The sequence below is a fragment of the Oncorhynchus mykiss genome, chromosome 11 (assembly GCF_057628025.1).
Source record: "Oncorhynchus mykiss isolate SJ-2025 chromosome 11, ASM5762802v1, whole genome shotgun sequence".
Taxonomy (NCBI): domain Eukaryota; kingdom Metazoa; phylum Chordata; class Actinopteri; order Salmoniformes; family Salmonidae; genus Oncorhynchus; species Oncorhynchus mykiss.
Window position 1 is genome coordinate 30,366,995 of NC_143032.1, and position 72,089 is coordinate 30,439,083.

A 72,089-nucleotide genomic window follows, 5' to 3' on the forward strand; every position below is an offset into this window, starting at 1 on the left:
TTTTGAAGTAGTCTACTTTTCATTATAAACTAACCATTTTAGCGAAAGCTTAACAATGGCAATTGTGAGCATAACAGGGTAAATTGATCTTCACAGTACACAACATATGGGTCGAGTTCACAGTTGTTTGGCTGAAACAAACTAAATTGAGTTTTCAAGTCAACGTTAATGTGAATTGTTAGAACTGAACTGATATGATACTGTCTATCAGCTGTGAGTGTTTGAATGCAATGTGTTTCTGGGGAGCTAGACTGTCTCAAGCAATTCATTGTGTGGTTTTTACAGTGTTACTCTTCCCATTGTCTCTTTCTGAGATTTGAAACCATTTAGTGCCTCAATCATTTCACTTGCTCATAAAATATTGATCTGTATGATTGCAGTTTCAAGCCTGGAGCACCACACAGATTGAACTAGTCTTAAAATAAATGTATTTTTTAATGGATTTTAAAGTTCAGAGGGTTCTTTTATTGGTTTTACTACCCTTCCCTACTAAAGTGACAGGTAAACTAGCGGTGAGAGCATTTGGCTAGTAACTGAGAAGTCGCCTTTTTGAATTCCTGAGCCGATTAGCTGAAAAATATGTACGTGACCTTGAGCAAGGCACTTAACCCAAATTGCTCATTTACGTGGCTCTGGATAATCCTGTCTACTAAATTACGTAAATGTACATAGTTGGAAATACCATTCACAAATCAAAAGGGTTCTTCAGTGGAGCCTCCTGAGTGGCACAGCTGTCTAATGCGCTGCATCACAGTACCTGAGGTGTCACTACAGACCTGGGTTCGATCCCAGGCTGTGTTGTGACCAAGAGTCCCATAGGGTGGCACACAATTGGCCCAGTGTTTTCCCGGGTTTGGCTGGGGGGGGGGGCTATTCTTGGCTCATTTCGCATTAGCGAAATGGTGCCTGCAGGCTGAATTCAGTCATCTTTGAACGGTGTTTCCTCTGATACATTGGTGCAGCTGGCTTCTGTGTTAAGCAGGCAGGTGTTAAGAAGTGCAGTTTGGCGGGTCTTGTTTCAGTGGATGCATAACTTGACCTTTGCCTCTCCCTAGCCCGTTGGGGAGTTGCAGCGATGAGACAAGATCGCAGTAGGACATCACGAAAAAGGAGGTAAAATACAACAGCAACAAAAATCTTCATCCTTGAAGCATGCTTTCTCCTTCTGTGAAGACTATTACATTTGAATTACAATGTGTTGTCTTCTGCCCTATGGGCATTACTGTTAGCCAATCAGCACTGTAAAATAACATATATGAATACATTATGCACGTAGTTTCTACCACAGAAAAATTACATATTTTGTTCTTGTTGAATGTGTAACAATTCTCACTGGATTCAGGAATGTGAAATATAAAACACTGAAAACATGTCCAAATAGAATTAGGTACATAGGTACTGATGTGATCTTCCTGTCTGGGTTGGCGCCCCCCCTTGGGTTGTGCCGTGGCGGAGATCTTTGTGGGCTATACTCGGCCTTGTCTCAGGATGGTAAGTTGGTGGTTGAGGATATCCCTTTAGTGGTGTGGGGGCTGTGCTTATGCAAAGTGGGTGAGGTTATATCCTTCCTGTTTGGCCCTGTCTGGGGGTGTCATCGGATGGGGCCACAGTGTCTCCTGACCCCTCCTGTCTCAGCCTCCAATATTTACGCCGCAGTAGTTTATGTGTCGGGGGGCTAGGGTCAGTTTGTCTTATCTGGAGTACTTCTCCTGTCCTATCCGGTGTCCTGTGTGAATTTAAGTATGCTCTCTCTGATTTTCTCTTTCTCTCTTTCTTTCTCTCTCTCGGAGGACCTGAGGCCTCGGACTGTCCCCAGTCCACCTGGCCGTGCTGCTGCTCCAGTTTCAACTGTTCTGCCTGTGATTATTATTATTTGACCATGCTGGTCATTTATGAACATTTGAACATCTTGGCCATGTTCTGTTATAATCTCCACCCGGCACAGCCAGAAGAGGACTGGCCACCCCACATAGCCTGGTTCCTCTCTAGGTTTCTTCCTAGGTTTTGGCCTTTCTAGGGAGTTTTTCCTAGCCACCGTGCTTCTACACCTGCATTGCTTGCTGTTTGGGGTTTTAGGCTGGGTTTCTGTACAGCACTTTGCGATATCAGCTGATGTACGAAGGGCTATATAAATAAATTTGATTTGATTTATTGGTACATAATATAAATCTGATGTCTTACAGTTCTTCTCAAGTGCTGAGAGAAGCCCTCCCCCACCTTTTTGTTAACTTTTCCAAGGATTTCAAGGACAATGTTTTAACAGTCTAACAATAAAATGAAGTCTGAAACAGGGCCCAAGTACTAACTCAATACAATTGTGAGACTGCTACAGTATGGTCTTGAGTCCTTATTGAGTCCTTATTGCCACACTGTTAGGATCTCAATACAGTCATTCACATCTACAATTGCAGGAAGATGAGGGGTGTAAGAAAAGCTAACAAAAAACAAGTTCAACAGCGTAACAACAAAAGCTGTAATATAGGTGCCTTGTGCCGAGAGATTACATTTCATGCTGACCCAACTGAGGGCCAATCTATTATGTATTGATGAGCTGCTGTAAGTCTGCGTCTTACAAGAAGCACCTTTTGGCATCATCACAAAGGAAGCTAAGGTGCCAGCACAGCCAGAATCGAGCAATGTCACATGTCTGTGTCTCTCTGTGCTCCCGTTGGGTTGGCGTAGTCACACACTGCCAGCCAGGTCCTTCTCTACTTGGCAGGCAGCTCCTCTGGGTTGTCTGTTGAAAAGCGCCCGCAAGCCAACAAGAAAAAAAAGAAAGAAAAGAAAACACACCAAAAATGAAGACTTGAGGCACTGCTGGATGTGGATGGAGGGATGGAGAGATGGAAGGATAAAATCCTGGCTGACTTTGACGAACTGATTATCGAACAGACTGGTAACACAAAATTAATCAGAGTAATTATCATCAACATGGCTTATCTCCCAAGGAGACATTTTATGACAAGAAGATATACTTGGATCCATTCCACGCCAAGCATGTTTCTATTTGCCAAGTGCCCCTAGCCTTCTGAGACTAATGTGAGGAGGGAGTCAGGCTTTCATTGTGAGCGGTATAACCAGAGACAGAGAAATAATACTGTTTGGAGTGTTTGAATGTAAAACCAATGTAAGTGTATTAAAATAGAAGCACTCTGAAACACCCAAAGTGGTTCTGAAATCTGAATATTAGTATTTTTAAAGTGTTGTGTGTTGTGAAAACACTTTTTGGGGTTTCAGTGCATGTAAAAGACCGCATCAATACAAACAAATATATATACACTACCGTTCAATAGTTTGGGGTCACTTGGAAATGTCCTTGCTTTTGAGAAGAAAATTATATATTTTTGTCCATTAAAATAACATCAAATTTATCAGAAATACACTGTAGACAGTGTTAATGTTGTAAATGACTATTGTAGCTGGAAATTGCAGATTTTTAATGGAATATATACATAGGTGTACAGAGGCCCATTATCAGCAACCATAACTCCTGTGTTCCAATGGCAAGTTGTGTTAGCTAATCCAAGTTTTTCATTTTAAAAGAGTAATTGATCATTAGAAAAACCCTTTTGTAATTATGTTAGCACAGCTGAAAACTGTTGTCCTGATTAAAGAAGCAATAAAACTGGCCTTCTTTAGACTGCCTAGAAGGCCAGCATCCTGGAGTTGCCTCTTCACTGTTGACGTTGATACTGGTGTTTTGTGGGTACTATTTAATAAAGCTGCCAGTTGAGGACTTGTGAGGCATCTGTTTCTCAAACTGTTTCTCAAACTAGACATACTTGTCCTCTTGCTTAGTTGTGCAACGGGACCTCCCACTCCTCTTCTATTCTGGTTAGAGCCAGATGGCTCTGTTCTGTGAAGGGAGTAGTACACAGCGTTATACAAGATCTTCAGTTTCTTGGCAATTTCTTGCATGGAATAGCCTTCATTTCTCACAACAAGAATAGACTGACAAGTTTCAAAAGAAAGGTATTTGTTTCTGGCCATTTTGAGCCTGTACAGTGGCTTGCGAAAGTATTCACCCCCTTGGCATTTTTCCTTTTTTGTTGCCTTACAATCTGGAATTAAAATGGATTTTTGGGGATTTGTATAATTTTATTTACATAACATGCCTACCACTTTGAGAATGTAAAATCTTTTTTTAAGAAATAAGACAAAAAAAGGAAATCTTGAGCGTGCATATCCCTTCAATTCTGACCAGTTTCCCAGTCCCTGCCGATGAAAAACATTGTGTTCTCGGGGTGATTAAAGGTGTTGGGTTTGCGCCAGACAAAGCGCTTTCCTTGATGGCCAAAATGCTCAATTTTAGTCTCATCTGACCAGAGTTCCTTCTTCCATATGTTTGAGGAGTCTCCCACCAAACGTGTTTGCTTATTTTTTTCTTTAAGCAATGGCTTTTTTTGGGTCACTCCTCCGTAAAGTGGTCCTATTGACAGATACTCCAATCTCCACTTTGCAGCTCCTTCAGAGTTATATTTGGACTCTTTGTTGCCTCTCTGATGAATGCCCTCCTTGCTGTCACGCCCTGGTCTGAGTATTTTGTGTTTTCTTTATTATTTTGGTCAGGCCAGGGCGTGACATGGGTTTATTTATGTGGTGTGTTTTGTCTTGTTTTTTTTTGTAGATATTGGGATTGTATTATAGTAGGTTTATCTAGCATAGTCTATGGCTGTCTGGAGTGGTTCTCAATCAGAGGCAGGTGTTTAGCGTTGTCTCTGATTGGGAACCATATTTAGGCAGCCATATTCTTTGAGTGTTTCGTGGGTGATTGTTCCTGGCGCTGTGTTAGTTTGTACCAGTTTAGGCTGTTTTGGTTTTCGTTATTTTTATTGTTTTTGTATTGATCGTGTTTCATCATCATTAAAGATGTATCTAAATAACCACGCCGCAATTTGGTCCGACTCTCTTTCACCGCAAGAAAACCATAACACTTGCTTGGTCCATGAGTTTCAGTGGGTGGCCCTCTCTTGACAGGTTTGTTGTGGTGCCATATTTTCCATTTTAAATAATGGATTTAATGATGCTCCATGGGATGTTCATGTTTCGGACATGTTTCGGATATTTTTTTATATCCCAACTCTGATCTGTTCTTCTCCACAACTTTGTCCCTGACCTGTTTGGAGAGCTCCTTGGTCTTCATGGTGCCGCTTGCTTGGTGGTGCGCCTTGCTTAGTGGTTTTGCAGACTCTGGGGCCTTTCAGCACAGGTGTATATATACTATATACATTGAGGGAAAAAAGTATTTGATCCCCTGCTGATTTTGTACGTTTGCCCACTGACAAAGAAATGATCAGTCTATAATTGTACTGGTAGGTTTATTTGAACAGTGAGAGACAGAATAACAACAAAAAAATCCATGCAAAAATGTTATAAATTGATTTGCATAAATAATTATTTGACCCCTCTGCAAAACATGACTTAGTACTTGGTGGCAAAACCCTTGTTGGCAATCAGAGGTCAGACGTTTCTTGTAGTTGGCCACCAGGTTTGCACACATCTCAGGAGGGATTTTGTCCCACTCCTCTTTACAGATTCTCTCCAAGTCATTACGGTTTCGAGGCTGACATTTGGCGACTCGAACCTTCAGCTCCCTCCACAGATTTTCAATGAGATTAAGGTCTGGAGACTGGCTTGGCCACTCCCGGACCTTAATGTGCTTCTTCTTGAGCAACTCCTTTGTTGCCTTGGCCGTGTGTTTTGGGTAATTGTCATGCTGTAATACCCATCCACAACCCCTTTTCAATGCCCTGGCTGAGGGAAGGAGGTTCTCACCCAAGATTTGACGGTCCATCGTCCCTTTGATGCGGTGAAATTGTCCTGTCCCCTTAGCAGAAAAACACCCCCAAAGCATGTTTCCACCTCCATGTTTGACGGTGGGGATGGTTTCCTTGGGGTCATAGGCAATATTCCTCCTCCTCCAAACAAGGCGAGTTGAGTTGATGCCAAAGAGCTCCATTTTGGTCTCATCTGACCACAACATTTGTCACCCAGTTGTCCTCTGAATCATTCAGATGTTCATTGGCAAACTTCAGATGGGCATGTATATGTGCTTTCTTGAGCAGGGGGACCTTGCGTGCGCTGCAGGATTTCAGTCCTTCACGGTGTAGTGTGTTATCAATTGTTTTCTTGCTGACTATGGTCCCAGCTGCGTTGAGATCATTGACAAAATCCTCCCGTGTAGTTCTGGGCTGATTCCTCACCGTTCTCATGATCATTGCAACTCCACGAGGTGAGTTCTTGCATGGAGTCCCAGGCCGAGGGAGATTGACAGTTATTTTGTGTTTCTTCCATTTGCCATTTCCATCGCCAACTGTTGTCACCTTCTCACCAAGCTGCTTGGCGATGGTCTTTTAGCCCATTCCAGCCTTGTGTAGGTCTACAATCTTGTCCCTGACATCCTTGGAGAGCTCTATGGTCTTGGCCATGGTGGAGAGTTTGGAATCTGATTCATTGATTGCTTCTGTGGACAGGTGTCTTTTATACAGGTAACAAACTGAGATTAGGAGCACTCCCTTTAAGAGCGTGCTCCGTATCTCAGCTCGTTACCTGTATAAATGACACCTGGGAGCCAGACATCTTTCTGATTGAGAGGGGGTTAAATACTTATTTCCCTCATTAAAATGCAAATCAATTTATAACATTTTTGAAATGCGTTTTTCTGGATTTTTTTTGTTGTTATTCTGTCTCTCACTGTTCAAATAAACCTACCATTAAAAGTATAGACTAATTTATTTTCCAGTGGGCAAACATACAAAATCAGCAGGGGATCAAGTAATTTTTTCCCTCACTGTATATATCATGTGACAGATCATGTGACACTTATTGCACACAGGTGGACTTTATTTAACTAATTATGTGACTTCTGAAGGTAATTGGTGGCACCAGATCTTTTTTAGAGGCTTCATAGCAAAGGGGGTAAATACAGTACATATGCACGCACCACTTTTCTGTTTTTTATTTTTTCGAATTTCATTTCACCAATTTGGACTATTTTGTTTGTCCATTACATGAAATCCAAATAAAAATCTATTTAAATTACAGGTTGTAATGCAACAAAATAGGAAAAAGGCCAAGGGGGATGAATAATTTTGCCGGACACTGTAATCGAACCCACAAATGCTGACTCCAGAGACTCAACTCGTCTAAAGAAGGCACATTTTATTGCTTCTTTAATCAGAACAACAGTATTCAGCTGTGCTAACATAATTGCGAAAGGGTTTTCTAATGATCAATTAGCCTTTAAAAATTATAAACTTGCATTAGCTAACACAACGTGCCATTGGCACACAGGAGTGATGGTTCCTGAGAATGGGCCTCTGTACTGCTATGAATATATTCCATTACTAATCTGCCTTTTCCAGCTATAATAGTCATTTACAACATTAACAATGTCTACACTGTATTTCCGATCAATTTCATATTATTTTAAGGATGAAAAAATTGCTTTTCTTTCAAAAACAAGGACATTTCTAAGTGACCCCAAACTTTTGAAAGGTACTGTATGTCAAACTGTAACTTGACCACTCAGGAACAATAATTATCTTCTTGGTAAGCAACTCCAGTGTAGATTTGGCCTTGTGTTTTAGGTTATTGTTCTGCTGAAAGGTGAATTCCTCTTCCAGTTTCGGGTGGAATGCAGACTGAAAAGATTTTCCTCCACCAATAAATGCCCTTCATTGTGAGGGATTGGAATTCCGTAGTCTTTGTGGTTGAATCTGTGTTTTTTTATTCACTGCTAGAATGAGGGACCTTACAGATAATTGTATGTGTGGGGTACAGAGATGAGGTAGTCATTCAAAAATTATTGCACACAGAGTGTGTCCATGCTACTTACAGTGTCTAACATGTTAAGCACATTTTTACACCTGAATTTATTTAAACTTGCCATCACAAAGTGGTTGAATAGGTATTAATGCAAGACATTTCAGTTTTTTGTTTTTTATTCATTTGTAAATCGGTGATAAAAGATCTAAACTTAACCCATATCAAATTCAGGCTGTAACTAAGACAACTATTTTTTTAAATAGTCAAGGGGTGTGAATACTTTCTGAAGGCACTGCAGGTTAAAACTGTTAATTGTTCCAAGGATTCAAAAACTATGTTCTAACAGTCTATCATTACACTGAAGTCTGAAACAGGGCCCAAATACTAACTCAATCCAATTGTGAGACTGCTACAGTTTGGTCTTGAGTCCTTATTGCCACACTGTTAGGAATCTCGTCTTGCGCCGAACTGCACATTTGCAGGCCGTCAAATCAAAGGTACTCCTTCAATATAAAGTTTTTGAAAATGTTCAGCTTGTCACTTTGATGAGGTTGGAGTAATAACTTTTTTATTTTTTTTTATTAACAACTAGGGAAAAATTGTTCACTTTTCTCATTGACTTCTCAACCCCAAACTTCAGTGTGGTCTGTTTGGTCTGTTTTGCAAGTGTTCCCGGAAGTCTCGCGATGTTACTTCTCTGGGTTTAGAAACTCTCTGATAATAGTGTTTAGAAGTTAAAGAGGGAGGAAACAACACCAATAGAGAAAGGATCTAATTCTGCACTAAACAGAACTCAAAACACCAAAATAGTGTTTTCAACCTTTTCCAGTAGTGCTCCCAGTCCCTGGCAACACACCATACAATGTTTTAAAACATCTCAGGAATAGGTTTTCCAATACTCTAACCAAAAACCGTGGATAGATTGGGGCATTCGCGAAGAACATAAAGTGGTGATAGAAAAAGCTTCTTCCACCTTCCCCAACGCACAAGTGGTAATCTACACCCTGCAGCCACGAAAATACTTTCACCGTGCCACCATACAGCATGTGAATGCAAGCATTTTGCAAGACTGTGCCTCAAAACCTAATGTTTATCTGTCCCACCACTCCACCCTGGACTTGAACAGCCTTTACGACCAGGTCCAACTCAGCAAGGCAGCAAACCTAACTTTTGCCAGGACCCTGAAGGACGTCAACCTCTGTAGCCTCAATACTTCACGCAGGAACAACAGAGCAATGGACAACCCACCCAGACCAGCAAGACACCCTCCCAGACCTGCAAGACCACCTCCTGAAGGACCTGCACCAAGAGAACCCACGCCAAGAGGACCTACACCCAGACCACAGGATATTTGGCAAAATGTGAAATGATGTTAATTACATTGGATAAAAGTAGAGACTCAGAGCTACAAAATGGTATATCATACACATCACTTGAGGAATAATGGGAAAGTAATTCTGCTCTGAAAAAAGTAAACTCACTTTTGAGAAAATCGCCTTTGAATGTTGTGGTACTAGTGAAGAGCTCTTTGTCTACAACCATTCAGCATCGTTCACACCCTCTTAAACATTCACCCCACCCATCTCGTATCACTCTCAGAGTGCACACGACGCTCTGGCCGATGATTTGTTTACCTCTGGATAACATGAAAACAGCCTAACCAACTCTGCTGGTAACAATTTCATTATGCTTTTTTGCAGACGTTAACTGACACTGGCCATATTCAACGGGTGTTGTACACACGTCACGTAACGTTAGCTAACGAGTCACCCAGCTAACGTTAGCTAGTTAAACAGCAACAAATAAAGTGCCAACAATGCTTAACATTAGGTTCTAACTAGAAAAGAAAACAGCTCTGGAAAACTAATAATAATATCCGCTAGGAAGGCAGCCAGTTAACATTAGCTGGCTAGCTAACAGTATACTTTAGCTTAAGAAATATATCTAGCTAGCTTAAGTAAACAACAATGAACAACGTGCCAACAATGCCACAGTACTGGGAGCTAACCAACCAGTGTCCAATTTTAGCTAGCTAACAATAGGTTCTAACTAAAAAAGCAAACAGCTCTGGTAAACAAATAACGTCAGCTAAGGAGCCAACCAGCTAACGTTAGCTAGCTAGCTAACAGTACATTTTAGCTTGAAACGTGCAATATCTTGAAATGTAGCTTGCTAGCTCAGTCTCTTTAGCTATCATACTCGAAATCCACTGATTTCAAAATGTGATCCTCCAGAAAGTGGAGGGCAACACTTATACAGCTCCACTACACAATACATTTTTTTTAAAAGCAGTGTTCGGCAGGATTGCCAACACAGACTAACGTCCTCAAATAGACAGAAGCATTCAATATTAGAGTGTTCACAGCCAGTCCACTGACACCCCTATCAGCTCAAAACAAAATCACACTCCACTTGAACAGAGCTATGCTCAATCATGAGTCATAAAAGCTAAAGGAACTGAATAATATTAAGAAATGCAATAGATGGAAGGAAAATAGTGTGGAAATCTACCAAAAAAAGCAATTAGGCAACAACAAATTCAATCCCTTCTAGACAATTTCCTGGACAAAAAGGTATACACTTTTCAGTAGAAAACCTAAACAGTATATTTTACCTCAGCTTCCCTATCAAATCTAAAATTGAAATAAAGCAGACAACCAAAGAAAATTAACAACAATGGCAAATGGTTTAATGAAGATTGCAAAAACCTAAGAAAGAAATTGAGAAACCTATCCAACCAATAACACAGAGACTCAGAAAACCTGAGCCTACGCCTTCGCTATGGTGAATCACTAAAACAATACAGAAATACACTATGGAAAAAGGAACAGCATGTCAGAAATCAGCTCAATGTAATTGAAGAATCCATAGACTCTAACTACTTCTGGGAAAATTGGAAAACTCTAAACAACATGAAGAGTTATCTAACCAAAACGGAGATGTATGGATAAACCACTTCTCTAATCTTTTTGGCACTATAACAAAGATGAAACAGCAAAAACATAAACATGATCAAATACAAATCTTAGAATCACCGATTAAAGACTACTAGAACCAATTGGATTCTCCAATTACATTGAATGAACTACAGGACAAAATACAAACCCTCCAACCCAAAAAGGCATGTGGGGTTGATGGTATCCTAAATTAAATATACAGACCACAAATTCCAATTGGCTATACTTAAACTCTTTAATATCATCCTCAGCTCTGGCATGTTCCACAATATTTGGAACCAAGCACCCCAATCCACAAAAGTGGAGACAAATTTGACACCAATAACTACCGCAGGATATAGGTCAACAGCAATCTTGGGAAAATCCTCTATATTATCAATAACAGCAAACTCGTACATTTCCTCAGCGAAAACAATGTAGTGAGCAAATGTCAAATTGGCTTTTTACCAAATTACTGTACGACAGATTGACAAACCCTAATTGACAAACAAACAAGCAAAGTCTTCTCATGCTTTGTTGATTTACAAAAAGCTTTCAACTCAATTTGGCATAAGGGTCTCCTATACAAATTGATGGAAAGTGGTGTTGGGGGAAAAACATACAACATTCTAAAATCCATGTATACAAACAAAAACACACATTTCTTTCCACATGGCTGGTGAGGGTTCTAGAACAGTCTGCATCACCCGGCCTCACCCTAATAGAATCTGAAGTAAAACGTCTACTGTTTGCTGATGATCTGGTGCTTCTGTCCCCAGCCAAGGAGGGCCTACATCAGCCCGGACAGTATATCTCAGTAAGACATAAATAATGGTGTTCCAAAAAAGGTCCAGTTTCCAGGACCACAAATAGAAATTCCATTTAGACACTGTTGCCCTAGAGCACACAAGAAACTATACATACCTCGGCCTAAACATCAGCACCACAGGTAACTTCCACAAAGCTGTGAACAATCTGAGAGACAAGGCAAGAAAGACCTTCTATGCCATCAAAAGGAACATACAATTTGAGATACCAATTAGGATCTGGCATAAACGACTTGAATCAGTTATAGAACACATCGCCCTTTATGGTTGTAAGGTCTGGGGTCTGCTCACCAAACAAGATTTCACAAAATAGGACAATAGCTTGGGGGTAGAAGCTGTTAAGAAGCCTTTTTGGACCTAGACTTGGAGCTCTGGTACTTGTCGCGCGGTGGCAGAGAGAACAGTCTATGACTAGGATGGCTGGAGTCCTTGGCAATTTATTGGCCCTTCCTCTGACACCGCCTGGAATAGAGGTCCTGGATGGCAGGAAGCTTGGCCCCAGGAATGTACTGGGCCGTACGCACTACCCTCTGTAGTGCCTTGAGGTCAGAGGCCGAGCAGTTGCCATAATTGGCTGCAACCAGTCAGGATTGTCTTGATAGTGCAGCTGTACAACTTTGAGGATCTGAGGACCCATGCCAAATCATTTCAGTCTCCTGAGGGGGAATAGGCATTGTCTTGCCCTCTTCATGACTGTCTTGGTATGTTTGGACCATGATAGTTTGTTGGTGATGTGGGCACCAAGGAGCTTGAAGCTCCTCAACCTGCTCCACCACAGCCCCATCGATGAGAATGGGGGCATGATCAGTCCTCATTTTTCTGTAGTTCACAATCATCTCTTTTGTCTTGATCATGTTGATGGAGAGATTGTTATGAGATTGCTACCACTGTTGTGTCATCAGCAAACTTAATGATGGTGTTGGAGTCGTGCTTGGTCATGCAGTCATGGTTGAACAGGGAGTACAGGAGAGGACTGAGCACGCACCCCTGAGGGGCCCCTGTGTTGAGGATCAGCGTGGCAGATGTGTTGTTACCTACCCGTACCACCTGGGGATGGCCCGTCAGGAATTCCAGGATCCAGTTACAGAGGGAGGTGTTTAGTCCCAGGGTCCTTAGGTTAGAGATGAGCTTTGAGGGGACTATGGTGTTGAAATCTGAGCTGTAGTCAATGAATAGCATTCTCACATAGGTGTTCCTCTTGTCGAAGTGGGAAAGGGAAGTGTGGAGTGCAATAGTGATCGCATCATCTGTGGATCTGTAAGCGCAAATGGTAATCCATCTATTGAGTGCCGTCTTAGTGCCAACATCGGTTTGTGGTGGTAAATAGACAGCTACGAAAAATATAGATTAAAAATCTCTTGGTAAATAGCAAGACTTCCTTAACTTAGAGCTCTAGGGGCGCTATTTCATTTTTGGATAAAAAACGTTCCCGTTTTAAGCGCGATATTTTGTCACGAAAAGATGCTCGACTATGCATATTCTTGACAGTTTTGGAAAGAAAACACTCTGAAGTTTCAGAATCTGCAAAGATTTTGTCTGTAAGTGCCCCAGAACTCATTCTACAGGCGAAACCAAGATGATGCATCACCCAGGAATTAGCAGAATTTCTGAAGCTCTGTTTTCCATTCTCTCCTTATATGGCTGTGATTGCGCAAGGAATGAGCCTACACTTTCTGTCGTTCGCCCAAGGTCTTAGCAGCATTGTGACGTATTTGTAGGCATATCATTGGAAGATTGGCCATAAGAGACTACATTTTCCAGAGGTCCGCCCGGTGTCCTTTGTCTAAATTTGTGCGTAATCTTCAGGTGCGGTCATTTTCTCCTGGGATTCAGGAGAGAAAGCATGTGTCCAAGAACGATGTATCAATGAAGAGATATGTGAAAAACACCTTGAGGATTGATTCTAAACAACGTTTGCCATGTTTTCAGTCGATATTATGGAGTTAATTTGGAAAAAAGTTTGCGTTTTGAGGACTGAATTTATGGATTTTTTTTGGTAGCCAAATGTGATGTATAAAACGGAGCTATTTCTAATACACAAGGAATCTTTTTGGAAAAACTGAGCATCTGCTATCTAACTGAGAGTATCCTCATTGAAAACATCAGAAGTTCTTCAAAGGTAAATGATTTTATTTGAAGGCTTTTATGTTTTTGTTAATGTTGCGTGCTGGATGCTAACGCTAATGCTAACGCTAAATGCTAACGCGAAATGCTAACTCTAGCTAGCTACTTTTACACAAATGATTGTTTTCCTATGGTTGAGAAGCATATTTTGAAAATCTGAGATGACAGTGTTGTTTACAAAAGGCTAAGCTTGAGAGATGGCATATTTATTTCATTTCATTTGCGATTTTCATAAATAGTTAACGTTGTGTTATGCTAATGAGCTTGCTGATAGATTTACACAATCCTGGATACAGGGGTTTTTTCATAGCTAAACGTGACGCAGAAAACGGAGCGATTTGTCCTAAACAAATAATCTTTCAGGAAAAACTGAACATTTGCTATCTGAGAGTCTCCTCATTGAAAACATCTGAAGTTCTTCAAAGGTAAATGATTTTTTTGAATGCTTTTCTGTTTTTTTGTGTAAATGTTGCCAGCTGAATGCTAATGCTAAATGCTACGTTAGCCATCAATACTGTTACACAAATGCTTGTTTTGCAATGGTTGAGAAGCATATTTTGAAAATCTGAGATGACAGTGTTGTTAACAAAAGGCTAAGCTTGAGAGATGGCATATTTATTTCATTTCATTTGCGATTTTCATGAATAGTTAACGTTGCGTTATGGTAATGAGCTTGAGTCTGTATTCACAAACCCGGATCCGGGATGGGGAGATCAGAAAGGTTAATATAAGATTTCGTGCACCCGCTGTTATTTACAAATAGATACAGACCGCCACTTATTGTCTTACCATAGGCAGCTGTTCTATTTTGCCAATGGAACGAAAACCCCACCAGCTTCATGTTATCCATGTTGTTGTTCAGCCACGACTCTGTGAAACGTAAGATATTACAGTTTTTAAATGTCCCGTTTGTAGGATATCCTTGATCGGAGTTCATACATTTTGATGGTAGAGGGGTTTACTCACTCGCCTACGAATTCTCAGCAGGCAGCCCGACATCCGCCCCCTTTTTCTCCATCTTTTCTTCACGCAAATGATGGGGATTTGGGCCTGTTCCCGAAAAAGCTGTATATCCTTCGCTTCGGAGTCGTTAAAGAAAACATCTTTGTCCAGATCCAGGTGAGTAATCGCTGTTCTGATGTCCAGAAGTTATTTTCGGTCCTATGTGACAGTAGCAGCAACATTATGTACAAAATAAGTAAAAAACAAGTTACAATCAACGCAAAAAAGACTAATTAAATACTACAGTTGGTCAGCAGCAATCGCCTCTGGCGCCATTAGGCTTTCCTAATGTTTTGTTCACTTAGTGTACATACACAACAACAGCAAACTGTAGCTGCTATTGCAAAACATTTAATCTATATTAGCTATTCATGCCGTTCAGTTTTAATTTAGTTTCAAGCCTCTCTCATTGGTGATGTCAAGCCACAGGTTAACCGACTTACACACACTAGAACTGATATTTGCCAAAGAGCAGTTTTCTATCTACTCCACTCAGTCTCTATAGGGCTTGCACCATGAACAGCCCAAGGCCATACACACATTTAAGTTGCCTGTCACATTTGACAGTCATCACAGCAATATCAATATCAACAGCAAAGTCAATGGTGTAGATTTTACTCTCAGTGAACAGATGAATCAATCTGTACTTGTACTGGCTCTGCCTGCTTTTACCGCAGATGCGGAAAGGCGATATCGCCAGATGCGGTATATTGAGATGCAACCCACGCAAAAAATATATATCTCTAGCTTAAACAGACAGATTTTTACGTGGATTTTTTATAATGTTAATTAGATTTCCGACAGGCGCAGATATTGTAGTTGGTGAATTCACAAAAGATTTTAAAGCCTTGGTACAATAGAAACATGGATTGTGTGTGTGCTACTGTTACGGTTTTCTTCTTCCTCCTCCTCTGAAGGGGAGGTGTAGCAAGGATCGGAACAAAACATGAACATAATACAAAACAATCACTGTGAAAACCGAAACAGCCTATTTTTAAAAAAAATAAAAAATAATTTATTACCTTCAATACCATTCATTCTTTACAACTCATAATTTTCATTCATACTCCAACAATGGTATTTTAATTTAACTAAACAAAAACCCCAAACAAAACCTCAGTGGAGCATCTTCCCTCCCCGTCATCCTACAAACTACCTTTCCCTATCTCCCCGTCCCTAATCTATCCCCTTACAAATCTAAATAACACCTAGCCCTAAACCCCCCTTCCACCTTTCCCGAGGAGCAGGCTGCCCCCACTTCCTCTCCTCCCTCTTCATCCTCCCCCTCATATCTCCTTCCACCCTCCTCCCTATCCCTTCCACCCCCCAATCTCTCCCTGTCTTCACCATGTTCTGCCTGGCTTCCCACAGCCCCCGTTTAAAGAGACTCATGAGAAGCCAGAGCAGAAACCTGTCCCTATCCGTCCCTCTCGCTCTCCCTACACCTCTCTCTAACCTGGCCCACGTCAATACAAAATCCCCCCTTACCAAACCTAACAACACCCGTGCCCTAGCCCATACTACTCCGGCAAAGGCACAGTCCCAAAAGACAGCCTCCTCCCTGCCACAAGAGGATCTTGGACAGGTGGGGGATTGCGCCAAACTATGCCGGTACATGATGGAACGTACTGGCAAGCACTTATGGAGGCTCAACCAATTCAGCTCCTTGAGCCTGTTGTCCAGACCCCGCGCCTGCACTCCCTCCCAGACCAATGCCGAGATGCCCACTACAGGCGCCGGACTCCCTGCCTGTCTGACCTCCTCGTACAGGTGCCTGTGATTTAAACCTACTCGGGTAACTTCAAACTCAGGGTGCGCACGCAGCCACTTGGCCGCATAACGAAATTGCGACGGCAGATGTTCCGCCCGAGGACCCGTGTTAGACCACACCATTACGCTTCTCGCCTGATACGAGAAGAACACCCGCAGGAGGTAACCGGACGGGTGTATCACTCCGTTAACAAGAAAGAAACAAAAATTGCGTCCAGCTTGAGGGGGAGATGTGGTACCACCCTACTTCCCTCCCCGATGGGACAGAGCATGCGTGCCCTGGCGACCCAATCGTACCTGCCACTCCACATGAACTGAAACACAAGCCTCGCTAGAGGCCTCCTCAGACAAGCCGGCAATGGGTAGATGTACGCCAAATACAAAAGAGACGGCAACACATCCAACTTTAGGACCAGGACTTTGTCCATAAAAGACAAATACCTAGCCTTCCACAATGCTAGCTTCCTCTGTACCACTGCGATACGCATGTTCCAGTTTAACTTCGCTGAGCCAGAGGTCTCAAAATGGACCCCGAGAGTCCTCAGGGCCCCTTCACAGAGAGATAACCCCCCGGGCACATCCGTTCTACCGCGCCATCTTCCGAAAAACTTGACGGAAGACTTTGCATGGTTCAGAACCGCTCCCGATGCTCGGGTGAAATCCCCAAAGATGACAAGGGACCTTGTCAGGCACGAGTCCTTGCACAGCAGCAAGGAAGTGTCGTCGGCGTACTGCGTCATCTTAACACGCAGCCCACCACTTCCAGGGATCAACAAGCCTTCCACCCCTGTGTCTGCCCTAATGGCAGCCCCCAGAGGCTCCATGTACAGAACGAAGAGGAGAGCCGAGAGTGGGCACCCCTGCCTGACCCCAGACGAGAGGTCAAAAACGTCACCCAAGTGACTATTTACACTAACTCGGCACCCTGCTCCGACATATAATGCACGAATCCATCCTATGAACTTCTCCCCAAATCCTAATCGACCTAACACTCTGAATAAAAAGGATCTATTCACGCGATCAAAGGCTTTCGCTTGATCTAGCGCTGCTACCATTAAAGGCAGTCCTCTATCTTCAACCCAAGCGATGGAGTCCCTGATTAACTGTAGGTTCCATCTAATAGAGCTACCCCGCACCCCGTACGTCTGATCCTCATGGACGACGTAGGGAAGGGCTGTGTGCAACCGGTCTGCTAAAACCTTTGCAAGTAGCTTGTAATCTACACACAGCATCGTCAACAGCCGCCAGTTGCCACGGTCTGTTACTTCCCCCTTCTTATATAAAAGTGACAGCACACCAACAGCCATTGATCCCCCCGGGACCCACGTCTCAAGGATGGCCTTCAAGACATTCGAGGACCACTGATCCAAGTATACCCCAAAACTTGAGATAAAACTCAGCCGGCAGCCCATCCATCCCAGGCACCTTCCCTTTTCCCATCCTCCTAAGAGCGCTCTCAACCTCTTCTAGTGAGATCTGGGCCTCCATCACTTCTCTAATGTCCTCCGGCAACCGCCTGGACAAGTGTTCTAAAAACACATTTCCCTGCTCTACATCTATTTCCCTTTCCTTAAATAAACCTTGGAAATGATCAGTTGTCACCCTGACCATTTCCTCTGGTTTTCTAACTATACTACCATCTTCTTCCCTAACGCCATGCATTACCTTCCTACTCTGTCTGGCCCTAACCGACTTAAAGAACATAGCAGAACAAGTCTCATTGTGTTCTAGAAAGCCACTATGCGCACGCTCCAGGAAAGCTCGAGCCTTTCGCTCCTGCAACTCCCTGAGCTGCGCCTTTAGGGTTGCGGATCTCTCCCAGTCAAACGACCCACCGAGGTTGTCTGCCTCGGACTCAAGTTCAATTAACCTTTGGATACGATCCACCTTCCTCTTTTCCTCTTGCAATACCCTATTATAAAAGCCCTAATCCTCACCTTAACTAATTCCCACCACTCTAACACCCACTCGCACATGGACCTGAGGCCTTCAAGCCTCCAAAAAAACCCCCAAAAAACGTCAACAAAAGCCTGCTCCTCCAGCACATCCCGATCTAACTTCCAGTACCCCCTACCAAAGAGGCAGACTGGCGACCCCACCTGCAGGAGCACCCCGTCGTGATCCGAAAAGAAAACAGGCAACAGCCGCCCAGACAACTTACCCAAAGACCTGGGTACAAAAATATAGTCGAGCCTCCGCACAACCCCCCTGGAGTTGCGCCATGTAGGACCGGCCATTTTCGAAGTAGTGTGCAGGCCACCATCAACCAGATCATGGCAAGCCATTAACCCAGTGATGGCGCCTGCACTGCTATCCCCCCCTATTCCTAAATCTGTATTAAAATCTCCCCCTATCACTAATTTCCTATTTGTGACACACAGGGGCGCCAGACAGTCCACCATCTCCCTCCTGTCCGCCACCACCTGTGGCCCATACACCACCGCTAATCTAAATTTACAATCCCTTATCGTGACATCCACCACCATAACCCTCCCCTGCATCACCACAAAAGAACACTCCACTTTTACCTCCCTGTGCCCACACAAAATCCCTACCCCCGATGAGTGCACCCCCCCAATACCCCAAACCGACTCTCCCTTGTCCCACTCCTTCTTAAACCTACTAACATCCCCTCCATCCCTCAGGTGAACCTCCTGTAAAAAACAAAAATCAAACCCCACACTCTCCAAAAAACTAAATTACTGCCCTCCTCTTAACAAAATACCTTACATTTAAACTAACAAAAGTAAAATTAGACCCCATGAAAGAATAAAATAAAAACATGTAATACACTCAAATACTAAACCCAGACAGAAAAAAACTAAAAACAAAAACAGGAGACAAACCCGATGCTCCCCTGCTCCATATCTACCGGTGATAACACCATCCGTACTCCCGACGTCCCCCCCTCTTCCTCCATCTCACCAACCCAGGATGCAGGAATAGTGTTTGGCTCCGGGGTGCCCTGCATCCTGGGTCTACCCACACACTCCTCCCCCTCCCCAACGCTGCAGCTGGTTTGGAAAAAAATAGGGGAGGCTGAGTCCCCAAACAAAAAACTCCCCACCTCCTCCTGCACCCTGTCCGTAGTCTTGTTAGGTGTGTCCCCACCCAACAGATGTTGAGGGCCTGGGGAAACCAGCAGCAACCCAGAGGTTTCTCCCACCCCCATCACTCTCTTGGCCATCCCCTCCCTCTCACTGTCGGCCAATCGCACCCTCCTCTTCATTCTCTTCTTTGGTGATGGCGGCAGTGGAGAGATACCACCCTCCCCCCCGCCAGCTCCTCCACCATACCCCTCATCTCTTCCACCAGGGCACTTTCCCCCCACTCCACTTGCTCTTCCACCGTCTCCTTCTCCACCACCCCTCCCTCGCGTTCTTCTCTCTCATGCTCCACCACTCGCTTGCCTTCTTCCGCCGCTTTTCCTGGTTCTCCTACTTCCATGCCTTCCGTTTCTTTCTCTCATCCATTCGCCGCTCCTTGCTCCTCCTCCTTCCTTGCGACCTTCCCCTCTGGGCCTGTACTCTGGTCATGAGGCGTGCTTCCTTCCCCTCCTCTTCTTCCCCCATCCCCCGCTCCTGCTCCCCCCCCCAGCCACAGACGCGTATGACCTCTGACGAGCCGGGGACCCCAGCCACAGGTGTGCTGACGAGCCACACCCGTGGCACGCCTTAGGCTCGTCACAATCCTTCACCTCGTGCTCCCCAGATCCACAAAATATGCATTTTCTTGCACTGCACGAGGCGAAGATGTGGCCATAGGCCATACAGCGCCTGCAAAATGGAGGCTGACGTGCATAAAACAACGTCCCCCTGTCAGCCCCCAGGGAGAACATAGCAGGAGGTTGGAGGTAGCCACCATGTCCCTTTGGGTCCTCCCTGAGGAGGGCCTGGAAGCCTCTCCTCCCATACCAAAACCCAAGGGAGTCTTTGAGGTGCCTTGCTGAGGAGACGTTATCCATGTATCTCCCCAGAAAGGCCCTCACCTCTTCGTCCTTAACGTATGGGTTGTAACTGTTGACAGTTACAACCCTAAAGTTGTTCCTCGCCAGGCATGTTATTTCATAGTGGCTCATCGGCCTCTCACCTCCCACTGCTCTTGCCCTTCTCAGGATATCATAGTGTTTCTCCTCTGTATGTAGTGCCACGTCATATGCTCCCTCCAACGAGTTGCCTTAGAAACAAAACACATCCTTCACCGTCAGCTTTAGAATCCCCATCAAAATTGTCCTTTCAAAAGTTTCACGTCCTAAAGGCTCCAACTCCTTTTCCTTCCAAGCAAACCGAATCGTGTTAGCCAGCCCAATCCCAGGGACCAACCAAACATCTCCGCAAGGAGAATGGCGCACCCGGCTCACGTTCTCTTCCAAAACAAGGAAAAAATAAAATCCAAAGTGACTGAGCCTATACTGGTGCAAACTCACACAGAGACAGGAACAATCACCCACGAAACACTCAAAGAATATGGCCGCCTAAATATGGTTCCCAATCAGAGACAACGATAAACACCTGCCTCTGATTGAGAACCACTCCAGACAGCCATAGACTTTTCTGGATAACCCTACTATATCACAATCCCAATACCTACAAAAAAAACAAGACAAAACACACCACATAATAAACCCATGTCACACCCTGGCCTGACCAAAATAATAAAGAAAACACAAAATACTAAGACCAGGGCGTGACAGCTACATTAGAAGGGTGAATGAGCAAGGCAAAATATTTAAATGGAAATTAAATCCCGCTAGAGGGACAACTTCCGGTGAAGCTTGAGGGCGCGCAATTCAAATAAATAATCATAAATATTATGGATTTTTAACATTTATGTACATAAGTGTCTTATATTGGCCGAAAGCTTAAATTCTTGTTAATCTAACTGCACTGCCCGATTACAGTCGCTATTACAGCGAAAACATGCCATGTGATTGTTTGAGGACAGTGCCCCATGTCAAAATATTTTTTCCCTGGCACAGGTTTCATACATTCACAAATAATGATTAAATATTAAATTACTTTTTATAAATCTTCCTCTGATTTGTCATTCAAAGCTATAATAACATGTAGTGTCGTTTTGTTAGATAAAATCCTTCTTTATATCCCAAAAAAGTCTGTTTAGTTGGCGCCATCGATTTGAGTAATCCACTTGTTCAACGAGAAAGGAATCTGAAAATCTACCCCTAAACTTTGCTTCAACAAGTCAAAATACATTTCTATATACTCCTCAGATACCCTAAATGTAATCAAACTATAATATTTCTTACGGAAAGATGTTCAATAGGAAACCGATTTTAGTATGTTCAATAGGAAACCGATTTTAGCAGGTGCGTCATTTCTTCATTGCGCGTGCAAACACGAGTTTCCAAGACTGTGTCCTCCTGCTAAAACTGATATTTCTTATTAATTTTTTAAGTTACAAGCCTGAAACCTTAAAAATAGACTGCTGACACCCTGTGGAAGCCACATAAATTACATCTAGGGAGATAATTTTCAATATGACCTTACTCTTGAGGTCATTTTTAAGAGGATGGTCTCTCCCCCAAAAAATAATCTGGTTGGTTTGTCTTTGGATTTTCTCCTACTATATCTATTGTGTTATATTTTCCTACATTATTTTAACGTTTTCTTTCCAATGGTACCAAGTATATGCATATCTTGGCATCAGGGCCTAAGCTACAGGCAGTTTACTTTGGGCATGTCATTGAGACAGGAAGTGGAGAAAAAAGGGGTCTAGCCCTAAGAATGAAGTGGCATTGAACTAGGTATGGTTGGAGGTGCCACGCTTACCGGTTTGAGTATGTCAAGAACTGCAACTCTACAGTGTTTTTCACGCTCAACAGTTTACCATGTGTATCAACAATGGTCCACCATCCAAAGGAAATCGAGCCAACTTTACACGACTGTGGGAAGCATTGGAGTCAACATGGGCCAGCATCCCTGGGGAATGTTTTCAACACCTTGTAGAGTCCATGGCCCTAGGACTTTTATTTAGGCAAAAGTGGGTGCAATTCAATATTAGGACGTGTTCCTAATGTTTTGTACACTCAGTGTATATGATGCATATATACTGTAGCTATATAGCACATTATGTCAAATCAAATAAAATTGTATTGGTCACATACACGTGTTTAGCAGATGTTATTGCGGCAAAATGCTTGTGTTTCTAGCTCCGACTGTGCAGTAATATCTAACAGGTAATATATAACAATTTCACAACATATACCCAATACACACAAATCTAAAGGAATGGAATTGAGAATATATAAATATATGGATGAGCAATGTCAGAGCTGCATGGACTAAGATACATTAAAATACAGTATATGCATATGAGATAAGTAATGCGAAAATATTTAAACATTATTAAAGTGACTAGTGTTCCATTTATTAAAGTGGCCAGTGATTTCAAGTCTATGGATAAAGGCAGTAGCATCTAATGCGCTAGTGAGGGCTATTTAACAGTCTGATGGCCTTAGAAGAAGCTGTTTTTCAGTCTCTCGATGCCAGCTTTGATGCACCTGTACTGACCTAGCTTTCTGGTTTATACTGGGGTGAACAGGTAGTGGCTTGGGTGGTTGTTTGCCTTGATGATCTTTTTGGACTTCCTGTGACATTGTATGCTGTAGGAGGGAAGGTACTTTGCCCCCGATGATGCATTGGGTAGACCGCACCACCCTCTGTTGAGCCCTGTGGTTGAGAGCTGTGCAGTTGACATACCTGGCGGTGATAATGCCCGACAGGATGCTCTCAATTGTGCATCTGTAAAAGTTTGACAGGGTTTTAGGTGCCAGGCCAAATTTCTTCACCACACTGTCTGTGTCGGTGGACCATTTCAGTTTGTCAGTGATGTGTACACCGAGGAACTTGAAGCTTTCCACCTTCTCCACTGCGGTCCAGTCGATGAGGATAGGGGGGTGCTCCCTCTACTGTTTTCTGAAGTCCATGATCATGTCCTTTGTTTTGTTGACGTTGAATGAATGGTTATTTTCCTGCCACCACACTCCCATAGCCCTCACCTCCTCCCTGTAGGCTGTCTTGTCATTTGGTATTTGGCATTTTATTGGGAGTCCCATTAGCTGTTGCAAAAGCAGCAGCTACTCTTCCTGGGGTCCACACAAAACAAGAAACATAATACAGAATGACATAATACAGAGCATCACTAGACAAGAACAGCTCAAAGACAGAACTACATACATTTTTATAAAGGCACAAGTAGCCTACATATCAATGCATACACACAAACTATCTAGGTCAAATAGGGGAGAGGCATGTGCCGTGAGGTGTTGTTTGAAACCAGGTTTGCTGTTTATTTGAGGAATATGAGATGGAAGGAACGACCATTCAATAAGGGCTCTATTTAATACTTTTTTTTTTTTATACGTTTTCTTGATTTTGTCCTGGATTTGGGGACTATGAAAAGACCCCTTGTGGCATGTCTGTTGGGATAAATGTGTGTGTCAGAGCTGTGTGTAAGTTTACTATGCAAACAATTTGGGATTTTCAACACATTAATGTTTATTATAAAAAGAAGAAGTGATACAGTCAGTATCTCCTCAACTCTTAGCCAAGAGAGACTGGCATGCATAATATTAATATTAGCCCTCTGATTACAATTAAGAGCAAAATGTGCCGCTCTGTTCAGAGCCAGCTGCAGCTTAACTAGGTCTTTCCTTGCAGCACTGGACCACACGACTGGACAATAATCAAGATTAGACACAACTAGAGCCTGCAGAACTTGATTTTTGGAGTGTTGTGGCAAAAAAGCAGAGCATCTCTTTATTATGGCTAGACCTCTCTCCAACTTTGCAACCATTGAATCTATATGTTTTGACCATGTTAGTTTACAATCTAAGGTAACACCAAGTAATTTAGTCTCCTCAACTTGTTCAACAGCCACACCATTCATTATCGATTCAGCTGAGGTCTAGCACTTATGGAATGATTTGTACCAAATAAAATGCTCTTAGTTTGATAGATGTTCAGGAAGAGTTTAAAACTGGCCACCCATTCCAAAACAGACTGCAACTCTTTGTTAAGGGTTTCAGTGACTTCAGCTGTGGTTGCTGATGAGTAAATGGTTGAATCATCAGCATACATAGAAACACATGCTTTGTTTAATGCCAGTGGCAGGTCATTGGTAAAAATAGAAAAGAGTAGAGGGCCTAGACAGCTGCCCTGCGGTACATAGCACTTTACATGTTTCACATTAGAGATGCTTCCATTAAAGAAAACCCTTTGAGTTATATTAGAAAGATAGCAGGTTATGGTCAATAATATCAAGGGCTGCACTGAAATCTAACAGTACAGCTCACACAATCTTCTTATTATCAATTTATTTCAACCAATCATCAGTCATTTGTGTTTGTGACATGTTAAGATCCCTTCCAGGCTGAAAGTCTGTTGTTAATTTGTTTACTGAGAAATAGCATGTATTTGGTGAAACACAATTATTTCCAACAGTTTGCTGGGAGCTTTCAGCAAGCTTATACTGTACGTCTGTTGTCAGAACCAGTAAAGGCCAAATTACTTTGGCTTCCCTCCAGGCCCGAGGACAAAGACTTTCCTCTAGTCTCAGATTAAAAATATGACAGGTAGGAGTGGCTATACTGTAGAGTCAGCCAGAATCCTCAGTAGCTTTCCATCTAAGTTGTCAATGCCAGGAGGTTTGTCATTATTGATCGTTAACAATACTTTTTCCACCTCTCCCACACTAACTTTACAAAATTCAAACTTGCACACTGCTTTTCTTCCATTATTTGTTTTTTTTATACATGAATATAATTGCTCACTGTTTGTCATGGGCATTTCCTGCTTAAGTTTGCCCACTTTGCCAATTAGCCACTTATTAGCCACTCCTTTTGCCCCAAAACCAGACAGTTTTTAACTTCCTCATCAATCAATGGAGCCGTAAAAGTTCTAACAGTCAGTTTCTTTTTTTTATTTATATATTTTTTTAATTTTACCCCCTTTTCTCCCCAATTTCGTGGTATCCAATTGTTCAACTATCTTGTACAACTCCCGTACGGGCTCGGGAGAGACGAAGGCTGAATGTCATGCGTCCTCCGATACACAACCCAACCAGCCGTACTGCTTCTTAACACAGCGCGCATCCAACCCGGAAGCCAGCCGCACCAATGTGTACCGTGCACCTGGCAACCTTGGCTAGCGCGCACTGCGCCAGGCCCGCCACAGGAGTCGCTGGTGCGCAATGAGACAAGGAGATCCCTACCGACCAATCCCTCCTTAACCCGGATGACGCTAGGCCAATTGTGCGTCGCCCCACGTACCTCCCGGTCACGACAGAGCCTGGGCGCGAACCCAGGGTCTCTGATGGCACAGATGGCGCTGCAGTACAGCGCCCTTAACCACTGCGCCACCCGGGAGGCCCTAACAGTCAGTTTCTTAACAGGTGCATGTTTATCAATAATTGGAAGAAGCAATTTCGTAAATGCATCAAGTGCAGCGTATGGATGCGCATCATTAATCACATCAGACCAACAAATAGTTTTAACATCATCCACATAAGTCACAGCAAAATCTTTTGTATGATCTCTTATACAATATTTTAGGCCCAGCTGTTGGAACTTTGGCTTTCCTGGATATAGCCACAATATTGTGATCACTGCATCCAATAGGTACAGACATAGCTTTAGAACAAAGTTCTACAGCATTAGTAAAAATGTGATCGATACATGTGAATGATCTTGTTCCTGTAGTGTTTGTAAACACCCTGGTAGGCTGATTAATAACCTGAACCAGATTACAGGCACTGGTTACAGTAAGAAGCTTCCTCTTGAGCGGACAGCTTGATGAAAACCAGTCAATATTCAGGTCCCCAAGAAAGTGAACATCTCTGTTTACATCACATACACTATCAAGCATTTCACACATATTATTTAGTTACTGACTGTTAGCACTTTGTGGCCTTTAGCAACACCCCAAAAGAAAATACTTTAGATGTGCCAAGTGAACCTGCAACCACAACACTTCAGTAGCACTTGACATAAAATGTTCTATAAGCATTACAGGATATGGCTCTGAATATATATATATATATATACAGCAACTCCTCCCCATAAGCATTTCTGTCTCTTCTATAAATGTCATATTCTTGTATTGCTACTGATATATCATCACAATTATTTATCTAACTGAGTCTCAGAAATGGCAAGTATGTGAATATTATCCGAAGACATAATATTGAAAAGAGCAGACAAAGCAAGAGAAAAATATATACATTCAGCAGTCACCGGTTGTGACTAGGGGGCAGTATTTTCATTTTTGGTTAAAAAAAAACGTTCCCGTAATAGACGGGATATTTTGCTAGGACAAGATGCTAGAATATGCATATAATTGACAGTTTAGGATAGAAAACACTCTAAAGTTTCCAAAACTGTAAAAAATATTGTCTGTGAGTATAACAGAACTGATTTTGCAGGCGAAAGCCTGAGAAGAATCCAATCCGGAAGTGCCTCATGTTTTGAAAGCGCTGCGTTCCTATGCATCCCCATTGAGCAGTGAATGGGCTATCAACCAGATTACTCTTTCTCCGTATTCCCGAAGGTGTCTACAGCATTGTGACGTAGTTTTACGCATTTATGTTGAAGAATGCCCGTAAGCGGCTACATTGCGCAAGTGGTCACCTGATGCTCCCAGAAAGATTCTCGTGTAAAATACAGAGGTAGCCATTACTCCAATCGGTCCTAATGAAAAACGAATTGTCCCGATGGATATATTATCGAATAGATATTTGAAAAACACCTTGAGGATTGATTATAAACAACGTTTGCCATGTTTCTGTCAATATTATTTTTCGCCGTTTTCGTGACTGCAATTTCCGGGCGATTTCTCAGCCAAACGTGATGAACAAACGGAGCTATTTCACCTACAAAAATTATATTTTTGGAAAAAAGGAACATTTGCTATCTAACTTGGATTCTGGACCTTGGCCGCCGGAGCAGGATGGAAGGACAGGGCCCTCATCGACCACTATTGATGCAGCCTGCGCGAGGACGTCCGACGGGAGTTGGCCTGCAGGGATGTCAACATCACCTTTGACCAACTGGTGGAGCTGTCCATCCGGTTGGATAACTTGCTGGTCACCCGTGGACGTCCAGAGGGTGCTCTGTTGGTTCCATCTTCCAGCACTCCCGCACCCATGGAGCTGGGAGGGGCTGAGCATAGGGAGACTGGAGGAGGGGCCTTCACGTGCACCATCTGTGGCTACAGAGGGCACACTGCCAGTCGGTGCCGGGTTGGTCCCTCTGGGAGTCGAGGCAGCAGGCAGGGCACTCTGGCGTCACCCCAGGTGAGTCTGCACCACTATCAATCAGAGTCCTCTGTTTGTACCTGCTTGTTTCCCTGAGTTTTCCCCGCATTCCCAGCATAAGGCGCTCGATTCAGGCGCAACCTTTTAATTTTACCGACAGAGCGTTAGCCCTTAGTTTAGGGATCCCCATTATTCCTGTGGTTAGACCTTTCTCGGTTCACGCTTTGGATAGTCAACCATTAGGGTCTGGGCTAATCAGGGAAGCCACCATCTCCCTGGCCATGGAGACGCAGGTGGGTCACGAGGAGAGAATCAGTCTCTTTCTCATTGACTCTGCTGCGTTTCCCTTGGTACTAGGCCTTCCCTGAATGGCTCGCCATAACCCCACCATTTCCCAGCAACAGAGGGTTCTCACGGGGTGGTCGCGAGAGTGCTCGGGGAGGTGTGTAGGGGATCCCGTTGGTGCTACCACGGTGAAAAGTCCAGACCAGGTCTCCACCATGCGCATCCCCCCAGAATATGCCGATTTGGCTCTCGCCTTATGTAAAAAGAAGGCAACTCAATTACCACCCCAGCGACGGGGGGATTGTGCGATAAATCACCTGGTAGACGCTGCACTTCCCAGGAGTCACATGTATCCCCTGTCGCAAGCGGAGACGGCAGCTATGGAGTATCCTGTGTATCCTAATCCCTGTGAAAAGGGTACATTCGGTCCTCCACTTCACCCACCTCCTTGAGTTTCACTTTTGTGAAGAAGAAGGATGGAGGTCTGCGCCCGTGCATTGACTATTGAGGTCTCAATCAAATCACGGTGAGGTACAGTTACCCGCTACCTCTTATCGCCATGGCGATTGAGTCAATGCACGGGGTGCGCTTCTTCATTAAACTGGATCTCAGGAGTGCGTACAACCTGGTGCGTATCCGGGAGGGAGAAGTGGAACACGGCGTTTAGTACCACCTCAGGTCACTATGAATACCTCGTCATGCCGTACGGGTTGATGAATGCTCCATCAGTCTTCCAATCCTTTGTAGACAAGATTTTCAGGGACTTGTACGGGCAGGGTGTAGTGGTGTATATCGATGACATTCTGATATACTCCCCTACATGCGCCGAGCATGTGTCCTTGGTGTGCAAGGTACTTGGACGACTGTTGGAGCATGACCTGTACGTCAAGTCTGAGAAATGCCTGTTCTTTCAGCAGGCCGTCTCCTTCCTAGGGTATCACATTTCCACATCAGGGGTGGAGATGGAGAGTGACTGCATTGCAGCCATGCGTAATTGGCCGTCTCCCACCACGGTTAAGGAGATGCAGCGACTACTACCGGATGCTCCCATTACCTCACTGTTGAAGGGGGGTCCTGTACGTTTGCAGTGGTCGGTGGAGGCGGACAGGGCTTTTGGGCACCTAAGAGCTCTGTTTACCTCGGCTCCCGTGCTGGCCCATCCGGATCCCTCTTTGGCTTTTATAGTGGAGGTGGACACATCCGAGGCTGGGATTGGAGCCGTGCTCTCTCAGCGCTCGGGCACGCCACCAAAGCTCAGCCCCTGTGGTGTCTTCTCGAAGATGCTCAGCCCGGCGGAGCGGAACTATGATGTGGGGAACCGGGAGCTGTTGGCTGTGGTTAAGGCTTTGAAGGCGTGGAGACATTGGCTTGAGGGGGCTAAACACCCTTTCCTCATCTGGACTGACCACCGCAACCTGGAGTACATCCAGGCAGGGAGGAGACTGAATCCTCGTCAGGCAAGGTGGGCCATGATCTTTACCCGTTTTGTGTTTACCCTGTCCTACAGACCAGGTTCCCAGAATGTGACAGACGCACTGTCCCAGCTGTATGACACAGAGGAGCGGCCCATGGATCAGACTCCCATTCCTCCGGCCTCCTGCCTGGTAGCGCCGGTCATGTGGGAGCTGGATGCGGACATTGAGCAGGCGTTGCGTAAAGAGCCCGCTCCACTCCAGTGTCCCGTTGGGTGTCTGTGCATTCCGTCTGTTGTCCATGACTAGTTGATCTATTGGGCCCACACATCTCCCTCCTCTGTTGATCCGGGGATCGGTCGGACAGTGCGCTGTCTGACTGGGAAGTACTGGTGGCCCACCTTGGCTAAGGACGTGAGGGTTTATGTTTCCTACTGTTCAGTGTGTACCCAGTGTAAGGCTCCTAGACACCTGCTCAGAGGTAAGCTACATCCCTTACCCGTCCCACAACGGCCTTGGTCACACCTGTTGGTGGATGTCCTGACGGATCTTCCTCCTTCACAGGGAAATACCACGATCCTGTCCTGTCGTCTCCTCCATCTGCCCGGTCTCCCTATGGACCTACAGACGGCGGAGGCCTTGTTTACACACGTCTTCCGGCACTACGGGGTGCCTGAGGATATAGCATCTGATCGAGGTCCCCGGTTCACTTCGAGAGTCTGGAGGGCTATCATGGAACATCTGGGGGTCTCGATCAGCCTCACCTTGTGTTTTCACCCCAAGAGTAATGGGCAGGTGGAGAGAGTGAACCAGGATGTGGGCATGTTTCTTCTGTACTATTGCCAGGACCAGCCGGGGGAGTGGGCGGATTTCGTGCCCTGGGCAGAGATGGCGCAGAACTCGCTCCGCCACTCCTCCACTATCCTCTCCCCCTTTCAGTGTGTATTGGGGTACCAGCCGGTGGATGATTGGTTCAGGTACGCGAAGGGGACATGGGAAGCCGCACATGGGCACCTTCAGCGGGCCGCGCAGCACCAAAAGACCAGCGCGGACCGTCACCGCAGTGAGGCCCCGGTGTTCGCGGTCTGGCTCTCGACCCGAAACCTGCCCTTCCGCCTGCCCTGCCGGAAGCTGGGTCAGCGGTTTGTGGGGCCATTCAAAGTCCTGAGGAGATTGAATTAGGTATGTTACAGGTTACAGCTTCCCCCTGATTACCATATTAACCCCTCGTTCCATGTGTCTCTCCTCAGGCCGGTGTTGGTTGGTCCGCTCCAAGAGTCTGAGGTGCGGGAGACTTTGAGGGGACCCTGGCGTACTCCGTCCGTTCCATCCTGGATTCGAGGCGTCGGGCAGGGGGACTTCAGTACCTCTTGGAGTTTGAAGGGTGCGGTCCAGAGGAGAGGTGCTGGGTTCCGGTGGCGGATGTGTTGGACCCTGAACTTCTATGGGAGTTCTACATGTATTTATTCCTCTCTTCCCCCTCATGTCTTTGTGTGAAATTGTTTGTGTGTTACGTGCTTTGTACGCACTAGGCAAGCATTTGTTTTTCCGTGTTATTACACAAAGATTGTTTGTATTGTATACATTTGATGTTTTGTGACTGTTTTGCGCACTTTACACTTTGCCTTGTTGGCTTGGAGTTTTTTGACGCAGCTGCATCTGTCTGTATGTCTCTCCTGATGAAATAAATTGTGCACCTGTTCACGATTCTCTGCTCTCCTGAACCTGACTTCACCACAAGTACGCACAAGCCTGACACAATAACCAAGATGAATGTAACTGAATTATTTGTTTTCTGATTTAACAAAAGACAGGACCTGTTCCGATTGAAGAAACCTATTTTAATTCTTAATTACTAACGCATCAACATGCTTTTTGAAATATAGCTTTCCCTCAATCAAGACGCCCAGATATTTATAAGTGGGGACACAATCAATGACGTCCGAAGCTTTGCTTGATCAACGTGTTTTTTTAAAACAAGTGTTGCAAAGTGTGAGATCCCACTGATTTGGCCATGGCTCCAGTGCTTTCTTAGATTCCTAGCTGCTTTCAAACACAACCACTATTGTACACCTTACTTACAAATATAGTTAGGATTTTGTACATGTAGTTTCACCTGACAGGTAGCTAAGCAGGTAGAGTAGGGAGCTATGTCATATTCAAGAATGTGAGGTTCTGAGGTCCAATCTTGTTGAAGGCAAGTTTTATGTGAAACGACACTTTCTGCACTCTTGTTCAAATAATGTATTTTATTTAGTACAGTATAAGCTTATGTCTTAAGCATCCTAAATTATACCATAGATACAGTTTTTGAAAAATAGTCAACTTGAAGGCAAAAAAGGGAAACATGATATAAGATGCAAACCTGGTGTTCCAACTGATTATACTCTACTAAATCCAACGACATACCGCTGTGCCACAGAGTATTGATAAAAACGGTGGAGAAAAAAACAAGACTATCTGATAATCACATTCTGCCATTTATTGATGACCAGCATATGTCCCTAATGTGCATTGTGAACCTATTATGAATCTCTGAGTAATTAACTGTTTTTCAGCACAATTTGGAGAAAGCTCCGAAGCCTTTAGAAAGCCTCAGTTTCCCATAACTAATTACTACTGAAAACAACCCCGTGACTATGGTTAACTGTAGCAGTACGATGATAAAGTTGTGAAATAGTGGGAATGGGATGAGTTACTTGAGCAGGGGTTGGGCTGTTTTTGAGTCAATGTTTTATAAGAATCTCCTTGATTTTGGCCGAGGTAACTTTTGCCCCTTTCATATTTGGATACTAGCCATCCCTCTTTTAAAACTGGGGCCTCTTCCAAAAGTGGTCAAAATTGTAAATATACTCCAAATGCATCGAGGAACAGTAGGTTTTAAGCCAGTAGTGTACTCAGACGACTAAAGTGTTCCATTCCGTGTCCTATTGTTGGTAAAGGCCTGGAAATGAGAACCCGCTTGCCTGTCTCCTTGAGCCTGCCTTGAGCACTCTGATATCATCTTTTAATTGCTCCGATTTATGAAGACGTTGTTTGTACCAACATGTATGACTACTGTGTGAGCATTAGGGTGCTTCTCCATCACAGAAGGGACCTGGTGACCTATGTCCAGAATACAGGCTACAGGGAGAAGCAGTGGAGCCTTGCTTCCTCAAGCACTACATCCCTAACTACTGTAACAACCACCACTGGAGGATGACAAGAGGGTCACTGTGAGCCTGTGGGATGTGCTATGGGGGCTGATCCAGGGGATGGCCAGCTCAGTGACCCATGACCAGATCCAGGGGTGCTTGCGCTGCTGTGCTGAGGTGAGTGGGATGGACGGGGGAACGGCAGAGGGCCTTGTCGGAGGGCCCCCTGTAAAGTCAGGGGGCTCATATCCATAAAACGGTTAGAGAGCTGCAGGTCTGGATGAGAGGGCAGAGGGAGGATATGTAGAAATGTTCCTCCTATCTTACCTCTAACTCGATTCCACTTTGCCTCCTATGGTGTAGAGAAAGGCGCACTCCGGTTCTCTTCGGTGGGAGAGTTAATACGGGAAATGGTCCAACGTAGTATCCTAAGTGGATACTGCAGAGGAGCCCAATCTCATAGAGCACCTTGGATTATCCCCTTGGTCATTTAGAATTGTTGCATCAAAAACAGCATGCAATCTTTATGTCTCCTTAGCCATAGTGAGACATGTTTTTAGGAACCTCTTATCTCCTAGTAGTTCAATGATTCTGTGTTTTGTAGTATTTAGTTGTTTACACTTTTCACAGGTGTGTAAGTCAGTACATTCTTCCTCTTTCACCATGGTAAACATATTCACGTCTCACATATCATGGCATATCATGGAATCCAACCTGCTTTTACTCGGATCCGAAACAGCAGTCTCGGGTAGAATAACGAACCGCACTGAGATAAGATTTGCCAATGACAGCCAAGTAACCTAACGTGTCAGAGCTAGCCGGTGCTAGCCTGCTAAAGTTAGCTCCAGGAGACAGTAAAATCCAACAAATACTGTCTGTTAAGAGCAACAATAACAACATTGTCCCTAACTAAAACACTTCAAACAAGGTATATAAGGTATAAAATGAATAAATGTCTTAAAAACATAAACAAATATATAAGTGTTATAAAAAAGTATAAAACATAGAAGCACTGTATCGCCACTCAAACTTTCTGCTTCCTACATGTCACATGATGATGATATGTTTTGCACATTGATTGACTTCAAAGTGTTTTTAATACCATTTTTATATTCTTTGTGCAGCACATTCTCACCATATGCGCAATGTTAAAATGAGGAAAAAACATTATTATGACAGTTTAAAATCTCATTAATAAGATGTTAGTCTTGAGTCTCCATTTTGTTATTTTCCCATAATGACAGGGTATGAGGACATTTTTGAACATTTATCAGTCTCCTCATTAATTGATATGACAAACATCTAGGATAATGTAAGTTGACGATGGAAAAAACTGCTTAACATATAAATGAAATCCATTTAATCCAACATTGTGACTTACTTCCTGTAATATATTTTGATGAAAGACAAAAAATATTTCCTGCCTTTTCACCTGGATATGACTATGACAATATGAGATGATTACCACATACAGTTGAAGTCAGAGGTTTACATACGCATAGGTTGGAGTCATTAAAACTCGTTTTTCAACAACTCCAGAATTTCTTGTTAATGAACTATATTTTTGGGAAATCGGTTAGGACATCTACTTTGTGCATGACACAAGTAATTTTTCCAACAACTGTTAACAGAGAGATTTTTTCACTTACAATTCACTGTATCTCAATTCCAGTGGATCAGAAGTTTACATACATTAAATTGACTGTGCGTTTAAACAGCTTGGAAAATTCCAGAAAATGATGTTATGGCTTTAGAAGCTTCTGATAGGCTAATTGAATTCATTTCAGTCAATTGGAGGTGTACGTGTGGATGTATTTCAAGGCTTACTTTCAAACTCAGTGCCTCTTTGCTTGACATCATGGGAAAATCAAAAGAAATCAGCCAAGACCTCAGAAAAAATAGTAGACCTCCACAAGTCTAGTTCAACCTTGGGAGCAATTTCCAAATGCCTGGAAGGTACCATGTTCATCTGTACAAACAATAGTACGCAAGTACAGTGCCTTGCGAAAGTATTCGGCCCCCTTGAACTTTGCAACCTTTTGCCACATTTCAGGCTTCAAACATAAAGATATAAAACTGTATTTTTTTGTGAAGAATCAACAACAAGTGGGACACAATCGTGAAGTGGAACGACATTTATTGGATATTTCAAACTTTTTTAACAAATCAAAAATTGAAAAATTGGGCGTGCAAAATTATTCAGCCCCTTTACTTTCAGTGCAGCAAACTCTCTCCAGAAGTTCAGTGAGGATCTCTGAATGATCCAATGTTGACCTAAATGACTAATGATGATAAATACAATCCACCTGTGTGTAATCAAGTCTCCGTATAAATGCACATGCACTGTGATAGACTCAGAGGTCCGTTAAAAGCGCAGAGAGCATCATGAAGAACAAGGAACACACCAGGCAGGTCCGAGATACTGTTGTGAAGAAGTTTACAGCCGGATTTGGATACAAAAAGATTTCCCAGGCTTTAAACATCCCAAGGAGCACTGTGCAAGCGATAATATTGAAATGGAAGGAGTATCAGACCACTGCAAATCTACCAAGACCTGGCCGTCCCTCTAAACTTTCAGCTCATACAAGGAGAAGACTGATCAGAGATGCAGCCAAGAGGCCCATGATCACTCTGGATGAACTGCAGAGATCTACAGCTGAGGTGGGAGACTCTGTCCATAGGACAACAATCAGTCGTATATTGCACAAATCTGGCCTTTATGGAAGAGTGGCAAGAAGAAAGCCATTTCTTAAAGATATCCATAAAAAGTGTCGTTTAAAGTTTGCCACAAGCCACCTGGGAGACACACCAAACATGTGGAAGAAGGTGCTCTGGTCAGATGAAACCAAAATTGAACTTTTTGGCAACAATGCAAAACGTTATGTTTGGCGTAAAAGCAACACAGCTGAACACACCATCCCCACTGTCAAACATGGTGGTGGCAACATCATGGTTTGGGCCTGCTTTTCTTCAGCAGGGACAGGGAAGATGGTTAAAATTGATGGGAAGATGGATGGAGCCAAATACAGGACCATTCTGGAAGAAAACCTGATGGAGTCTGCAAAAGACCTGAGACTGGGACGGAGATTTGACAAGACAATGATCCAAAACATAAAGCAAAATCTACAATGGAATGGTTCAAAAATAAACATATCCAGGTGTTAGAATGGCCAAGTCAAAGTCCAGACCTGAATCCAATCGAGAATCTGTGGAAAGAACTGAAAACTGCTGTTCACAAATGCTCTCCATCCAACCTCACTGAGCTCGAGCTGTTTTGCCTTGAGGAATGGGAAAAAATGTCAGTCTCTCGATGTGCAAAACTGATAGAGACATACCCCAAGCGACTTACAGCTGTAATCGCAGCAAAAGGTGGCGCTACAAAGTATTAACTTAAGGGGGCTGAATAATTTTGCACGCCCAATTTTTCAGTTTTTGATTTGTTAAAAAAGTTTGAAATATCCAATAAATGTCGTTCCACTTCATGATTGTGTCCCACTCGTTGTTGATTCTTCACAAAAAAATACAGTTTTATATCTTCATGTTTGAAGCCTGAAATGTGGCAAAAGGTCGCAAAGTTCAAGGGGGCCGAATACTTTCGCAAGGCACTGTATGAACACCATGGGACCATGCAGCCATCATACCGCTCAGGAAGGAGATGCGTTCTGTCTCCTAGAGATGAAAGTACTTTGGTGTGAAAAGTGCCAATCAATCCCAGAACAACAGCAAATATATCCACATAATTTGACAATCCTCATGATGCCATTTATTTTGTGAAGTGCACCATTCCCCCCTGCAGCAAAGCACCCCCACAACATGATGCTGCCACCCCCGTGCTTCACGGTTGGGATGGTGTTCTTCGACTTGCAAGCCTCCCCTTTTGTCCTCCAAACATAACGATGGTCATTATGGCCAAACAGTTATATTTTTGTTTCATCAGACCAGAGGACATTTCTCCAAAAAGCACGATCTTTGTCCCCATGTGCAGTTGAAAACCGTAGGCTGGCTTCTTTTTGGCGGTTTTGGAGCAGTGGCTTCCTCCTTGCTGAGTGGCCTTTCAGGTTATGTCAATATTGGACAAATTTTACTGTGGATATAGATACTTTTGTACCTGTTTCCTCCAGCATCTTCACAAGGTAATTTGCTGTTGTTCTGAGATTGATTTGCACTTTTCGCACCAACATACGTTAATCTCTAGGAGACAGAACGCATCTCCTTCCTGAGTGGTATGATGGCTGCATGGTCGCATTGTGTTTATACTTGCATGCTATGGTTTGTACAGATGAACGTGGTACCTTCATGTGTTTGGAAATTGCTCTCACAGATGAACTAGACTTGTGGAGGTCTACAATTTTTTTTCTGAGGTCTTGGCTGATTTCTTTTGATTTTCCCATGATGTCAAGCAAAGAGGCACTGAGTTTGAAGGTAGGCCTTGAAATACATCCACAGGTACACCTCCAATTGACTCAAATGATGTCAATTAGCCTATCAGAAGCTTCTAAAGCCATGACATCATTTTCTGGAATATTCAAAGCTCTTTAAAGGCACAGTCAAATTAGTGTATGTAAACTTCTGACCCCACTTCCGACTTCAACTCTATATCATGCAAGTCATTACATGTGGTAAAAGGTAGTTGTGACTGAAAATGTGTGTATAAGTAAATTCACTGCAACAAGTTCTTGAATGTGGAAGGACATACCTGCCACCAAAACAATTAAATAAAATTCCTCATGATTTGTCAATATGCACAATTAGTCTGTGCTTCAGTCTTACCAACTGTACCCTACTGATAACAACCACAGTACCAGGTAGCCTAGGGAAGCCTATTGCAGTCTGATGCACACTGGGCCTGGCCAGGGGAAACATAACGCCATGTTTTTATAGCCTAACCTATGTATTTATAACCGAAAATAGGCCCATTTACTGGTGCTCTGAGAAAATGTGAGAAAATGTGGTTTATATTCACACTTCGGGTGGCTTTGCTACCTAGCCCTTTTTAATCCAGTTTGTTGTCTCTTTATCTGTGTAAAGCAGGGTTTCCCAAACTTGGTCCCTGGGAGCCCAAAGGGTTCAGGTTTAGTTTTTCCCTAGCACTACACAGTTGATTCAAACAATCAACTAATCATCAAGCTTTGATCATTTGAATCAGCTATGTAGTGTTAGGGAAAAAAACAAAACGTACACCCCATGGGGGCCTAGAGGATCGAGTTTAGGAAATGCTGGTGTAAAGTTTTTTGTTGTTTGTTTTCATCCTCCCTAGGGCCAGGAGTTTTTCTTTAACCATTTGACCTGATTAGAGAAACAATCTGGTTCCAAATAAAACTTTTTTTTACAGCTGATTTATAACTATGTCATACGCTACAACAATGGGGCGGCAAGGTAGCCTAGTGGTTAGAGTGTTGGACTAGTAACCAGAAGGATGCAAGTTCAAACCCCCGAGCTGACAAGGTACAAATCTGTTGTTCTGCCCCTGAACAGGCAGTTAACCCACTGTTCCTAGGCCGTCATTGAAAATTAGAATTTGTTCTTAACTGACTTGCCTAGTTAAATAAAGGTTAACCAAACTAGGGTCCGGAGTTGTTTAGGTTAGCCTACTACCAGATCAGGAAAAATTATTCCCCCCTTTCACCAATCTGGGACCTGTGGTGCCACCACTGAAATTACCATGCAATGTTACATATAAAAAAACGTATCACATTTGTATGATCTATTTTTTACATGTTTTTGGTGATGGGGATGAGCTTCCATAGTTATATGTGGGTGACAATTTCAGAATGTAACAGGCTGTTACTGAAATTTCAGGTACAAATTCAACAAAACAAGTCTCAAATATTAGAAACATTTCTATTCATTTCAGCTGTTTCAAAAACATTGTTCTGCTATTTCCATTTATACTGTGGGAGTGTTGGCTCAACGAGACAATTCTGTTTAAACTGCCCAGCTACAATGGAAGCAACTGTCGGGCAAGTATCGTGTGCTACCTCCGGAGGTAGCAGTCGAGATCTAGCAAGTACTCAAATTTACATTTGAGTAATATGTGTAGCCGACGATACTATTACGAAAGTGTAGTAAGTGTGAAGAGGCTCTAGTTATATTTTTCTCTGCATTGAGAATCCCTCGCTGTTCACTTGCCTTAGAGTCTTGAGCTGTCTGTCCTTACTCCACACTATGCATAGCTGCGTAGGTCAGTGAATAGCTTTTCAAACGACTTTTGAATTGACTCAGTGTTTTCATGCTTTCCTCCAAGGTGTATTTCTATGATAATCCAATCATGCAGCAAGGTTAAGGTTAGGTCAGATGGCATATTTGGAGCATGGATTAGCTGTATAGCCAACACTTCTAAACCTGTTCTTTAAAATTCCTGCAAACATTGACTTGATGCATTTGCACAGATAATATGCAGTATGCAGACCATAGAGGTCAAAAGTGAACTGACAAATATGCATTCATTTTATTCAACATATTGAAAATATTTTCCTTAATCTAGCAACTTTTCAAGTAATAGCATTCTAATTTAAAAAACATTAAAACTATGCTGTAGTTATGCTGCTACCTGTGTGAATGCACTGGAAAAATAGCGTGTTCTGTTGCTTGGTCTGTGTTCCTTGGTATCTGTGTGCCTTGGTGTCTCTGAGCCTGGGTGCTGCTGCTACTGCTGCCTCAGTCACATACAGTAGTTTGTTATAGATACTGCCGCTCTCTGACTGACTCTCTAGAAGCCATGCATCACTGGGGCAGATAGGCAAGTAAAGTGATGATGCATGTGTCCTTGGTGGGCGGGTCAATCATAGTTTTTATCTCTGGCAGCATTAGCAGAGAATAGCCGTCTCCAAGGCCATGCCTTCTCAAGGCCTGTGTCCCCAATGGCACCCTCTTCCCTAAATAGTGCACCTTTTTTTTTTTTACCAGTGCCGACAGGGCATGAGTCAAGGTAGTGCACTATAGAGAGAACAGGTTGCCATATGGGATGCAGCCAAGGTGAAACATCAGATGATAGGCTGCTGCATCCCTGCTATCATCATGTCTGAAATGAAAGAAGACGGTGTGCGTGAAGTCTCACAGTTAACTAATAAACCTAATGATTTATTTTAACTACGGAGGGTATATTGCCTGAAATGGCAATTTTCACCTCCAAAAGATTTAGCTAGAGAAATATGAAGCTGGCAGTGTGTGATGAGTACTCACTGTGAGATATATTTGAAAATAATATACTGTACACAAAATGTGCAGATCAGAAATAGTAAAACAAACATTAAAGAAATATGGGGGGGGGGGGGGTTCGAGTGTTGGCATTCTGAGGTTCTCTCCCTACTGGTTGTTGCCCAGCCTTTTTGATGTGTTCTTCCCTGTGGCTGTCGATCAACTAAACCAATAAATCATACTGACAATAAATGTTGTGACATCTACCACACAGCAACTGATGGCTGACAGAAGTCTGCTGATAGGTACAGAATGGGTTGTCTTGAAAATATTAAATAATATTTTTTAAGGATGCAATATTACATTGCAAGACTAACTGTTTTGAGGACAGGTTGACTATCCTGCGCCACGTCTTTTTTATAGCTACAAGCACTGTTCATGACACAAACTTTTCACACTCCTCTTGTTGGTGGAGAGAACATCTTGCATGTTTTTAAGCTTATTACCTGCAATTCTACAAATGGTGTCATTGGGTGCAGGGAAAACAAGGTATACAATGACTGACATGACAAGAGGAAAACTGATGATGCACCTTGTGCATTCTATTATTACAAATTTCAAGAGTAAATTGAAAGCCGGACTGAGTTCCATTTTCTTTTTCTTAAATAAAAAATAAGGAAAGAAATTCTACAAATTAACTTTTAACAAGGCACACCTATTAATTGAAATGCATTCCAGGTGACTACCTCATGAAGCTGGTTGAGAGAAGGTCAAGAGTGTGCAAAGCTGTCAAGGTGGCTACTTTGAAGAATCTAAAATAAAAAATAAAAAAATATTTAACCGTTTTTTTGGTTACTACATGATTCCATATGTCTTTTTTCATAGTTTGATGTCTCCACTATTATTCTACAATGTAGAAAATAGTCTAAATATAGAATAACCCTTGAATGAGTAGGGGTGTCCAAACTTTTGACTGGTACTGTACATGAAGTAAAAAGAAAATAATGAGAATGTGATCAACAGTAGCCTTCACAGATGTAAATATCTCAGGAGGTTAATTATGTGATGCATATTGTAATCCAGGAAATGTGTCCAAAATTAGAGAAATTTCAGGTGAATTTATTCTCACTTTACATGACCTTTTACCTCTCACTGCTGAGAACATTATTACTGGGAATCATAGTAGTGTTCTTTGAAATATACAAACTGGCAATTATTTTTTGGTAGAATCAAATTCATAATTGAGCAGTACATCATCTCATTTTTTTCTTCTAGATGCCATCTCTGAAGAACACATTATCCTCAATATTGCTACTGCAACCTCGGCTTTGGAAGTTCCCTGAACTGATGATTTCATAAAATGATACCATCACATTGAACTCCATCCATCAACAATGTCAAGTATTACTGAACCAATTTATTAAAAAGATCCACATGCTCAACTAAGCGCATGTCAATTCCATTGAGCATAGTTATACATTATATACAGTGCATTTGGAAAGTATTCAGACCCCACTTTTTCCACATTTTGTTGCATTACAGTCTTATTCTAAAATGTATTAAATTGTTACTTCCATTGATCAATACACACACAATACCCGGAAATGACGAAGCCAAAACAAATACTTATTTTCTAAATTATAAAACTGAAATGTCACATTTACATAGGTATTCAGACCCGTTACTCAGTACTTTGTTGAAGCACCTTCGGCAACGATTACCACCTCGAGTCTTCTTGGGTATGACGTTAAAAAGCTTGGCACACCTGTATTTGGGGAGTTTCTCCCATTCTTCTTTGCAGATCCTCTCAAGCTCTGTCAGGTTGGATGGGGAGCATCGCTGCACAGCTATTTTCAGGTCTCTCCATAGATATTCAATCAGATTCAAGTCGGGGCTCTGGCTTGGCAACTCAAGGACATTCAGAGACTTGTCCCGAAGCCACTGCTGCATTGTCTTAGGGTCGCTGTCCTATTGGAAGGTGAACCTTAGCACCAGTCTGAGATCCTGAGCGCACTGGAGCAGGTTTTCATCAAGGATCTCTCTGTACCTTGCTCCGTTCATCTCTCTCTCGATTCTGACTAGTCTTAAAGGCCCAGAAAAACATCCCCACAGCATGATGCTGCCAACACCATTCTTCACCGTAGGGATGGTACCAGTGTTCCTCCATACGTTACGGTTGGCATTCATGCCAAAGAGTTCAATCTTGGTTTCATCAGACAATATATTCTTGTTTCTCATGGTCTGAGAGTCTTTTGGAAAAGTAATGTGCCTTATACTGACGAGTGGCTTCCGTCTGGACACTCTACTACAAGGGCCTGATTGGTGGAGTGCTGCAGAGATGGTTGTCCTTCTGGAAGGTTTTCCAATCTCTACAGAGGAACTCTAGAGCTCTGTCAGTCTGACTATCACGTTCTTGGTCATGGGCAACCGGGGGAGAAGGGCCATGACCAAGAACGTGATAGTCAGTCCTTCTCCCCCGGTTGCTCAGTTTGACCAGGCTCTTGTAAGAGTCTTGGTGGTTCCAAACTTCTTTCATTTAAGAATGATGGCCACGGAGTTCTTGGGGACCTTCAATGATGCAGGCATGTTTTGGTACCCTTCCCCAGATCTGTACCTCGACACAATCCTGTCTCGGCGCTCTACGGACAGTTCTTTCAACCTCATGGCTTGGCTTGTGCTCCGACATGCACTGTTTACTGTGGGACCTTATATAGACAGTTGTGTGTGTGCCTTTCCAAATCATATCCAATCAATTGAATTTACCCCAGGTGGACTCCAATCAAGTTGTAGAAACAATCTCAAGGGTGATCAATGGAAACAGGATGCACCTGAGCTCAATTTCGAGTCTGTAACGGTTTTCCTCCTCCTCTTCGTCTGAGGAGGAGAAGCGAGAAGGATCGGAGGACCAAGATGCGGCGTGGTAAGTGTTCAAGATGTTTATTTTAAAGACGAACTGAACACTAAAATACAAAAACAATAAACGTAACGTGAATAACCGAAACCGAAAACAGTACCGTGTGGTGAACAAACACAGACACGGAAACAAACACCCACAAACAAACAGTGAAACCCAGGCTACCTAAGTATGATTCTCAATCAGAGACAACTAATGAGAGTCTCATCTTTCCACAGAGGGATCATATCAGTGTGAAGCCCAAACTGTTCGGACACTACAGACAGAAGTTGGCAGATCGACTGTACTGACTTAAGTTGAGTCCTAACACACTTGTGAGAGTTGTGGAGCAAAACAGAGAAAACCATTGTGTTCGTGAGAGTCTCATCTTGCCATAGAGGGGTTTGTAGGTCAAATAATTTCAACGCTACAGACAATTTAGTAAGAAGACAGATTTTTGGAAGAGTTTTGGTGTGACAAACAGCAGTCTAGTTCTGCCACCTTTCACCGCAGCTGCAGAAGTGCGACATTGGCAAATGGAGACGCATTATTATTTTTGTTGTTGTACATTTAACCCTTTTCTCACAAATTTCGTGATATCCAATTGGTAGTTACAGTCTTGTCCCATCGCTGCAACTCCCCTACGGACTCAAGAGAGGCGAAGGTTGAGAGCCATGCGTCGAACTCGGTCTGAAACTAACAGATTTCACTAAGGATGTTCATATTACGCTAATTAGATTTCTACACCAAGTCAGCATCATTCACACCATGTTGTCATTATGAAAATGTATAAACAAAATATGTTTTAACACCAATCAAAATTATTTTTACTATATGTCAATATAGAAAAACAGGCAAATAAAATCTACTTTCCAAAAAGCATTATGGTTTGTTTCAAGCTTGTTAGCTAGCTAGATGGCCAGTTCAAATACAGCTGAAGTCGGAAGTTTACATAGACCTTAGCCAAATACCTCTAAACTCTGTTTTTCACAATTCCTGACATTTAATCATAGTAAAAATTCCCTGTCTTAGGTCAGTTAGGATCACCACTTTATTTTAAGAATGTGAAATGTCAGAATAATAGAAGAGAGAATGAATTATTTCAGCTTTTATTTCTTTCATCATTCCCTGTGGGTCAGTAGGTTACATTCACTTCATTAGTATTTGGTAGCATTGCCTTTAAATTGTTAAACTTGGGTCAAATGTTTCAGGTAGCCTTCCACAAGCTTACCACAATAAGTTGGGTGAATTTTGGCCCATTCCTCTCGACAGTCTTGGTGTAACTGATTCAGGATTGTAATTTCCAAACGCCTGAAGGTACCACGTTCATCAAACAGCAGTACGCAAGTATTAAAGGAGACTCGTTCTGTTTCCTAGAGAGGAACATGCGTTGGTGCGGAAAGTGCAAATCAATCCCAGAACAACAGCAAAGGACCTTGTGAAGATGCTGGAGGAAACAGGTACACAAGAATCTATAGCCACAGTAAAACAAGTCCTATATCGACATATCATGAAAGGTCGCTCAGCAAGGAACAAGCCACTGCTCCAAAACCGCATAAAACCAGACTACGGTTCGCAACTGCACATGGAGACAAAGATCGTAGTTTTTGGAGAAATGTCCTATTGTCTGATGAAACAAAAATAGAACTGGCCATAATGGCCATAATGACCATTGTTATGTTTGGAGGAAAAGGGGGAGGCTTGCAAGCCGAAGAACACCATCTCAACTGTGAAGCACTGGGGTGGCAGCATCATGTTGTGGGGGTGCTTTGCTTCAGGAGGGGGTGATGGAGGCCACTGTGCACTTCAGCAAATAGATGGCATCATGAGGATGGACAAATTATGTGAATATAAGGAACATCAAGACTTCAGTCAGGAAGTTAAAGCTTGGTTGCAAATGGGTCTTCCAAATGGACATTGACCCCAGGCATACTTCCAAAGTTGTGGCAAAATTACTTAAGGACAACAAAGTCAAGGTATTGGAGTGGCCATCATAAAGCCCTGTCCTCAATTTCTCAGCCATGTTTTGGGCAGAACTGAAAAAGTGTGCGCAAGCAAGGAGGCCTACAAAACCTAACTCAGCTACACCAGCTCTGTCAGGAGGAATGGATAGCAAATGTTCCTTTTTTTCAAAAACATAATTTTTGTAGGCGAAATAGCTTCGTTTGTTCTTCACGTTTGGCTGAGAAATCGACCAGAAAATGCAGTCACTACAACAACAAACTTTTTTCCAAATTAGCTCCATAATATCGACAGAAACATGCCAAACGTTGTTTAGAATCAATCCTCAAGGTGTTTTTCACATATCTTTTTGATAAAATATCCACCGGGACAATTGGTTTCTCATAAGAAGCGATTGGAAACATGGCTACTTGTGTACTTTACGCAAGATTTTCTGCGGGAGCCATCATGTGACCACTTGCTCAATGTGGTCCCTTACGGCTATTCTTCAACATAAATGCGTAAAAATGTCACAATGCTGTAGACACCTCGGGGAATACTTAGAAAGCGTAAGCTCATTCATATCCCATTCACAGCCATATAAGGAGTCATTGGCATGCAGGGCTTTCAAAAAATGGGGCACTTCCTGGTTTGATTTTTATCTGGGTTTCGCCTGTAACATCAGTTCTGATGCACTCACAGACAATATCTTTGCAGTTTTGGAAATGTCAGAGTGTTTTCTATCCAAAGCTGTCAATTATTTACAACGGGAACGTTTTTTTATCCAAAAATGAAAATACCGCCCCCTAGTTATAAAAGGATATTTGACACACATAATGACATCAACATGTCCTCTCCTGGGAGTTGAACTCACAACGTCTTGGGTCACAGCTTTCCGTGCTTCCTTGTACACCACCATGTCTATCAATGACTGATTTCACCTGTATTTTTTTCATTTTGCTTCACCAATTTGGACCATTTTGTGTATCCATTACATGAAATCTAAATAAAAATCAATTTAAATTACAGGTTGTAATGCAACAAAATAGGAAAAACGCCAAGGGGGATGAAAACTCTGTACAGCCTCATACGAATTTCATTAGCCTATGTTAGCTTAACCGTCCCGTGGACGGGACACCGATCCCAAAGAAATGTATTCATGTTTACATATCTTACAGAACTCATATCATATGTATATACTGTGCTCTATACCATGTACTGCACCTTGCCTATGTTGCTCGGCCATCGCTCATCAATACATTTTCATATACATATTCTCATTCCCCCTTTTAGATTTGTGTGTATTAGGTAGTAGTTGGGGAAATTGTTTGATTACTTGTTAGATATTACTGCACTGTCGGAACTAGAAGCACAAGCATTTCGCTACACTTACATTAACATCTGCTAACCATGTGTATGTGGCCAATAAAATTATATTTGATTTGATTTGACCTGAAGGACACATACTTTCATGTGGCTGTTTATATCACTCTCACAGGAAGTTCCTGGGGTTCCATTTTGAAGTTCTGGAAGTTCCAAGTTCAAGTTTTTTTGGCTGATGAAAGATTCAATATCATGGTAAGGGGTTTACCGCCAAATGGTATTGCTAATATTTAGTCCGCAAGGGCACACTCCACAAGAAGGTTGTATGATATAAGTGGCGGGAATTTGAGCTTTGGTGCGAAAATAAAGGGATTGTTCATTTTTAGAGCTCTCTATTTTCGAGCAGGGTTGTTCATTCTCCATGCTGAAGGTGTATATGGCAGCTATTGCAGCATGTCATGTGGGAATTGATGGTGCCACTTCAGGGGCTCAACCCCTGGTGGTGCGGTTTTTAAAGGTGTGTTCCATCTCAGGCTGGTTTCTAAACCTATGGAGCAGCATCTTTTCACTAGATAGTGAAGGCTATTTCTCTGGCATATGACCGCAAAAGGCAAGAATTACACGCCCACTCAGGGATCTGGAGACATTTTAGGCGTTATTTATAGGGTTGCCCGTAGGAGATATTTGTGCTGCAGCAAGTTTGGCATCACCACACACTTTTGTGAGGCTTTATCGCTTGGATATCCCTGTCACCCACAGTGTGCCTACAGCTTGGGCAGGAGAGGGTCATTAGGAAGCAAGTTTTTGTGTTGGCACTCTGGGTGGTCTGCCGTGGACAATTTCAAATGGTATCTGGTGGGTTCGGCTTAGGCCATGATTTCATGTCCCATAGCTGTGTAATACCGAGTTGACCTACTGAAAAGGAACGTACATGACTATAACTACCATTCTATTTAAGGAGGGAAACAAGGTACAACCCCTGATTGGCCCTACGCCGCCCAGTTCCTAGTCAAGCGTGATTATAATGTTCTTCTGTAGAGGGCTCTAGAGTGCGAACTCCCCATTGCTGTTTTGTACCTTGTTTCCCTTCTTTAGGGAACAGTAGTTATAATCATAACCATATGGTAAATATGGTAAAAACGATTCCTTCAAAAAATAATTGTTTTACATTGAACAACTAACAGTTATATCATAGAGTAAAAGTAGGTGAGCTGTTTTTGTTTGTTTTTGTGAAGCTAGCATTCAGTTTCTACTCATTCAGTTGCCACTCACACAACTATTGCTTTTTATAATTTTTTTGGTTTGTTTTACATTGAACATCTAATAGTCAAATCATAGAGTAAAAGCAGGTGAGCTGTTTTTGTTTTGTTTTTGTGAAGCTTGCATTCAGTTGCCACTTATTCAGTTAACATTCACGCAACAAGCTTGTCACAAGAGGATTTATGGCTGCTTTAGGCTCCCAAAGTGGAGTGTAACTGTGAAATCAAAGAAAACATTTAAAGCTGCTCTCACTACACAAAGCATCCTTGATTTAATCTTCGCAAGGGGTCTGGATGTGTGGAGTCCCTTTAATATCTACTGTGTGTGCTATAAAGTTTTAAGACAAAAGTACACATCTTCATTTATTTTCAACGGAGTAAGGCACTTGTGTGACTTAGTTTGTGGGCATTAAAGAAAAAAACGTATCAGAATATTTGTAAGAGTTGCTATGGGTACTGGCAATACCCTGTAACAAATACTAAAACAAAAATACTCTCACTTCAAGATGGTGTGCTCCTACGGTATGCAGACGTTTTAAAGAAATCATCAACCCTATTACTTTAATGGCACTTAATATAGTTATTTTTTATTTTTTGAACAAGACATCATCCATTCATGCATTATGCTCACAGGTTAGGGTTTTAAACTACACAGTAAGGAGACCCATTTCCACGTGATTCAGTTGGTACATGTGTGATCTTGGTTTTAAATACACCGTGTTAACACAGTGTTAGCTTCAACATTCACTCATACTGGGTGGGTGGGTGATAGCTGCTATCAGTGGCAACCTGTCATTCAGGTTTTTAGCCGCACCTGTTTAGCACCCCCCCACCCCACCCCTGCCGGTTTGGCATGTTATTTTGGCATTAATACGTGTTATGTCACATATCAGTTTGCAAGCAATGTAAAAAATATATATAATTGAGTTAATAAAGCCACATACAAACATGGTCTATTTTTTTAAATTCTTGAGTACGGCAGCACCCAAAAGTTCAGTGTTTTCTGTGGTGGTGGGGCAGCCAGCGGAAAATATGAAGCGTAATGTTCTCTAGTTGCACCATGATTGGCTCAGTGTTCTGTCATTCATGTGGACACTACTTCACTCCCAAATCTAAGGGTAGAGCTAGAAAATTTAAGCCCCTTGGGTTCTGTCATTGAGATACATTAGAAGTGTCCATCCAAGAAGGCTCAAGGTCATTGGCCACAGATAAAATTACATCAAATCACATTACATCTACAGTAGCTTTGATTGTCAACATCATACTTTCAAAATCTAAGCAAGCAAGCTAGACAAGCAGTCAATATCATGAATCAAGTCGACAATATACTTGCAAATCCTTTTCAACCCTTGTCATATGAAGAGAAATAATAGATTGAGCATATCGGTGCTCATCGGCAATTGGACGTAAACATTACACAACAAGTTGGTTTTCGCAAATTCAACAATGAGTGGTTTGGAAGGAATCAGTGGCTAACTCAAAGCATTGCAAAGTGATCACTAGCCTGCTAATCAGTGGAGTTGGTGTGTGGTCCAAGTCTGGGTTTAAGAGTCTCTTTTCCAAGCTTAAAGGGATAAATATTCACATGCAACACCATGGGCCAGAAAAGGTTGAATACAGCACGAGTGAGTAACGAGTGAGTAAGTTGTTTACAGCTTTGTTAATTTACCGTAAAACCAGTTTTATTCAGTGTGGACAGGCTCCAAGGGGAATCTCTTTTAACACCGCTGCTGAGCGTCGCAGTTATTACGTCGGCCCGAAGACAGGGAAAAAGACCACTGGCTGTTTCAACACCAGGCAAAATGCCCGGTTGATTTGGATCAAATTAGTTTGGTAAAAGAGGTGAGTTTGGGTTTTGCATTGTACTGAGTTTTCTATAGTGTCAAATGCTCAATAATATAGGCTAAGATAATGTTGGTGAAAGCATGTAAAGACAATAATGGAGCTAGAACGTTTTTTTTATGCTATTATTACACTAAAAAGTTTAATACATTGGCCATGCTGTCAATCCAGCAATACTTTCAAATAACTGGAAACTCGGAAGTGGGAAATCTCAGACTGCAGTGAGTTCAAGACAACTGGGAACTCTGGAGAAATGTTGTCCATGCCTCTCACTCTGTTGACACCTCTGGTCACGCTGCTATAGGGGTTACATGATGACATGATGACATGATGACAATAAAGGGGGCGTCAGACAGACAGACCACACTATAGAGATAGGGTACGTCCCAAATGGCAACCTACATAGTGCACTATTCTTGACCAAGGCCATAGGGCTCTTGTCAAAAGTAGTGTAAAATGTAGGGAATAGGGATGCCATTTCAGAAGCAGACACAATGCTGTAGAGAGACGAGAGAGAGAGAGAGGTTTCTGAGTAGGAAGCCAGTCCATTACAGGTTGACCCTAAAGGGTCATTTAGGAAAAGCAATCAATCTCAAAATGAATGTCTCAGCTGGCTTTGAGGAAGGAGAAAGGATATAGACAGTCTGCTAAGAGGACATCAAGGATGTACTGTACATACAGTGAGCTCAAAAGTATTGGGGCAGTGACACATTTTTTGTTGTTTTGGCTCTGTAATCCAGCACTTTGGATTTGACATGATATAATAGTGTAGACTATCAGCTTTATTCGAGGGTATTTTCATCCATATCGGGTGAACTGTTTAAAAATTAGAGCCATTTTTGTACATAGTCCCCCCATTTTAGGGGACCACAGTATTGGGACATAAGTGTATTAAAGTACTATTTTTGGCCAATAGAAATAAATGGTAAATAAGTTGTGTCATTTTGAAGTCACTTTTATTGTAAATAAGAATATAATATGTGTCTAAACACTTCTACATTAAGCTGGATGCTACCATGATTATGGATAATCCTGAATGAATCGTGAATAATTAGGAGTGGGAAAGTTACAGAGTGTTTAATATCACCCACCCCCCAAAAAATGCTAACCTCCCCAGTTATTGCAATGGTGGAGGTTAGCATGTCTTACCCCAGCCACGAATCACTTCCTCATTGCTCGGTGTGCAGTATCAGGGCATACAAAAGATATGAACAAGCTTCAAAAACAGTCAAATATATCCTTTTAGAGTCTGATATGTCCTTTTAGAGTCTGACACGCTCTCAGTGTTGTGATGTAGGTCTTTAGATGTTATAGACATAGAATTGTGACATTGCAAACTTTATCCGCAATGTTATAATCCATTTTGTGTGTCTCGAGCTGTTTTGAAATTTCTTGTGTACATCTAAAAATACCTACATAACTAGACTTAAAGCATAACATATCATACTCATTTCAGTGTTATGGATTTAAATGTACTATGTTAAATCCAATCTATGTGCGCAGGCTGGCACATAAAAAATCATCTAAGCAAGCAGTGATTCTGATGTTGTTTTAACATGGTGCATTGTGTGGAGTCCCCTGACTACATTTTACTTGTGGATGGCAATTTCAGATGTTCAACTCAAATTACTTTTCATTGTGTTCACAGATCAGTCAGCACACATTTGGATTATACATGTGACAGACTGGCTCTATTCGGTTTTATGTAGCAAAATTTGAAATTGTGTGTTTTACATTGGAGAAAGGTAGAGACTCAGAGCTTGAAAATGGTTTATCATACACTGCAGTTGAGGAACAATGAGAAAGTAATTCTGCATTGAAAGTTTACAAACTTCTAACCTCACTTTTAAGAAAATGGCACTTGAATGTTTTGTTACCTACTGCAAGCTATTCTTTGTCGACACCCATTCAGCATTATTCATACCCTTTTAAGCTTTTGCTCCACACATCTCTTTAAGGATTCACATGTGAGGGTATGTACTAAACAACCAAAGATTTCAAGACTAACGGCTGGTTTATACTACAGGTGTGTTTGGAAATTTAATCTGGAGTGCCAGAGTGTGCTTTGGGCATTCGTAAACTCAGAGCGTTGTCAGATTGGCCATTCATAAATTCAGAGCGTTCAGAGCGCACACAGGACGCTCTGGCCGAAAAGTACTGTAGGGTTGATCCAAGTGTTCTGACCTAACAAGCTAACTGCCTAACATTGACTAGCTTGCTAGCTACTTACAGACACAAATGAGAGAACAGCTCATTCTGACCATTTTATGCCAGCATCCCGGAGTCACCTCTTCACTGTTGATGTAGAGACTGGTGTTTTGCAGGTACTTTTTAATGAAGCTGCCAGTTGAGGACTTGTGACGCGTCTGTTTCTCAAACTAGACACTCTAATGTACTTGTCGTCTTGCTCAGTTGTGCACCGGAGCCTCAAACTCATCTTTCTATTCTGGTTAGCGCCTGTTTGCACTGTTCTGTGAAGGGAGTAGTACACAGCATTGTACGAGATCTTCAGTTTCTTGGCAATTTCTCACATTGGAATAGCCTTCATTTCTCTGAACAAGAATAGACTGAGTTTCAGAAGAAAGTTATTTGTTTCTGGCCATTTTGAGCCTGTAATCGAACCCACAAATGCTTATGCACCAGATACTCAACCAGTCTAAAGAAGGCCAGTTTTATTGTTTGTTATTGTTATTGTTTTATTCTTTAATCAGAACAACAGTTTTCAGCTGTTATCCTTTTAAAATTATAAACTTGGATTAGCTAACACAACATGCCATTGGAACACAGGAGTGATGGTTGTTGATAATGGGCCTCTGTACACCTATGTAGATATTCCATTAAAAAATAATTAACACATTAACAATGTCTACACTGTATTTCTGATCAATTTGATGTTATTTTTATGAACAACAAAATGTGGCTTTTCTTTCAAAAACAAGGACATTTCTGATTGACACCAAACCTTTGAACGGTAGTGTGTGTACTTAGACCAATGCCAGTTTGGCAGGGAGGAAAGGGCAGAGTTGGGACCCCGCTGGATATCCGTCCAGAGCCTTAGCCATCCATGTCCTGCCGTAAGCATGTCCAGTAGATAGCTAGTTTTTTTTTTAAATTAAGTATGTTTAAGTGTAGATGAGTAGTTTGCATGCATCATGACTTTAGCGTTACAAGTTTACAACCACTGACTGGAGAGTGGCAAAAATTACCCCAGCTATCTGCATCCGCATTCTGTCCATCTCTGGAATGTTTCCAAGGAGAATATTTTTAAGCCCCTCCTGTGTAAGGGGTCAATGACCTTTTCAGACAAGGGAATTGGACGTTGCATAACTTTGTTAATTAAATAAATAAAATAAATATACAATTTTCTAGGATCCATTTATCTAATATTAGGTTTTGGTAGAAATCTGACAACATTTATTATCAAAAATTGGCAAAAATAGAGATATTCAGAAAGGTGGCAAATACTTTTTCATTGCATTGTATAAGTAGGCTGCGGACAATGTGCTGAATATCAATCAGAATACAACAAGTAAGAAGTCTAATTGATTGATCTGCAACATGTTATGTGAAGGCTAGATATCTTCAATTGTGTACAGTGTTTACTATGCTTGTGATCATTCTGTTTTGACTGACAGAAAATAATATGACTGGCACAGGCTTTGGCAGACTCCACTGGAGAATATATCAGTACCACAGGCAATCCCACTTGTGCAGAGAGCGCCGTAGGCAGAGGTGGATTCAATCACACTCACACTCATGTCATATCCTTTTTATAATCTGAATGTAAATTGCCTTCAATAAATCTGAACATTGAATTACAATTTAGTAGTTTGCTTATTTCAGTCATGAATTTTGCTGGTTGAGGAATGTTGAGTAGAGGTTATCAGCACTACAATGAGACAACTAAATACTTGGGTCACTGAAACCTTCCCATGATCCTTTAGAATGGGATAAAACTGTCCACTGATAGTGTGTGTGGGTGTATGCGCATGTGCATGTGTGGGTGCATGTGTGAAACGCTAAGTAAAGGTCCCCCTTGGCTAAAGGGAGATTGATTAGCGGTGAAGTCATAATTGCTGACTGAATCACGTCCATAGTTAATCAATCTTTGGCTGAAGGATGAATACGTTTGGTGAAAATGGACAATACTTCATGAGGTGATGCACGGTTGATAGAGGACATATTCATTCATCACGGGTGGCTTTCCTTGATGGATATACCGGCATCAATGGTGGGCCATATCCATCAATCAGGAAAGGGGAGGTCAGCTTTGAAGATCAAAGCCCCAGCTCCCCGCTAAACCATACAGAAAACCTACAGAGCTATAGGGGTAATAGGTTTTAAAAGGGATATAAGGATACAATCACCTTTTAAATTTCACCTTGAGGTGTCAACATTCCGTCTGACTCAGGCTTGTTAAGAGTAGGTAGGGTCAGTAAGTGAAAGTAGAGTTTAAAGTTCCTTGAAACATCAGTTGAGTTCTAGCATCCATTGGGTTCTAGTGTTCCTTTTGTTGTTCTTTTTGTAGAAATGACGAGTGGAAGGCACTATGACTGAGGCACTGTAACATTGTAATCCAATGGACAAACATACAGTCCTACAGTATGTGACATGACACTTTATATACACGGTAAACAAATACAAAGAGGGTTGATGTCAGTGTGCCACACTATATGAGAGATTTAAAGGTCATGGACAGACAAAATCATGTTTTTCATGAAAATGTATGATATTTGGATGAATTCCATGTGACCATTTAGTCACGGTAATTGGGCTTCTCCAAACTCTGATGTTGCTGATGATAATTAGTAGCCTACCAAACTTGCTAACGGCCTGGTTCTCCGCACTCTACTGTCCCTCTAATCACTCTGACATCAATGCAAATGTAATCAAAAATCTAATCAAACACTTCATGAGAGCCCATGAGCTCATGTTGCGCAACATTTCTATTGGCTATTCAATTGCGTGAGAAAACAGAGTGATTGCCTCTACTAAAAAGTGATGTATCCTATCAGCTTTCTATACGCTAGGCCTACTATATTTATTTCTCAGCTTTCCTAATATTAAGCACATCGCTTCTCTTTAAAACAGGATAAAAGTCGACCTGGCTGGCATGAAAATGAACCACGGGAAAAGCGTCCTCCATTCGCTATTTAAGTACATAGATGACATGTATTTTTTCGAGACAGGTGCATGATAATGGTACATTTTAAATCAAAAACACATTTCACACATATACTATTTAGAACATGTAAAGACAAGATTAAATCAAAAATAGTTTGATGGGTGCTTTTAAAAATTGTGAATGATGCACAGCTTAAGGCAAACAGCATATGCTTTAAAAAAAAACTTTTTCAAGTCATAGTTGTGCACCTCATGTAGCCTAGCCCGTAGGCCTAAATCTTTTGATAAGGTTTGTATCACCACTTAAGTTGCATACTAACTCTGAATATGAAGCACAATTAATCTGTTTTACAACGGTTGTAGAGCCTAACTTGCATACACACGCAGCACATTGAGTTTTAAGTTTGGGGAAGAACATTTTCACCATTAAATGCATCTTTATAATAAGAGCATTACATGCATAATAACTTTTGTGGTTACTTTTGAGAATGGTGTTTTCCTGCTAATGGAACATTTGCGCTCATAGCCTACTGCCACGTGCGCACTGCTGCGCTTATAATGTGAAGAAATAGACTAATAGTTTATCTATATTTTAAGCTAAACGTTCTCACCAGTTACATCAGGCAAATTGTTTAAAACAGTTTTTTGTTTACATACATCTTAGCCAAATACATTTAAACTCTGTTTTTCACAATTCCTGACATTTAATCCTTGTAAAAATTCCCTGTCTTAGGCCAGTTAGGATCACCACTTTATTTTAAGAATGTGAAATGTCAGAATAATAGTAGAGAGAATGATTTATTTCAGCTTTATTTCTTTATTTCCTCAACTGTAGTCTACGATATACCATGTTCTAGCTCTGAGTATCTACTTGTATCCAATGTTTGATACACTATTTCAAATTTTGCTACATAAGACCGAATCGGCCCGGTCGGTTACATTTGGTGATACACAAAGCAACTCAAACATTCAAATTGCATCAGTGATTTAGAAAAAATATATATCTCCCATTTGGGATGTCTTTTTGTGATGTTGTTCACAGTAGCACTGACAGATGTGTAGATTTGACAAGTTCGTCTGAGTTTTGAGCGACCTTTTCCCCCTCATTCCACTCTGGCGTTAGAAATATTAAGCCAGCAACTAGCTAGTATCTTTGCCATAGATGAATGGAGTAAACTTTTAATTACGTTTGCAGACACCGTACAGTAAAACGACGGTACCAGTAGAGTTGCTATATAACTACAGTGTGTAAACCACGCCCTTCTACAAACACACCTTCTCCGATGTTGGTTACATAGCGGTATTTAATTATATTAGGTATTGAGCATCCTGAATCCAAGTGTTTGACACTTGGCTGGGAACCAGTAAATTTATGATCACACTTTATCAATGTAGACTCAAAAGTTAGAGGTTCATCCACATATCATCCAATTCCCCAAAGAATCATGCATTTTAACATTTGTGACTTAAAACGTGTAAGTATTAAAATCACATATAAAATAAATTGGTACACAAATTGGTGCAACAAATATAGCCACTTACAAGCCACGCCTCAAAATATGTTAATGAGGCAGAAACAACTATACCTTGCACCCACTAGTAGTCAAAAGGTTTTTGGCACCAAAGATATGGTACGGTACTGTATTCTGTGGGGTAGATTTATAGTACCATTTGAAAATACATGTTTTTTACACAATGCACTTTCATTTACAGAATGCTGCAGTACATTTAAAAAAATACTTGATAATACCTAAAATTACCGTCTAAACTGCAGTTTCCCGTTACAGTTTATATATCTCCTCATAAAACTGAACAGTAGAGACGATTTGATATTTACAGTTAAGCCAGGACACTCAATTTTAATCTCAGTGTCAATTCTGTCAATGTTGCTCTAGTCACGAGATTATTTGATTGTGCCATTATTAACACAATTATATTTTAATGCACCCATACTTGCAGTATAATGAGTACTTAACCTGAGTTGGAGAACAGACATGGATCCCTGCTCTGCCTCTTGCCCATAAAATCAAATTACTTTATAATCTGAGAATTAAATGCATTAAATTCATATATCAGTGAATATCCAGGCTTAATGCAAGTTCATGGAATATCTATTTTTATAAGCTAAAGCCATGGTCTTCTTAGTAAAACATTCGTAGTTATAAAAAAAATGGCCATGGTGTTATACCAATGTCTGAAAATCTCAATGCCTGTATTCTGTAAAGATGTGATGTGAATTGATATCCCTGGCCTAAACACTATCAACAACCTTATATATTTCAGTGCATTAATGGGTCATTGTGGTTCATTAAATGCAGTGTTTAACAACATCATTGAACCTCATTCATAGAAACACTGATATATTGAGGCAGTGAGTAGAGGGACTGATATTGTGCACATTATGCTTGTACATGCAGACTCAACTATGCCTGTCACGATGCAGACACCCTGCATGACCCATTTAAATTCAACCTTGAACCATCCTACCATTTAATTTGAGAGAAGACATTGAAAACAAATCCACAGCCATCAACTATAAAGCTGTTGAAAATTATGCTAAGGTTTTTATTTTTTATAGTTTGTTTCATACATGTTAGTCACAATCAATCAACCCCCACTTGTCTGTGTGACATCTCTATGGAACTAGTACTTTTTAATAGAAACTCATATAACATTCGCACAATGTACCCTTGTGGAAATCCTTTAGTTTTCACTGTTAACCATGTTCATTTCTTAACCCTATAAGCTCAATATGACTGTCTGCATATATCAGGAGAGGCAAAATAAATCATTGGCTGATTTAGCATATTAGTGGTAATGATTGTATGTGGATTCCTGCATGCCCAATCCAGTTGTATATTGAAAACAATTATACATAATAGGCAACGTAGTAATCACTTTCCATTCTACTTTGCATTTAGGTCATTATCCAGGGGGAAACAATCTCTCTGTGGGTTATACTGTGATGACTACTAATGAAGTGTGTCTCATAAAGGCTTAGTTAAGCCTACATAAGCCCTTTATAAGTCTACATAAATGCTTCACAAACCATTTGTAAGCAAATGCCATAGCATATAAATGGTGGCAAAAGGTTGTTCTACATTTGGCAAAGCAACACTTGTTATATCACACATATGTTGTGGGACTTTTGCTTATACATGATTTCTGATAAATCTATGTAAGGCCTCAAAGGGTTTATGAAGACGTTGTTTAAGGTTTGACTTTCTGTGTGAGTGTCTATCTTTGGACACCAATTGAGTGACTTTCAACTGTGTCGTGAGAGACACTTCATCACTATGACTGCTCTGCCACAAATGGCACCTTATTCCCTTTATTGTGCACTACTTTAGACCAGGGCCCATGGGGCTATGGTGAAAAGCTGTGCATTATATAGGGAATAGGGTGCCTTTTGGGATACACTCTTATTATTCAGCAGGTGGAAGTAAGTCAGAGCAGATGAACAGATGACATCTTAAGGTATTACACAGACTGCATTAAATAAATTATATCTGGCTGCATCAAACAAAAGGCTACAAAGTTAGGGGCTGACAAGCGTGTGACATTATTTTCAGAGAGAGCGAGAGAGAGAGACAGAGTGCATGAGAGAGTGCATGAGGAAAAGAGAGAGTGAGATAGAGAGGCAGCCTGTGTAGAGATTTATTTCCACCAGCAACACCACTAGTTATTTATCCCTCCTCTGCATTTTTATTGACTTCATGTTACAGACAGTCTGAGGGAATTAATTATGAAACTGGAATGCAAAGCATACTTTATTATATTTATAAATATACGACCAAGATATTTGCTTCTGATTCTTTATTTGCTATAGAGCTCAAAGGACAGTTGACAGTGCGGGCCATGCAATGCTTCATCAATTTCTTTAGGGTTGTCATTGTCAGAAGTATCCATTTACCCTTGCAGAGCTGTTTTGTATTCTACACATACTAATTAATGTATTGATTTACATTTTAGGCCCAGGACAGAAATTGAGGATGGTGATGACAATATTTCTGCAGGCAATAAGCCCCCCAAAAAATACTACAGTTTACTATAGAATACTAGATGACTTACAATAGAATTCTATAGTAAACTGTAGTATACTGTAGAATACTATACTGTAGTATCCCTTGAGCATGTGTAATATTTACTATAGAATGTTGTAGTATACTGTAGAATACTATAGAAAATACTACAGTATTATCCACAAAAAAACACTGTAATGTTGGCAAAAACAATAGTCTGCAAAAACACAACACTTTTTTAACTGCATTGCAAATTGCAGGTCTGCTGAGCTCAAATTCTGTGCAACTTCCAGAGCATTTTTACTGCGAACACTGAGGCTGTACCTGCATTAAGTTAGTTTTAACAGTTTTCAAGAAGGCTACTGTGGCTATTTGATCATAATGTAAGCCTACCAGAGTGTACCTTCTCTCTCAAGGCCATCAGACTGCTAAACAGCCATCACTAACATTGAGTGGCTGCTGCCAACATACTGACTCAAATCTCTAGCCACTTTATTAAAAATTGGATGTAATAAATGTATCACCAGTCACTTTAAGCAATGCCACTTTATATGATGTTTGTATACCCTACATTACTCATCTGATATGTATATACTGTACTCTATACCATCTACTGCATCTTGCCTATGCCGCACGGCCATCGCTCATCCATGTATTTATTGATTCCTTTACACTTGTGTGTGTATAAGGTAGTTGTTGTGAAATTGTTAGATTACTTGTTCGATATTATTGCATGGCCGGAACTAGAAGCACTTCGCTACACTCACATTAATATCTGCTAACCATGTGTATGTGAATAATACAATTTGATTTGATTTGATCAAAAACAATGTAGAAAATGCATCCCATAACATTTTAACATGCAAATAGCTGTTCTATCATTCAGCCTACAGTAGCAGCCAATGTGTGGTGTTCAATGTAAACCTAAATTCCATGAGACTTAAAAACATTTTGTTGTGTTGTTTGATGCAAGAAACCACTTGCATTTTATTCACATATCATTATTACAGAGAATCAGATAAATGATGCTACCTTCTGCATATTGGCTACTTAGCTTTTTGAAGCCTTTTTCAAAATAAAACACTTCCCCTCTAAGACAAAAAAAATCTATTCACCTGACTAGTTTTTCAAAGTTGTATAGAAATGCACACATTTTGTTCTCTTGTAAGAAGAAATTACTCCCATATTGCTGACTACAAATGATCTATAACGGGGCTAATAACTCACTAACTAGCAAAGGATAGAAAAAACATGTGCACATGTGGTTACATGCAGCTCTTACTTTGATCTAAAAACAAGCGCATCTACTCATGACCACAACTGTAAACATAGTCCAGTTCAAAGTAAATGGCAGAGATCCATATATGGCAATGGTCTATTTGCATTTATAAACTGGGTGGTTTGAGCCCTGAATGCTAATTGACTGACAGCTGTGGTATATCAGACCGTATACCATGGGTATGACAAAAGTTTTATTTTTACTACTCTAATCACGTTGGTAACCAGTTTATAATGGCAATAAGGCATTGCAGGGGTTTGTGGTATATGGCAAATATACAGTACCACGACTAAGGGCTGTGTCCAGGCACTCCATGTTGCGCTGTACATAAGAGCAGCCCTTAGCTGTGGTATATTGGCAATATATCACACCTCCTTGGACCTTATTGCTTAAATAGACATACTACAGCTCTGATTGGTTATGCCGCACTGGTCTGTGTAGAGTACAGGCTGAGTCCTGCACAATAGAATCCAAGGAGACAAGGAATAACAAAATATATGTATTAAATAAAGTAAACTAAATACAATTAACAATGGTGTGTGTAATCAGTAATCTGTAGTGTAAGTGAGTGTTTTGCATGCATAAATGTGATACCAATGCAAACAACCAAAAGGCCACAAAAATACCACAACAAAATCTATAAAGGTGTCTGCATGGAGAGAGTCTCTCCAATGAATGGGGAAGAGGTGCATTTATCCTGGGACACACCCGAGCCCAAATGTGTCCCATTTCTCTGACGACCCTCCTGACTCCGCCCACCGACATCCTAATAAGGAAAACAAGAGCAAAGAGAAAGAATTCGGCAGATAGAGTGGGAGGATAGTCACACATTTTTGGGGATCTCAGACAATACAAAAAGAAAAGTTGAACAGGCTAGTAATAGGGGTAGCAACAATTTTGGCGGATAATTTTAGAAAGAGTTGGTCCAGATTGCCTGATTTGTAGGGATCCAGATTCTGCAGCTCTTTCAGAACATCAGCTGTTTGGATTTGGGTGTAGGAGAAGGGGGGGGGGGATCTTGGGCATGTTTCTGCGGGCGGTGCAGAGCTGTTGACCGGGGTAGGGGTAGCCAGGTGAAAGGCATAGCCAACTATAGAAAAATGCTTCTTGAAATGAACAATTATCGTTGATTTCTCAGTAGTGACAGTGTTTCCTAGCCTCAGTGCAGTGGGCAGCTGGGAGAAGGTGCCCTTATTCTCCATGGACTTTGCAGTGTCCCAAAACATTTGGGAATTAGTGCTACAGGATGCACATTTCTGTTTGAAAAAGCTAGCCTTAGCTTTCCTAACTGAATGTGTATATTGGTTCCTGACTTCCCTGAAGAGTTGCATCTCTTGGGGCTATTTGATGCATATGCAGTACGCCACTGGATGTTTTTGTACTGGTCAAGGGCAGTCAAGTCTGGAGTGATCCAAGGGCTATATCTGTTCTTAGCTTTAAAAAAAAATAACGGGGCATGCTTATTTACGCTGGTGAGGAAAGCACTTTTAAAGAGCAACCAGGCAACCTCTACTGACGGGATGAGTTCAATATCCTTCCAGGAAATCCGGGCCAGGTCGATTAGAAAGGCTTTGCTCGCGGACATGTTAAGGGAGCATTTGACAGTGATGAGGGGTGGTCGTTTGACCACGGACCCATTACAGATGCAGGCAATGAGGCAGTGATCGCTGAGATCCTGGTTTAAGACAGCAGAGGTGTATTTAGAGGGCAAGCTGATCAGGATGATATCAATGAGGGTGCCCATGGTACGGATTTAGGGTTGTACCTGGTAGGTTCCTTGATAATTTGTGTGAGATTAAGGGCATCTAGCTTAGATTGTTTAGGTCACCTAACACTACGAACTCTGAAGATAGATGGGGGAAATCAATTCACATGGTGTCCAGGGCACAGCTGTGGGCTGAGTGGGGTCTATAACAAGCGGCGACAGTGAGAGACTTGTTTCTGGAAAGGTGGATTTAAAAAAATAGAAGCCCAATTTTTGGGGGGGGCACAGACCTGGATGGTATGACAGAACTCTTTAGGTTATCTCTGCTGCAGATTGCAACTCCACCCCCTTTGGCAGTTCTATCTTGTCAGAAAATGTTGTAGTTGGGGATGGAAATTTCGGAACTTTTGGTGGCCTTCCTAAGCCAGGATTCACACACGGCTCGGACATCAGGATTGGCAGAGTGTTCTAAAGCAGTGAATAAAACAAACTTAGGGGGAGGCTTCTGATGTTAACATGCATGAAACCAAGGATTTTAAATGAGAGAAGTCAATAAATGAGAGCGCCTTGGGAATAGGTGTGGTGCTGGGGGCTACAAGGCCTGGGTTAACCTCTACATCACCAGAGGAACAGAAGAGGAGTGGTATAAGGGTATGGCTAAAAGCTATAAGAACTGGTCATTTAGCGCTTTGGGGACAGAGAATTAAAGGAACAGGTTTTTGGGCGTGGTAGAATAGACTCAGGGCATAATGTACAGATACGTGTATGGTAGGATGTAAGTACAGTAGAGGTAAACTTAGTCATTGAATGACGAGTAGAGCGGTTGCGTCTCTGGATGCACCAGTTATGCCAGGTGAGGTCTCCGCATGTGTGGAGGGTCCGACAAAAGAGCGATCTACTGCATTTAGGGCAGGGCTGGGGGCTCTACAGTGAAAATATAACAATAATAACCAACCTAATCAGCAGTAGACAAGGCATATTGACATTAGGGAGAGGCATGCGTAGCTGAGTGATCATAGGGTCCAATAAGCAGCAATAGTTGAGTCAGGGAGCCATTCGGTAGTCGCTACTATGCTAGGCGAGCTGGTGGTGGCAGCATCATGCTGTTGGTATGTTTTCAGAGGCAGGGACTGGAGACTAGTCAGAATTGAGGGAAAGTGATAGGAGGAAAGTACAGATAGGTCCTTGCTCCAGAGAGCTCATGACCTCAGACTTGGGCAAAGGTTCACCTTCCAACAGGACAACGACCCGAAGCACACGGCCAATACAATGCAGGAGTGGCTTCCCAAATACAGTTGTTCTAGTGTCATACTCAAGAACACTCAAGGCTGTAATCGCTGCCAATGGTGCTTCAACAAAGTACTGAGTAAAGGGTCTGAATGCTTCTGTAAATGTGATATTTCAGTTTTACATTAAAAAAAAATTTGCTAAATAATCTAAAAACCTGTTTTTTTATGTCATTATGGGGTATTGTGTGTGGATTGATGAGGGGAAAAAAACAATTTAATAAATTTCAGAATTAGACTGTAATGTAACAGAATGTGGAAAAAGTCAAGGGGTCTGAATACTTTCCCAAATGCACTGTATAATGAGAAGAAATAGCCTAGTAGTTTATCAACATATTAAGCTAAATGTTCTGATCTGTTGCATCAGGCTCATTGTTTACAACAATTTTTGTTATGCTAGTGGTTGTATTAATTTGGGATCTATTGCATCTCACATCTGTTCCAGACTATGTTTGGAATATTTATTTCTAGCACAGAATAGAATAGGTCAACTTTTGTACTATGGGTGACATTAGATTGACATAGGCTAGTGATTTGTCTGTTCGTTAGGCCTTCTCATCTTGTTGGCTGATGAAAAGTAAATTAAAGTTCTTCAAATATCTTCAATATGCGCCAAGGAACTGGATACGGACGCACGCAGTTGCTTCCCGGATGTGTCTTCACTTGTAGCCTGTGAGAAAGACACAATCACATGACGGAGAGCCATGTGAGTGAGACGTGCTTTGGAATACAGCCGGGAGAAGGGAATTATAATTATTATATTCAGTCCAAGAAGACACAAAGGCCACCTGTGGCAAAATGAATATATTTTTTCAGGGGGCATTATAGCCACACAAATGGGATGTAGCCGTTAAATTTGAGGCATTAGCAAGTGCTTATCAAATTGTGAATGAGAGAGACTGAAAAAGTGTGTACAGCCTGCGCCAAAAACAAAGCAGATCTCATGCCTTTCATACAACTTTTTCGCATCATCCAGTCTTAGAATGTATTAAAAATCAAAACATATAGCCCAACATTTGTATCACAACTAAATTAAGCATATAGGAGAACCTGTTTCCTTGTTAACCATTCAACACAGAATAGCGAATGTGCACAATCCCTCAAATCATTTAGAGAAAATATCCATTCTATTTTATTAAGCTATGTTCAATTGTATTCTTCATACTATAAAATAATATAAAATAATGCCATGGAATTCTAAACAAATCTCGTCTGCTAAATGAACTAGTGTAGCCCCACAGCTACAGTATATCGCATAGCCAGATCAGGGCCTAACATAAAGACTACTCTGTCACGATCGCCTGGAGTGGTGAGTGCAGAGTCAATTGCAGAGAGCAGAGGAACTGTGGAAAACCGTAATTATTGGGAGTCCCAAACGAAAGCCCAAACCAATAGGCGATAAATAGACAGAAAAATAGTCCGAGCCAACACAGGGCACAAACGGACAGGAACACAAACACGCACACCCTGACTAACAGAAAACAATCCCGCACAAAAATAGTCAGGCCTAACAGGCCGAAATAGATAATGAATCAAGAAACCAAAATAAGCGACAGGTGCAACCAATAAGAACAAACGGATAGAAAAGGAAAAAGGGATCGGTGGCGGCTAGTAGATGGCGACGACAACTACCGAGCGTTGCCCGAGAAGGTAGGGGATCCACCTTCGGTGGGAGTCATGAAAAACTCTGGGTATTCTATTCTGTTCTTCTGAAATAGACTACATTTTTTCAGATAGTGTTTCATTCAAATAAATAATGGATTTATTGTGATGGTGTAGGCTACAAAATATGGACTTATTAGACTGTTCCAAAGGGCTGCATCAGTGGCTTGTAGGCTATTCACTGAAGCCAGGTGATGCTACATGTGCTTATGTTAAATAACAGTCAATTACTGTGAGACTTGCAGTTTTTGTATTTTGCAATTTCACTGGATGTTGTCGAGGTGGGGTGCTAGCGGCACGTCTAGCTCAAAGAGCTTAAATTAAGTACTGCGTTGTGCGATATAGAGTCTTTATGGATGTGTTATGAATGACCCAAAGTGTCTCACTTCAAACTAATTATTAACATTCTGCTGATTTATGAAGATTATCTCATGATCCACAGGTTCCTGTAGAATGAGAGCGGTATTTAAATGCGGTGATGGACCTGTAAAGCTTCGAGTTTGTGTGTATTTGTCAGAATCCGGATGATTTGGAGTAGTCCAACCTGAGACTACCGCACTAGGTATTCTTCTGTTCCCATGCTGGAGACCAGGGCTTGATTGTATCCTGTTACAATGGTGGCAACATTTTCTGGCTGATCTTTCAACGGAGGAGTGCGGGAATGTGTCAAAGACCTGACTGGGCCCAGCACCGCTCGGTATGGCTCCTTTTGGTTGTGTGCGTGTTTGTCTACTGAGGAACATGTTACTTGGTTCCAGAAGAAAGACCCTTTCAATTTCGTTAGGTTGGGGGCTTTTATTAAGGTAAGTGTTTATTGGTGTAATGACATTCCCAGGCTATTGCACACACAGCACATTAAACCAGCGATAGCAACCATTCAAAGTTGGCCTTCGTGGGAGTGACCATGGAATTCTATAGGAGTGAACTTACAGAGTAAAGTATTTGTCATCATCAATGATTAACACAGTCAAACAGTCATAATTAAGGCTAAACCCTGACCGTTTCCACAATTTATCTTCTTAAAATTAGATTTTAAGCCTAACCCTAACTGAAGGCCAAGTTTGATGTGTTGTTTCACCAGACCTTCTGTGCATTTGGGTGGAAGTGTCTGGGAACGAGATTAAGTGTAATGTGACTCACATGACATCACTTCAGCCATCTTTCAGCACAAATTCATATCATATTCGACATAGTGAGTTGTGTCACATTTGACATTGGTGATTATGTCACACAGTTAATGCCACATTTATGAACCATTTATAAAGCATTACATAATTGTATAGATGCTTTGTAAGACATGTATGTATGAAGGCATTAAGGATTTATAAACTGTACATCTATTACATTCATCAGCAGAGGACTGAGAAGGATTGAAGACGACTACGCAAAACAAATGCTGTACATTTACAGCAAAAAATGTACTGTTAGCTACTGTAATTCTATATTACAGTACAGTACTGAAAAGAGCAATGTAATGCATTATGGGAACTCAACGGCATGCTGCTACACTGCTGTAAAATTACAGCAGTTTTACAGTAAATTACTATTATTTTACTGTCTAGTGTTGTGAGGGCGGAAATGTTGTGGGCGGGGAACATATTTTGAGGCGTGCCTTGAAATACGATATATTTGTTGCATCCGTTAGTGTAAATTCTGTACCCCACAGAATACAATTACTGTACCATACCATATTTATTCAATCTAAAAATGTTGTCCTGTAAATCTACAGTAAATCACATGCTACTGTGCTGCCAGTAATTTACTGTAGTTCAGTACCAGACTACAGTACCATGCTGTATTTGTGGAATCTAAAAACCTTGTCATGTAAATCTGAAATAATTTACTGGCTACTGTGCTGCCAGTAATTTACTATAAAAATTACAGGACATTTTTTATAATGTAGTCTTCTTGGTCTCACTACAGTAAATGTATGATGTGTGTTGCACCTGCCTGTATGCCTACAACTATTCAACTATCTACAACTTTACTGCAAGATTGCATTTTCAAAAGGGGTTCTCAGTGCATGTTAGAAAGTCTATATTTAATGTGCTGGGGAAAGCATCATACATCTCTAAGGCTCTCATCAATTTCCATCGATGGCAGTCCAAATCACTCAGTGGGTGAAAAAGCTGACACTTCTCTCTTTGACTGGGTGCAGATTGGAAGCTATCCGGCAATGGATTCCTCTGACTTCTCGCTCATTTATCAAGACCATATTTCCTCTCTGAGATTGCAGGGGTGGAAGATATTCAGATGTACTGAGAGTCTTTTCACTACAATGTGGATCTTTTCTCTAGTACCTTCAATAAATGGTTTTGCACTGTTGGATTCATGTTAATAAATGTCTAGCTTAGCTTGAGAGGAAATGACAGACAGACAGACAGGCAGGCAGGCAGGCGGGCGGGCGGACGGACGGACAGACGGACAGACGGACAGACGGACAGACGGACAGACAGACAGACAGACAGACAGACAGACAGACACAGACAGACAGACAGACAGACAGACAGACAGACAGACAGACAGACAGACAGACAGACAGACAGACATATCCCACTCCCCCTGAGAGTGGGGTCACGGCCAAGCTTGAGAGAGAATGAAGGAGATTGAGTACATACAGGCAGACATGCTTATATTTGTCCTGTTTCACACATGTACCTGTGTGTAAACTGTACATGTGTGAAATAGACACCCTCGGAGAGTGGGGTTCAGCCATTATTGACAGTGACACTGCAGTTGAATTTTTTTTTAATGTATATTCATTTTGAAAAATATCAATAACATTCCACCTATCGGAACTTTATTGCATTAAAGGGGCTACATGCCTTGTTCAAGAACAGACCGACAGATTATTCATCTAGTCGGCAGAGAAATTCAAACTAGCAGCCTTTTGGTTACTGGCCCGCTTTAACCGCTTGGCTATTTTACCACCCTAAAGAGAGAGATAGACACAACAACAGGCAATTAATTCATTAATAAGTAATTGACTGTTCAACAGTTCCATTGCAGTAAGTAACATTCTTCTGTATTTGATTGGAATGGATGAGTGTAAGGATGTACTCAGGGCCCACTTTCTTAAAGTCTGATACCCATTAAAGCCTTTCTCACAGACCATTGTGAGCTGGATTGTTATTGAAGCTTTACAGCTTCTCTGTGTGAGCTCCACCACTTTATTGTGAGATACCTCAGTGGTTTGGCTTGACTATGTTCCGATTTTTCTCCTACCATAGGCCATAATCATATATACAGTATAGTAATGCTATTAGTCCTCATAGGACTGTATTATAATTACATTAAACAATGAGTGTGCAACGCTCGTCGTTAAATGAAGACCAAGGTGCAGCGTGGTAGGCGTACATTTAAAGCTAGGAGTGTAAACACATGCAACAACCAAAGACAAGATCCCACAACAGAAGGTGGGAAAAAGGGCTGCCTATGTATGATCCCCACTCAGACAACGATAGACAGCTGCCTCTGATTGGGAACCATACTCGGCCAACAAAGAAATATAAACATTGATTTCCCACCCTAGTCACACCCTGACCTACCAAATAGAGAATTTAAAGGATCTCTAAGGTCAGGGCGTGACCGAGTGTTATTCCACTGTAAGATTAAGTTTTAAAATAGTACCTGAATTTATGTGCATATACAAGTACACTCTCAGAAATAAAGGTTTAGACTTGTTCTTAAAAGGTGTACAAAAACTTGTCACTGGGGTGGATGAGGTCATCCTTTGTAACTTTAGTTATAGGTACATAATTGCACTTTAGTTCATACTTGGGGATTTTACAGTTGAAGTTGGAAGTTGAAATACACCTTAAGCAAAATACATTTAATCTCAGTTTTTCACAATTCCTGACATTTAATCCTAATAAAAATTCAATGTCTTAGGTCAGTTAGGATAACCACTATATTTTAAGAATGTGAAATGTCAGAATATCAGTAAAGATAATTAATTATTTCAGCTTTTATTTCCTTCATCACATTCCCAGTGTGTCAGAAGTTTACATACACGCAATTGGAATTTGGTAGCAATGCCTTTAAATTGTTTAACTTGGGTCAAACGTCTCGGGTAGCCTTCCACAAGCTTCCCATAATAAGTTGGGTGAATTTTGACCAATTCCTCCTGACAGAGCTGGTGTAACTGAGTCAGGTTCGTAGGCCTCCTTGCTCACACACAATGTTTCAGTTCTGCCCACTCATTTTCTATAGGTTTAGGTTAGGGCTTTGTGATGGCCACTCCAATATCTTGACTTTGTTGTCCTGAAGCTATATTGCCACAACTTTGGAAGGATGCTTTTGGTCAATTTTCCATTTGCAAGACCCATTTGTGACCTAGCTTTAACTTCCTGACTTATGTCTTGAGATGTTGCTTCAATATATCCACGTAATGTTCCAACCTCATGATGCCATCTATTTTGTGAAGTGCACAAGTCTGTCCTGCAGGAAAGCACCCCCACAACATGATGCTAGCACTCCCGTGCTTCACGGTTGGGATGGTGTTCTTCAGCTTGCAAGCCTCCCCCTTTTTCCTGCAAACATAACGATGGTCATTATGACCAAACAGTTCGATTTTTGTTTCATCAGACCAGAGGCTAAGTCAATATAGGACTCATTTTACTGTGGATATAGATAATTTTGTATCTGTTTCCTACAGCATCTTCACAAGGTCCTTTGCTGTTGTTCTGGGATTGATTGGCACTTTTCGCAAAAAAGTATGTTCATCTCTAGGAGACAGAACGCGTCTCCTTACTGAGTGGTATGATGGCTGCATGGTCCCATGGTGTTTATACTTGCGTACTATTGTTTGTACAGATGAACGTGGTACCTTCATGTGTTTGGAAATTGCTCCCAAGGATGAACCAGACTTGTGGAGGTCTACAATTGTTTTTCTTAGATCTTGGCTGATTCTTTTGATTTTCTCATGATATCAAGCAAAGAAGCACTGAGTTTGAAGGTAGGCCTTGAAATACATCCACAGGTACACCTCCAATTGACTCAAATTATGTCAATTAGCCTATCAGAAGCTTCTAAAGCAATGACATCATTTTCTGGAATTTTCAAAGCTGTTTAAGGGCACAGTCAACTTAGTGTATGTAAACTTCTGACCCACTGTAATTGTGATACAGTGAATTATAAGTGAACTAATCTGTCTGTAAACAATTGTTGGAAAAATGACTTGTGTCATGCACAAAGTAGATGTCCTAAATGACTTGCCAAAACTATAGTTTGTTAACAAGACATTTGTGGAGGTGTTGAAAAACAAGTTTTAATGACTCCAACCTAAGTGTATGTTAACTTCTGACTTCAACTGTACCTTTCTTACATACAATCCACAGGTACAAAAGTGTACCACCACAGTGACAAAGCCATATGTACCTAGTAAGTAAAAAAGATCTACCTTTACGACAGACCACTTAACCTTTTCACACGTACCAACAAATGGGTGTGATCATTCTACAGTGGTCCCTGCAGCATACGCTCAAACCAGTGTGATTAGAATGCTTATTTAGAATGTCCAGTTTCGATTGACGCAACAGTCAGCTAGTCACACTATTTTTTCAGAGAAACATTTTGCACAAACACAGTCCTTACAAAGTTATGCCCTGAATGTGACCAATTTATTTTTGGATGCAATGATCAGACATTCACAGAAGTAATGACTGCATACACAATCATCCAACCGGAAAATATAGGCTACCTTAGTCCTAGCTCTAACTGAGGAAAGATTGATGTAACATAAGCGATCATATTTACAGTGCCTTGCGAAAGTATTCGGCCCCCTTGAACTTTGCGACCTTTTGCCACATTTCAGGCTTCAAACATAAAGATATAAAACTGTATTTTTTGTGAAGAATCAACAACAAGTGGGACACAATCATGAAGTGGAACGACATTTATTGGATATTTCAAACTTTTTTAACAAATCAAAAACGGAAAAATTGGGCGTGCAAAATTATTCACAACAGTATCTCGGACCTGCCTGGTGTGTTCCTTGTTCTTCATGATGCTCTCTGCGCTTTTAACGGACCTCTGAGACTATCACAGTGCAGGTGCATTTATACGGAGACTTGATTACACACAGGTGGATTGTATTTATCATCATTAGTCATTAAGGTCAACATTGGATCATTCAGAGATCCTCACTGAACTTCTGGAGAGAGTTTGCTGCACTGAAAGTAAAGGGGCTGAATAATTTTGCACGCCCAATTTTTCAGTTTTGGATTTGTTAAAAAAGTTTTAAACATCCAATAAATGTCGTTCCACTTCATGATTGTGTCCCACTTGTTGTTGATTCTTCACAAAAAAATACAGTTTTATATCTTTATGTTTGAAGCCTGAAATGTGGCAAAAGGTCGCAAAGTTCAAGGGGGCCGAATACTTTCGCAATGCACTGTATACACCTGTTCTGAAAGGCCCAGAGTCTGCAACACCACTAAGCAAGGGGCACCACCAAGCAAGCGGCACTATGAAGATCAAGGAGCTCTCCAAACAGTTCAGGGAGAAAGTTGTGGAGAAGTACAGATCAGGGTTGGGTTATAAAAAAATATCTGAAACTTTGAACATCCCACAGAGCACCATTAAATCCATTATTAAAAATTTAAAGAATATGGCACCACAACAAACTTGCCAAGACAGGGCAACCCACCAAATCTCACGGACCAAGCAAGGGGGGCATTAATCAGAGAGACAACAAAGAGACCAAAGATAACCCTGAAGGAGCTACAAAGCTCCACAGCGGAGATTGGAGTATCTGTCCATGGGACCACTTTAACCCATACACTCCACAGAGCTGGGCTTTATGGAAGAGTGGGCAGAAAAAAAGCCATTGCTTAAAGAAAAAAGTAAGCAAACACGTTTGGTGTTCGCCAGAAGGCAACATATGAAAGAAGATACTCTGGTCAGATGAGACTAAAATGTAGCTTTTTGGCCATCAAGGAAAATGCTATGTCTGGCGCAAACCCAACACCTTTCATCACCCCAAGAACTCCATCCCCATAGTGAAGCAAGGTGGTGGCAGCAGCATCATGCTGTCGGGATGTTTTTCATCGACGGGAACTGGGAAACAAGTCATAATTGAAGGAATAATGGATGGAGCTGAATACGGGGAAATTCTTGAGGGGAACCTGTTGCCACAGCTCCTGGTATATGTCCCTTAAATTTATGGGGGGTCAATTAAGGAAGATATCCTCTTCTGCAAACCACTGGAAACCAGGACAACAGGAGATTATCTTTTTTAAGTACTGGACAGCTTTGTGACATCAAATGGACTTTGGTGGTAAAGATGTGTTGGGATCTGTACTGATGGCGCAAAAGCCATGATTGGGAGATATAGTGGAGTGGTAACGCGCGTGCAAGGAGTTTCTTGGGTGAACTGCAGCATCCATCAAGAGGCTCTTGCTGCCAAGGGAATGCCTGACAGCTTGAAAGATGTTTTGGACACAACAGTGAAAATGGTTAACTTTGTTAAAGCAAGGCCACCGAACTCTCATTTATTTCCTGCACTATGCAATGATATGGGCAGCGGCCAAAATGATTGATTATTATTATATCATTATCTGTCTCCTGGTCCTATAGTAAAAGCTCTTTGTCACTTCCCACGAGCCAGGTTGTGACAAAAACTCACACTCATTCTTATGTTTGATAAATGTATTGTATAGTGTGTGTGTGGCAGGTAAAAAACAACATTTGAGATTGCGCTGACCCTTGTGCTAGAGGGGGCACGCAGCTGGATGTTGAATGTTTGAAGGGGTACGGGACAATAAAAATTTGGGAACCACTGCTGTAGTAAATTGGTTATTCAATTCCTTTGTATGGGCTAATAGCAGTAAGGCCACAAATAATTTTGGGGGATATATCAAGGGGTCTTAAAATTCAAAATCCTATAGCTAAATGATACTTGGTATGATCTTCTTAAAACAATTCCACATACAGTAGCTTAGTACATAATATATAATCGATAATATATCAACCGGGAATGTAGCTTCTTCAGAGAGAGAAGCTGTTGCGCATACAAAATGCTGCTGGCACCCAGCCATAGAATGACATAATGTGATCATTCTCGCTCATTTTTCAAAATAAAAGCCT

The 72,089-nt window shown here is 41.7% G+C and overlaps 1 long non-coding RNA gene across 1 annotated transcript; it reads left to right on the forward strand.

Moving 5' to 3' along the window:
* Positions 1–14,573: 14,573 nt before the first annotated feature.
* On the forward strand, positions 14,574–31,101 carry LOC149979543 (uncharacterized). Its single transcript, XR_016484274.1, has 2 exons — positions 14,574–14,773; positions 30,645–31,101. It is a non-coding gene; the product is annotated as an uncharacterized LOC149979543 (long non-coding RNA).
* Positions 31,102–72,089: the final 40,988 nt, after the last annotated feature.